Raw genomic sequence first — 72,089 nt, 5'->3', positions numbered from 1 at the left:
GCTAATTTGTAACCATGTTTTTATTTTTATTAACACATTCGTTATACACACTAATGGGGTTTAGTGTGTTATTTTTATACATGTATGTAGATGCCCTGATCAAAGCCAAAAATCCTTTTTACACCCACAACAGGCACCCCCTACTCTGCTAATCCCCCTAGTATCCCTGTTCTACTTTCAAGTCAACATTTTTTAGTTTCCATCTGTGACAGAAAACGTATGATACTTGTCTTTCTGACTGGCCTAGTTTGCTTAATGTGATGTCCTCCAGTTCTTTAAATTTCACTATGAATGACAGAATTACATTCTTTTATGGCTGAATGATGCTCCATTGGTATAATAAGCCACCTTTTCTTTATTCATCCATCTGTTGATGGCTACCTAGACTGATTCTATATTCTGGCTACTTTGAAAAGTGCTCCAATAAACATAGGCATGCATGTACCTCTTCTGTATTCTAATTTTATTTTGTGTGTGTGTGTGTGTGTGTGTGTGTGTTAGCTAGATCGTATGCAGATCCATTTTTAATTTTTTGAGGACCCTCAATACTGTTTTCCAAAGTGGCTCTATTAATTTATGTTTCTACTAAAAATATATATATATATATATAAGAAGCTCCTTTTCTCCACTTCTTTGCCAGCATTTGTTATTTCTTATAACCATTCTAACTGGGGTGTGATGGTATCCTATCAAAGTTTTGATCTGCATTTCCTTGACAGGGAAATGGGATGTTGGACATTTCTTCATTTATTTGTTGGCCAAATTCTATTTATTATTTTGAGAAGCATCTTTTCAGATCATTTGCCTATTTTTAAAATTGTATTATTTATTATTGTTAAGGGCTTTTTATTAGTTCTTTATATATTCTATACATTAACCCCCTGTCAGATGATTAGCAGGCACATGTTTTTTTTTCCCTTTCTATAGGTTTATCTCTTCACATTGTTGGATGCTTTTCCTTTACTGTGCAAGAGACTTTCGATTGGATGTAATCCTATTTGTCAACTTTTACCCTAGTTTCCTGTGCTATTAAAGTTCTATCTGGAACATCATTGCCTGTACCAAAGTCTTGAAGTGGTCCACTGTTTCCTTCTAGCAGTTTCAGTTTCAGGCTAATATGTAAGCATTTTTCATCTTTAGTACACCATTAGGTGGTTGAGACATTGACATAAGCAACTTTGAAAAGAGAAAGGATAAATTTTTGGTACCTATATTAGTCAGCTTTGTGTCACTGACCAAAATATCTGACAAGAACAACTTAGAGGAGGAAAACTTTATCTTGGCTCATGATTTCAGAGGTCTAGTCCATGATCAACCAAGTCCATTGCTCTGGGCCCAAGATGAGGCAGAACATCATGGCAGAAGGGCATGGTGGAGGAGGACTGCGTCATTCATGGCTAGCCAAGAATCACAGGGAAGATAATTCCTTCCAGGGCTTGTCCCCAGTGACAACTTTATCTAGCCACATCTTTGTTAACCTGCCTACAATTACTACCTAGTTAGTCCATTCAAACTAGGCTGGACCACTTAGGTTACAGTTCTCATAATCCAATCATTTCAGCTCCTCATGTTCCTATATTAACACAGAAGCTCTGGGGGATACCTCATAACCAAACCATAACCATACCACTGTCCAATGAGACTGGAGTGAACCACGTGGCTTAAGACATAGGAGTCCCTGTTGCCATCTCAAAGGCACGTTAGAGAATGAGGTCTGGGGTTCCACCTCTGCAGCCTGAACCTTTCACCTCAGATCTGTCTCGTGATGCTCATTACTATTCCTTTTCCCTGGGCCTTTCCCCATAAGGTGCCCTCCCTTTGAAAGGCCCTTCCTCTCCCTCTCTCTGTCCCTTCTGCCAATATCTTTCAATTCATCTGCTTGATTCCTTGTTCTTTAAAACTCAGTAGCCTCAGAACAGCCTTCCACCATCATTTGCAGGCCCTTCCCAGGTACCCCATGATGTGTGCAGCACTAGCTGCTTGGTTGCAGGTACCATTCTGCTTTGTCCATCTCTGAGTCTCTTTACCAGTTGATACTACAACCAACTGGAGAATAGGATCACACCTGGGCTTCCCAGTGTTGTATCTATAGTTCCTGGTGCTATGCTTCATGAAGAGCAGTGTAGAAGTGGGTACTGGGTAATGAATAAGTGAGTGAGTGAGTAAATGAAGTGGGAAGGGTGAGATGCAATCCTTTAGAGGCTTCTAATACTCTGATATAAGAGAAGACATGGCCAGACCCAGCCATACATACAGAAGGGCTCAGGTGACTAAGAGAAATGGGGCTTGAGACGGGGTTCCCAAGGTTGTCACACCAGCCATCTTACACACGGAGAAGCAGCCCATCTATCTGGGCCTGATGATGATGCAGTTTATTTCCCCCCAGAGATCATTGTAAAGTTACATTTCAAAAATCTCTTTTTATATGGAAAAATCCCCAATGCTCAGTCAAATACTAATCACATTAGACTGTTGTTATTTTTTTCCCTTTAGTCAGCACCAGTGGTGAAGCCGTGCCCACCACAACCCCAGCTCCCCATCACACCTGACGATGCTGTGCTGATAAGAAGTGACAGGAGACACAGCTTGTAGATGCGTACCACCCACTCCTGGCTCTGCATGGAATTTAACTAAAATGCATTTGGGGAGTGGGAGGAAATGAATAGCAGTTTCCCAGAATTTGTGCTCAGAATGCAAAGGTTAGGCATGAATTGCTAGGCAGACAGCATCATGAGACAAACAATATCAAGCAATTGTTTTAATCATCTTGTGTTATTGTAATCAAAAGACCTGACAAGAAAAATCAGAAGGGGACAAGTTTATTTGGCTCACAGTTTCAGAAGTCTCAGTTCATAGATGGCCTATTCTATTGCTATGAGCTGGAGTGAGGAAGAACATCATGGTGAAGAGTGTGATGGAGGGAAAGCAGCTCAGGATATGGCAATCATGAAGCAGAGTGCTCCACTCACCAGGGACAAGATATAGCCACATCTACCTGCCTACAGTTAATCCTCATCAGTGGATTAATGCACTGATTAGGTTAAGACTTCCATAACTCAATTATTTCACCTCTATACATTCTTGTATTTTCTTATACAATAGCTTCCACAGGAGACCTCATATCTAAACCACAAAAGCAAAGTAGTATTTTCCTGAAGCTATCAAATTCATTACTCTTTCCTCCTGTTATAGCAACAAACATATTACAAATGTCCAGCTCATATTACAACCTTGTTTTCCAAAGGGCCAGTTGGAATCAATTTAGGAGAGAGGAAACAGAGGCCTGTCTAGTTTATGGCTCCTCAAAAGCTTATCAGTTCAGTGCATTTGCAGTAATGCACACAGCCCTCTGTATCTGCAAATTCTGCATCTGTGGATTCAAACAACTGAAGATTAAAAATATTTGGAAAAAGATTATAGCTGTACTAAACATGTGTAGATTTTTTTGTCATTATTCCACAAAAAATACAGTGTAAAAATTATTGTGTAGTTTCTACACTGCATTAGGTCTTTCTAGTACTCTAAAGATGATTTAAAGCATATAGGGCGATGCACATAAGTTTTATGCAAATACTAAGACATCTTCTATCAGATGCTTGAGTATCTGCAGATTTTGTATTCATGGGGGTCCTAGAACAAATCTCCTGCAAAAACCAAGGGAAAATTGTACTATTCCCCATTATATTAATAAATATTTTCTGGGGACCCATCCTGTGCAAAACACTCTACTTGCATTTGGGGCACTGTGAGGTCAACAGGGAGAACAGAAGACAGGACTAGGAGAGTAAAGTCATACCTAACATTATTTGTTTTTGTGGTGCTAAGGATCAAACTTAGGGCTTCATCCAAGCACTTTGCCACTGAGCCATATTCCCATCCCAATGTCTAAAACTGAAGTGGATGGGACTCTAATAAAATCTTTACTTGAAAACTTTTCATCTGCTAGTACTTCCTTTAACTTTGTGGTTTCAAACTGGTATTGCAACTCCGTGATGGGCCATGCCACGTTCAGTTTCTCTTGCAAGAGGAAGTAGAAGTAGCTTTTGGACACAGCGGAAGACTTAAGATATGGCAAAGATTGAGTTGTTCATTAATGAAAGATGCAACATCTGCAGCAAGCCTGTCCTAGGGCATTCTGCTAAGGAAAGGAGGAAAAATGAAAAGATAATAAACGTCCTTTAGGAGCTTCAAAAAATTCACAATAATAGGAATACAGGAAAGTCAACCAGCCAAATGAATCATTAAAGTATAATGAAATTAATAGCAACATGGCATTTCATCTCAACAGCTGGCACCAGATGTCATCTTAGGGAGATAAATTACATTGTTAGAGAAATCATTTAAAATTACTTGAACAGGTAATGTAAGTTTAAGGATTGGAGCCAGGAGGGCAAAAGAAAGAACAAGATGCATATTTTTATCCCAAGAGAAGGAAAGATACATGAAAAGAAGAGAAAATGAGGAAGGGACTTATAATACTGGAGAGCCATCTGGCAGATGATAAGCTCCAAAGAATTTTAAGAAAGATAAGATCCAAGATGAAAGTCGTTTTGTGTGCAAATGTAGGCAGTAGACATCTTCACCATCCCTCTAAAACTTTCCATTAAGTCTGAAGTTCTCAAAATACTTTAAACCAGAAGAGTTTGCATACAACTCAAGGAGGTTTTAGATCCAATTACACAGAGAAGTACAGACAAATGTGTGTGGGAATAGAATCCCTGGAGACAGCAGGTAAGGGAATATAATCCCTTTGAAGAATTCACTAAAATCTTGAAAACTCCCAAACTATTTAACTGCGGGGGTCCAAGCCACTTTTACCTAGATCTTGAACTGACTTCTTGGTTATTTTCGGCTTTATTTCATGTTCAAATTTTTGCCTTCAGTGGTAAGTAAAAGAAGAATTGAGACTATTTTTCACATCTTTATGGTCGTTGAGATTTGGTACCAGGGGCGCAGATTGTCCTACATATATCTGGAGCATAGCGATCTTGTCAGCGTCTATGTCATCTTGCCCTAAAACGAACAAACTCAACAATGTCATCTTTCTTCTTTACAAAAAAGAAGAAAAAGTTTTGACTCAAAACTCAAAAACATAACATTGCAATTAAAAATACACCTGAATGTTAATCTGTCACACTGGCCAAGTGGGCACTCCATTTTTCCCACTGTAATCTACCACTGTGTTTAAAAATCCTGTGGAGACAAATTATTGTTTTATAAATCTATATAATTTGATTACAATGTTCAAGGGAAACTTAAAATCATCAGTTGACGTAAACCTCAGTTATTTCATCCACAGAATGAAATTAAAAATGGTGAGACTTGGGCTGGGGTTGTGGCTCACATGTGTGAGGCACTGGGTTCAATTCTCAGCACCACATATAAATAAATGAATAAAATAAAGGTCCATCAATAACCAAAAAAATATTTTTAAAAATGGTGAGACTTAAATAAGGTCCATATTGTAGTTAATGGTATTGTACCTATTCATCCTCCTGGTTTTGATAATGGACAACATTACAAAAGATACCATTATAATCTGGGGGAAAAAGGTACATGGGACCTCTTTTTACTATTTTTTCCCTCTGTACTATTGTTGTAACTTCTTGGGAATCTATAAGTATCTCAAAATAAAAAAGCCTAAGAGAAATAATGATGTTAATGGTGTCTTCCCTATATAGTAGTGATGATTAAATGGGATAAAATAAAAAAATATATCATTAAATTGCTAAAAATGTCTGATTGTTACTATTAATGATCAATCCTATTCTCAGGCTCCCCCACTCCACCAAAATCAATATTCTAGAAACTTCTCCCAGGGTAAGGATAGCTAACATATATGTAGCACTTATCTATACCATTAACCATTCTTAGTTCTTTATCATTGCCTCTGAAGATTTTCAACAATTCTGAGAATTTCAACAATTTCAACAATTTCCTTTTTTGCAGGCAAGAAAACAGTCTCAGAGGGATCATGCATTTGATGGAAGTCACATGGCTGGTAACTGGATGGAAATGAGTCACAATCCTGGGTCTAGGGTTCCCATTTACATTGCCTCTCCTCCTACTGTCTCCCCTCCCACACTTGCCAAAAGAGAACAGGTTAAAACATGTATTCCTTTTCTATTGCTGCACCACAAACTCAGTGACTTTAAGATTTTGAATTTTGGGGGGAGGGGGGGTGAATTTGCAGAGGCTTCACTGGTTGAGTATCCCTAATCAGAAATATTCCAAAATCTAAAACGTTTTGAATATAGTGTTAAAAAGACTTAGGAGGGCTGGGATTGTGGCTCAGTGGTAGAATGCTTGCCTAACATGTGTGAGGCACTGGGTTCAATCCTCAGCACTGCATATAAATGAATTAATAAGATAAAGGTCCATCAATAACTAAAAAAATATATTTAAAAAAACATTTTGGAGCATTTGGGGATTAGGGATACTCAACCTATTTAACTGAAGTTATATGTGAACATGTTCTTCTTGAAAAGTATGTTCACAACATGAAGAAGATTCTGAAAAGCTTATTTGATACCACATGTTTGTGGGAAAAAGAGGGCGAGCACTGGATTCTTCTGGAAAAGACAGCAGAGGGTTGTTATTTCTATAGTAAAGGATCCAACAAGTGCATGTAGAAATTGCAGGGCCTGAAGATACAACTCATTTGTTTATATATATACGTGGAACAGAACATAACTAGCAGATATGGCATAAAAATGTATTGAATCTCAGATTACTGTTAAAGCTGGCTTTAGGAGGTATTCTATTATCACTTGATGACAGTCAGTGGCAGATAGCCTCCAAAAGAGCCACCAGTGATCCTTAATTGCTGGTTTTCATATCCTTTTATACTTTCCTGGCGTGCTGAATCAGGGACAACTCATGTGACAAACAGAATATAGTAGAAGTGATAATGAGTGGCTACCAAGGTTAGGTCATAAAAGACACTAAGGCCTGTAGCTTGGACTCTACCTAGGATGGTTCACTCAGGGAAAGCCAGTCACCATGTCAAGAGGGCCCATGAAGAGCCCCAAGAAATGACATACATAGAGAGGAACTGGGGTCTCCCACTAAAGCCAGCACTAACTTCTCAGTCACATAAGCATGTCAAACTGGAAATGGGTCCTCCAGCCCCTAATTTTTTGATAACTGTAATTTTGGTTGACAAATGACTGGAGTCTAACAAGATATCCTGATCTATAACTGCTCGGCCATGTAGCTCAGGAACACCTGACCCACACACATTGTAAGAGATACTAAGTGATTGTGTTTTTTTCTTAAGTGCTAAATTTTGGAGTCATTTTTTTTAATCCAGCATTTAACTACCTAATTCATAGGCTAATGTGCAGAACTGGTGCTAACTTATCAGCTGCTCACACTGATATTCAATTCAATACAAATAAAAAGTCATGTCTAATCCAGGAAAAACAGAAGCGTTTTTGTTACTGCTGGATAATAATAGCACTTCTATTTATAAACACACAATAGCAAGCCTGCTTTTACCCGAGGCTGATAATGATTTTTTATTCTGAGGCAAACAGTAGGCATCCCATAATTGTTGACTGATAAAGAAGCACTGTTCATTTCTAGTTATTGTGGAAAATTGTACTGCTGATATTTTCTCTTCATATATCAATATCACAAAGGAACTATAAATCTTTCATACTTTAAATCAAAACCACAATCCCCCTATAAAAAAAATAAAGAAAGAAAGATCCACCTCCCGTTTCTTGTCATTATAATAACAAAGGGAAAGGTTTATGTTAATCCTCAGCTGGATTTAGAAACAGAAGAAACTGATTATTGGTAATATCTTCAGTGACACAATAATGATAATAATCAAATCTGTATTAATAGTCATGCTGGAATTTGTTTAAGTAATGAATCTGAATGTATTCATGGATCACATTGCATAACTTGATATTCTCAACAATCAAAAATTAATAAGCATGAAGATCTACAATGTATTTATTCCTGAAAGGGATAAATACAATTCATAAGAAGAACTGAATGATCTCAATATTTTCTCCCTCAAATCTGAAACAATTAAAGATGAAGGAATCAAGAATATAAATAATTACAAAATGTAAACCAATGAAGAGAAACTTGCAAACAAAAAAAAAAAAAGGAAGGGGGGTATTGTCTTAACTGGGTCATTAAAGCTTGGCAATTTCCAAGGTCTTGCTGAGCAGACAAAATACAACAGAGGAATTACACTCATTCACTATTGCAAGACTTTGTTAAATGGCATACATGATGTTATTTGGAGTCTTTTTTTTTTAAACCCAGCATTTAACTACTGAATTCATAGGCTAATGTGCAGAACTGGTGCTCAGTTATGAGCCTGGACTCTACCTAGGATGGTTCACTTAGGGAAAGCTAGCCACCATGTCAAGAGGGCCCATGAAGAGCCCCAAGCCTGGGATCACATAAAGAGGAACTGGGTCTCCCACTAAAGCCAGCACTAACTTCTCAGTCACATGAGCATGTCAAATTGGAACTGGGAGCTGGGGATGTGGCTCAAGCGGTAGCGCGCTCGCCTGGCCTACGTGCAGCCCGGGTTCGATCCTCAGCACCACATACCAACAAAGATGTTGTGTCCACCGAGAACTAAAAAATAAATATTAAAAAATTCTCTCTCTTCTCTCTCTCTCTCTCTCTCTCTCTCTCTTTAAAAAAAAAATTGGAACTGGGTCCTCCAGCCCCCAATTTTTTGATGACTGTAATTTTGGTTGACAAATGACTGGAGTCTGACAAGATACCCTGATCTAGAACTGCTCAGCCATATAGTTCAGGAACACCTGACCCACACACATTGTAAGATAATAAGTGATTGTGTTTTTTTCTTAAGTGCTAAATTTTGGAGTCATTTTTTTTAATCCAGCATTTAACTACCTAATTCATAGGCTAATGTGCAGAACTGGTGCTCACTTATAAGCAAAATATGTATTTCTAGTTAGGGGGCAAAGTATGTATTTCTAGAAGCAAAGTGTACCTGGGTTTTCTTTTTTAATACTTATTTTAGTTATAGAAATATCTTTATTTTATTTTTTCTGTGCTGCTAAGGATCGAACGCAGTGCCTCTTGCATGGTAGGCAAGCACTCCACCCCTAAGCCACAACCCCAGCCCTGTACCTGGGTTTTCATAAGTCCCAGAAATAAAACAATGTGATCCCAAACTAATCTTTTTTAAAAGTCTAGGAGCAAAGGTGATAATATGCAAAGGTGGTAACATTTGTAACAAGTGATAGGAAACTAAGCTAGATTAAACAATATTAGTAGCAGTAACATACAATGAGATTTACTGAATGCTTATTAGTGTTGTAGATTCAAAAAGTAGACATAATCATTCACAGTTCTGTCTCTATTCATGTTCTTTGTAAGTTGACTATAGCTCCTCCCACAAAGAGATAGAACCTACCTCCTCACCTCTTAGACCTGGGCTGACCTTAGGACTTCCCATTCCATGAGTGTACGTGGGAAGTCATATGAGAATAAGCCCAGTAGAAGAAAATGTGTTCCAGTTCCAAGCCTGGGCATCAAGAGAGCTTGAATGCTTCTACTCTTCCAAATGGAGCTATGTGTGGTGGCACATGCCTATAATACCAGTGGCTTAGGAGACTGAGGCAGGAGGATTGCAGGTTCAAAACCAGCCTCAACAACTTAGTGAGGCTAGAAGCAACCTAGAAAGACCTTGTCTCAGAATACAAAATAAAAAGGGCTAGGGATGTGGCTAAGTGATTAAGAGTGCTTGGGTTCAATCCCTAGTACCACACACAGACAAAAAGACCAAGTGAAACTCCAACTAGCCACTGTGGGGGGAAAGATGTGGGCAAGCCTCCTGGAGTATGGGTGAGACCACATATAGATGAAATGAGCCATCTCTGAAACAGATGGCAGATGCATTGAGTGAGCAGAGCAAAATAAGAATAACCATCCAGTAGAACCCAGTCTAAATCGCCAACCACAGAACTATGATCTCAATGAATAATTAAGACACTAAATTTGGGGATAGCTTGTTACATAACAACAGTTAACTGGTCTATTCCAGGCACATCCTTAAGTGTTCATATTCTGTATTTACTGTAGTATATACTACAAGCTATAAACTAGGTCATATTACTTATTCTGTTTTTTTAGTGAGACCTTAAGGTACAGAGCAAACAAAGAGAATGTATTGCTCAGTAAAACTGGAAAATCCAAAGGGGATGACATTGTTGGATTCAGGTATGGGCTGGCCTAGAACTAGAGGCAATATCACCAGGGTTCTGCTTTAATTATTCTCCATAGTTAGTTCTCTCTACCACTCTTTGGTTTTATTCTCGAGCAGACGCATGTTGACTTTCTGCAATTCCAAGTTTATTATTTTTTTTGGCCTTGGTGTTCATAATCCACGGAAAAATTGTTCAGATGAGAGGCTGGGGAAGTTCCAATAGGGCACACCTGGTGATATGCCCAACAAGGGATCAGATGGCAGTTCTGATTGACAGTTCTACCAGAATCACCTGGTGGGGATGGGATAGAAGAGGAACAGTTCTCAGATGAAAAAATCAGCATTGAAGAGATAGCAACACTCTGTCTTCCATGTAGCTCTTGGATTCATAAAGTGAATGCTAAGACTCCTTAGTGCTGAAATGACTAGAAACCTTGGAAGAATAACATCCAGTCTGACTAGAAGCTCCATCATGCAGAACTAAGGACACTGGTCCTCAGGAGGCCTTCTCCTCCCACTTCTCTCCATTCCATCTCACCACAACTCCTGTCCTTGAATAATAAGGTCATTGGCAGGCAGATTTCAGTTTTACACATTTATCTGATACTTGAAGAATGGCATTTTCTCCCCAGCTAAACTGGAGAGTGGATTATTTGCTTTACAAAAGGATTCTTGACTTTACAAAGGATTTCAAGAAATGGACTTTAAATAGCAACCTCCCCCGGTGCATGGGAATTATGATTCCATTTGCAAACTACTGATTCTGAAAAGCTCAAGTCCTGTTTCAGCAGTTCTAAGAGCTCTTCCAACTTAAAAGTTACATGAATCTCTGTCCAATAGCACCTAACAGCAGAGGCCAGGACTCCGGAATCGGGAAGCCTGGGTTCCAACCTGGCTCTATCAGGGATGTACTATCTGCTGATGACTTTGGGTAAGTCACTGACATACTCAGAGCCTCCAGTAATTTGTCCTGTGAATTTTCTGGCTACTTTTCAATCCATTTTGTCCCTTGCAGCCAGAGGGATCTGTTCCAAATGGAATTTTGCTCTTGTCAGATTGCTCCACTTAAAATCCCAATGGCTTCCTGCTGCTCTAATAAAACCTCAATTCCTTATAATGTCTTATTAGGGCCTCCTGCCTGGCCTGTTCAATATCCTTACTTGCTATGGTCATTCACCCTCTGTGCCCAAATTTACTACTGCTTTCCCCAATTTAAGCAAAACAAAATTGTCTCTTGCTCTTACCCCCCACCAAACCACATTAGCTTCATTTCTCTGCTCCCCTCATGCCAGCAATAAAACTAAGATTTGCCCATGCTCTCTGCCTTCAATGCCTTTCCTCCCAGCTGCCTATGTGACATGCCTATATAGGTATATCATGGAAAGTTTACTAGAGCATCTCCAGAAATGAACTTCTGATCTGTCTCCTTTCCCCTGCCTGCTCCCACCATATACATTCATCAATTAATGGCAACTCCCACCTTCTGGTTGCTCAGACTAGAAATTTAGGGATATGGCTGACTGTTCTCACCTGTCCCCCAATTCATCAGTCAATTGCCTCACCCTCAAAGGGTGGTAGAAAGATGAACGTCTGGGTTATTCAGCTTTCCATCACTGTGACAAAATAGCTAAGATAATCAAATTTATACAGAGAAAAGGTGTATTTGAGCTCACAGTTTTGGAGGTTCCAGTCCATGAATGGCTGGCCCCATTGCTTTAGGTCTGTGGTAAGCCAGCACGTCATGGTGGGAGCACATGGAAGAACATGGAAGAGAATGTGAACCACAGAGGGGGAAAAAAATAACAGAAAAGGAAGAGGTCAGAGTCTCTTGATCTCCTTTGGGGGCATGCCCCCAATAACAGAAAGCCCTCCCATGAAGCTCCACTTCATAAAGGTTCCAAAACCTCAAGATAATTCCATACTAGGCACCAAGACTTTGACACATGGGCCTTTGGGAGACATTCAAGATCCAAACTACAGCACCATTTCACTGCTTCTACCCTGGAACTAGGCATGACCATCTCTCCTCAAAATGACTGCGGAAACCTCCTGTGGCCTCTGCTTCCATCCCCATCCTATTCACCTCTGTGTTCAGTAAAGCAGTGAGAGACACATTTAAAACAAAGCCAGCTTCTCTCCTGGCTGCTCAAAACCCTCCAGGGGCTGCCAAGGCCCCCTTGAACTAAGCCCCACCCTTGCCTTTCTGGCCCTGCCTCCAGCTGCTCTTCCCACTTCTGCTGCACTCCCAGTCTCTGAGCCTCCCTTCCTTCCTGAACATCCCAGGCACACTGTCTGAATCCTTCTTTTGCTAAGAATCTGTAGAGCTCACCCCTTCTCTCTTCAAGCTGTCACTCAACCTTCACCTCTGTAATGAGGACAGGCTAGGTCATTCTTTAAAATTATAACTCACTCCCATCTCACAAGTGTTTATGATTTTTACTCCTTTCAGCTTCTTCTGTGACTTGTCACCCTCTCAGGGACTATGGAACTTAGTCATTATGTTTATTTTTATTTATTCTCTCTTCCCAAAGATTTGTCTTCATCCTGTCCTGGTCATATGCCCTAATTAACCAGAAAAGTGCCTGTCACATAATAGATGCTTAATAAACAGTTGCTAAGCGTGTGCTACGACCACACTAGTCTTCTTCCATCCTCTTATGACTCCACATTGTAGCTCATCTATCCCCCTTCCTTAGGAAAGCCATGCCTGACCTTCCTAATTAGTTTCCCCAATGGAAGACCTGCTTTCTTTCTTCAAAAGTACCTTTGTGAGGTTCAATTTTATAATTTTTTTTTTTTGTGTGTGTGTGTGTGACTACATGAGCTCTATTAGGACAGGTTGAACTTACTGTTACAGTTTGGATCTTGTGTGTCCCTACAAGATTCACATGTTGAAGGATTGGTCCCCAGCTGGTGGAGCTATTAGGCGGTAGAGGAAATTTTAGAAACTGGGGCTTAGTTGGTAGAAGTAGGTTGCTGGGGTTTGTCCTTGCAGAGTATATGTCCTGTCTCCAGCCAACTCTGTTTCCCATCTGCCATGAGGTGAGCAATGTTTTTTCAAATATTTACTTTTTTAGTTGTAGTTGGACACAATACCTTTATTTTATTCATTTATTTTTATATGGTGCTGGGGATCAAACCCAGGGTCTCTCACATGTAAGGCAAGCGCTCTACTGCTGAGCCACAACCCTAACTGGAGGTGAGCAATTTTGTTTCACCACACACTCCCTACCACGATGTTCTGACTCATCATGAGCCCAGAGTGATGGGATCAAGAAAATATGGGTTATACTGTCTAAGACCAGGAGCCAAAATAAATTTTTCATGACTTAAGATGATTTTCTCAGGTATTTTGTCATAGTAATAGAAAGCTGACTTATACTTAGGAATACCTGGCACATAGTAAGAACTCAATAATCACATGATCAATAAATGAGTATTAAGTGGTAATTACATCATTGAAAGTAGTTAATATTCCTTTGTTAATGATCCCCAAACAGACATACAATTAGCATCATCAAAACCAACCTTATATTTTGCTTCTTGGAAAAACTGCTACTTGTCTCCCATATATCAATGTTATCTGCAGGGCATTTGTATATACTCTGCTTTCTACTCTGTATGGCTAAGGGAGTATACCAAATGAGTTACCTGCTCTTTATTAGAAATTAATATCAGTGTGATTAATTTACATCTGAAGTATGCCATTTCATTTCTAACTGGCAGGTATGCAAATATTTTTTATTTATTTGAGTGACACATCAAAATGTTCAGGTGACACCCCAATCCAAAATCCATTCTCTAAAATGTTTTTGTTCCCAATCTACTTGATGAGAGGATCCATTCAAGATTCACATTGGTATCGTTAAAACAATGAACTCATGGGCCATGAAAAGACAGTTGTATATTTCTGACCATCCAATGTAACTCCCATCCTTCCACATGTATGAAATTGTGACTAACAGAATTAGAAATAATACCATCAATCCTTGTTCAGCTAATTGTAATCAACAATTTTTAACACAAAAATTATTTATTCAATCCCCTGCTTTACCAAATTTAAATAGGGATTTCTTCTTGATATCCAGCAACCATTTTTGGTCTTTGCCTTCAGAAGAGTTCACAGGGAAGAGGCTTGTTGAACTACTTACATATTCCTAGCTTTCTCCTGGGAGCAGTTTCATCGTGTTCCCTGTTGGGATGCTCAAGATCGACTGCTGAGCTCTAAATAGAGTGGGCTCAGCCACAGGAATAGATTAGTACACAGAGGCCTGCAGGAATTTTCTTCTGATGGAGAGTGCCAGCCCTGCTTCCCACCCCTCGTCTGAATAGACACTATAACCTCTGTGTGTGTGTGTGTGTGTGTGTGTGTGTGTGTGTGTGTGTGTGTGTGTGTGTGTTGGATGTGAGAAATAAAGCAGCTGCAAGAGAGCAACAACTAGACATCCAATCTTCGCCAGGAACTCTTGAGAGAAAAAGGAAATGCTCTGACAATTTTATTACTGCACTGTTCAGGCATATTTTTAAAAAGTATATGAAATAATAAAACACACACCCTTGTACCTATTACCTAATAGAATAGCTATTAGCTATGTCAGAAATAAGCACAGCTTTTTTGTTTGTTTGTTTGTTTACTTTGTCAAATCTTAATATCTATTCTTAGTTGTGTCAAATCCTTTGGTAATGAGGAGAAAGGAAAGCTCTGAGGTGTGTGTACAGAGCCCCCTGCCTGCCCCTGCTGTATCACCCACTCACCATCCTCCTCCCCAGGGGCACTGACTCCTACGAGTATGGGGTTTCCTTTAACATAAGTGTTTTTATTCTCCTTAGCCATAAACTGTAATTTTTGTGTGTTTCAAAACTTTGTGTGAATGTTATAAGGATCGACATCCTTCCTGCTGGCTGTGGGCACACAGACCCACACACACATACATTCCCTGGCTCATTGTTCTGATTTTGAAATGTATCTGTATTAAACACAAATAAATAGCTTTCCGTTTCATTCATTTTAGGTGACTGAACAGCATTATGGCATTTAATGATCCACAATTGAAAGCTCATTCTCATGGTGCTGGGCCATTTTATATGGTCTCCTTTTTCCTGATGGCACAGGGCTCATGGAAGCATAAGAGGATCTGCTGCTGTTCCTACCTGGGGATTTAAATCTGCACCCTGAAAGACATCCCACAGGGTGAGAACAAGTCCATGGTAGTCCAGTTTGGCTGGATCACGGTGCCCAGATATGTCATCAAAAGCTCTTCTAGATGTTTCTGTGGAGGTGTATTTTGGATGAAGTTAACATTTTAATAAACGGACTCCGAATCAAGCAGATTACTTTTCATAATGTGGGTGGGCCTCACCCTATCAATTGAAGTAGAGGTTGAACTCCCCTGAGCCAGACAACAATCTGTCAGCAGACTCCCTTTGAACTTGTACTGCAACTCTTCCATAGCTCTACAGGATAGCCTGCAGATTTGGGACTTACTACACTGACACAACTGCTTGAGCCAGTTCCTACATGTGTGTATATTAAACCAACCTGCCTATCCATCTACAATACACACGTGTACATATCCTTGTTTCTCTGAATTTCTGGCTAATACAATGTTCTCAAGGCTGACCTGCATTTGTTTTAAATTTATGGCCTTTTGTTCTTCTGAGGTAAAGAGACTTAGAGAAAAATGCAAGAGTTTCAAATAGTCATCGAACAAAAATGACAGTGATATTTTGGCTTAATGTATTCTCTTATCTTTTACCAAAACTTGGGCTTCCTACCCCAAATCATGACTTCCTTCTCTGACTACTGTGATTGAATGGAGGCATAGAATTAATGTCTCTACCCCCAGTAATTCAAAAACCTTTATTAGTAGGTAGAAAAATGGGTGGTAATTTCAGAGAGCCAAACACAGAAATTATCTAACAAATAAATAAGCTAACAAATCTATCAATAATATACATATGTGTGTGTGTGTGTGTGTGTGTGTGTGTAGGGGGGTTGGCATTGTAGCTCAGTGGTAGAGCACTTGCCTAGCATGCGTAAGGCATTGGGTTTGATCCTCAGCACTACATAAAAATAAATAAATAAAATAAAGGTATTGTGGGGGCTGGGGTTGTGGCTCAGTGGTAGAGTGCTCACCTAGTATGTATGGAGTGCTGGGTTTGATCCTCAGCACCACATAAAAATAAAATAAAGGTATTGTGTCCAACTACAACTAAAACAAAAATAAATAAAGGTATTTTGTCCATCTACAACTAATTTTTTAATTTTAAATACATATTATATATATGTGTACATATGTGTGTGTGTTTGTGTGTGTGTGTGTGTGTGTGTATATATATATATATATATATATATATAGTATGGTTGTGTATTCAGCATGGTGCTGAAAACTATTGGGTAATGGGAGAATTACAGAGTCTGAAAAATAATGTCTATGTGGATATTCAACGTCAAAACAATAAAAAGCAACACAGAAACACTAGGACAGAGGGGGGAGTAGCAAATGATGAAGGAAAATGTTAGAAAACTCATAAGACAGTAATGATAAAAAGTAAATATAACGAGAGTGAATCTGATAACATTATAGAATAAAAGGAATGCCAATTTTGGAATGAAAGGTCCACTTACAGATTTTAACACTGTGCATCTCTTCTATAAAACCCTCAGGTGAGTTAAGTAGCTCTTCTTTTTTGGTTCTTCTAAACAACGGCATGCAACCTTATCTCATGGTGTCCACCCTCTAGATCCCCTCTGTATCATCTGGCAAAGTGGTGAGCTATCCCACTAACACGAGGTACTAACTCACTGATCTTCCTTCTCCTCACTATCCCCTAACCACAAAAGCCAAGCAGCTATGCAAACACAACAGCGTTCAATACTCAAGGGAACATCTTCAAAATAAATCACTGATCTCTGTCAGCACCCAGTGACACAAACAAACATAGGGTGAAGCACCTCATTATCTCTTGCTCAATTTCACTTTCCACGTCCTACTTGGGAAACTTTGAGATCTCATGACATGTTAAGTAATGGGACACGGATCAAGGAAGTGCCTTGAAGGTGCTCACATCAGCACTCCTAGAACCAGAGAGGCAGTCAGATGAAGTTATCACAAGCACAGATGGCATTCGACTGTGTTTATTGCAGGAGAGCATCTCCTTTCGAAGCAAGTATGAGTTGAGTTCTCCTTTACGCTGCCCCCTTTGTGGAAGTGTTTTATGTTTAATCAACCTCAATTTGCCCACATGCCTGAGAAATGCAATTCACTTTTTGTCAGGGAAAATTGGCCCCTGACTGATTTCCATTATATTTATATATTCTCATCCTTGCTAGGGATGCATCCGTGGGGTCTCCTCAATGACAGAAGTGATAGATGGGGCTCTGTGGAGTAGAGAGGAGATGCATCCCCACTGGAGAGAGCTTCGCCTCTCCCTCTCTCTGTTCTGAAGGTACAGCACCTCAACAGTCAGTATCCACAGAAGCACGATGCCAAAATCCTGAGACATAACAAAGAGGAAGATGACTGGGCTGGGGTGGCTGAAAACCCAGTGGAAGAATCCGGAGGATTCCATTGTAGTCCTGGCTCAGCTACTGCGAATGACTGGGATATGTCAACTCATTGGTAAGATGGGATTCCTTCTGCCTTATCTATGTCAGGGCCAATTAAGAGGTGAAAACACATAAATGAATGAAGAGTCAGATTTAATATATATATACACACACATATCCAGATATATGTGAGTGCGCGCGCGCGCGCGCACACACACACACACACACACACACACACACACACACACACACACACACTCTCCCAAATAGGAAAGTCCACATTCAAACTTATTACTGCCCTTCTGTTTCCTCTCCTGTACAACCCTAGGATAAACCCTTAGGTAAGATAATCATCTCTCTTTCTTTGCTTGGTTTAACTGGTATATATGTATAATTTTGTGGGGTATTTTTGGTACCGGGAATTGAACTCAGGAGCACTTAACCACTGAGCCACATTCCCAATTCCCCCCCCACCTTTTTTGTATTTTATTTAGAGACAGGGTCTCCCTGAGTTGCTGAGGCTGGCTTTGAACTTGAGATCCTCCTGCCTCAACCTCCCTCCCATGTTCCTGGGATTACAGATGCCCACCACACTGTGCCTGGCTGCAATTTTGGTTTTATGTATTGGTTTAATAATGAATTCAGTTTATTCAGGTGGAACTGATAGTAGGAATACAGAATGTTTGGAAAAATACTGCCACACATCATCATCTACCAAACATAAAAACTCAAGGTGCATCTGGTGACCCCCTCATTTGGACAGAACAGTAGAGCACTGGGGTTATGTGTAAGGAAAGGTATTATAGGTGACCTGCAGAGTTTATATCCCTCCTCCAATTCTGCTACCTGAGTGACCTCAGGTAAGTTATTACAACTTAGCTCTCCACCTTCTTAGCTCACAGAGTTATTGTTGGGTTAGTTCTCTGGGTGCCAAAATGGAGTGCTGCTAGGTTGGTCTAGTTATGTATGTTCTGAGGGTTTGACTCCCTGCAGGTCCCATTTGATTCGATGTTTTGATGCCAGTCATGGAATGGAAACACTGGACAAATGACAGAAGAGGCCAAGTTTTCTTTGCCTTATATTAGCATTTACCTCCAAACTCTCCTTCCTTCTCTGTGCCTTCCTCTTCTCCTTAGTAAACTCAAATTTTTATGGGATTATAAGGCAACTCTTCCTCCACACTGCCCAAGGTAAGAATGAAACTGAGATAAGACACTTTTCCTGAATGTGCATCTATGGGGCCAAACAAAGGACATGAGAAATATGGAAGAAAATCCTGGAAACGAAGGAGCAACAAGGGAATTGTCTTAGAGTAATATCACCATGTCTATATTAGAAATAACCATGGTTGTGTTTTTCCAGTGTCTATTGTTCAACATACTTTAATGCACATAATATCATTTGGTCCACGTAAAGTTCCCAAAGGATAAATAAAATTGTTCTGATATTTCAGAGAAGGGAAAAGCTCTAACTGAGCATTCTAGGCCAGGTCAGACAGAAGCCAGTTAGCGCAAGGGGAGTCATCTGTGGAGGGCTCTTGCTTTACTCATGTCTTATACCCCGCACTCTTGGATTCTTAGGAGTTCATTTAAATAGTCACACAGAATAACTCATCCTCAAGTGGCTAAGGCTGACTTCTTGTCCCTGCGCTGAGGTTTTACTGCCTCCACTGGCCTGATGAAAGCTTTAGTCCCTGTAATCTCTAGAAAAGGACTAGATTTGAGAAGTCTATGGGCCTCAAGGGAGCAAAAAATAATACATAGAAAAGATCCTAATTACTCATGGAAAAAAACGATGGCAGAAAAGGCCACTAAAAAATGAAAGCCAAGCTGGGCACAGTGGCGCATGCCTATAATCCCAGCTGCTTGGGAGGCTGAGGCAGGAGGATTGCGGGTTCAAAGCCAGCCTCAACAACTAAACAACTCAGTTGGACCCTGCCTCTAAATAAAATACAAAATAGGGCTGGGGATGTGGCTCAGTGGTCGAGTACCCCTGAGTTCAATTCCTAGGACCCCCCCCAAATCAAAATTTTCTGGAAGGGGAGGTAGTTAAGGACTATATCTTAAAATTAAAAAAAAATAAAGTTTATTAAAATAAGTTTGTTATCTAATAAAAACCCAGATGATAGTGCAATCACTTGCCAATCATTAAAATTAGTAAAGAATTAAGTTTTTGATACCAGTTTCCATAAAAAAATTATATGATATCAAGACATGATACCCTTCAATGAACCCCCCATAAAAAGGATTATTTTTGCAAAAGTCCTTGAAATTTCATCAATTTTCCCATAGGCCTCCCTGCACCCTTTGATATTCAAATGATCAAATTATTCTATTTTGAAGTCTACTATGTCAACATCCTTGTGGATTTTTCTCTTCAATTATTCACTGGTCTAATGCTATCAGATCCCCATTTATCAGTTACTTTGCATGAGATGAGAGAAATTCTCTGTCTTCCCTTTCATCTTGGCAAAATCTTTTTCAAGATTTGCCATTTTCTTTGTGCAATCAAATTGCAGTATACTTGAGCTGTGGTGTCAGATGTTTGGCAATAACACTGCAATGATACTGATATTGTGCATACTGAAAAAAACACTAAGAGGGATCTCTGAGTGACAATGAATTTTAAGAGTGGTCTGTTTATAGGTACATTCTGTCATGCACTGATGATTTTTAGCCTGTTCCCCCATATGTCATTGTAACTTTGGAGGTGATGGTAAATAATTGTTTATAAGAGGATTCTTTATAGTAGAAAGCATAATAATTCCTAATCATTCCTAATCCTGGATATTTTCCACAGATAGCAAACTATGCTCACATTTATCTACCATGTAACCCTGTAACCCTGTCTTAGTCAGCTTTCTGTTATTATAACAAATACCTGTGATGATCAACTTAGAAACAAACAAGGTTTATTTTAGCTCATAGTTTTGGAGGTTTCAGTTTATCACTGGCAGGCCCCAATGCAATGGGTCATAGAAGGAGGGTTCAGCAGACCATGTCAAGCTCATTTTATATCCGCTAATTTCACTATAAGCCAGCGAAGGAAACAGAAGGAAGAGGCTAGGGTGCCATGACTCCCGTTCAAGGACATGCCCCTAACAACCTGAAGACCTTCCTCTCAGCCCCACCTCTTAAAGTTTCTGCCACTTTCCAATAGCACCAAAGGCCAGGGGAAAATTCCAGATCCAAACTCTAGCAAATCCTAATAGCACTTCTTAGAGTCAAGTGGAGCAAGTATTTTGGTATGCATTTCACAGATGAGGAAACTGAGCCTCGGGTTGGTAGACACTTCTTAGAATCTCTTCCTAAGCCACTCTCTACCTACTAAGCAGTAACTTTCCTTCACTGCCCTCTTGTTTGGTGTTGAGGATTGTGCTTTACATATATCACCCAATTTATTGATGATGATTATCCTACTTGGCAATATGCACTATTAATTTTATTTTACAAAGCACAAACTGAGGATAACTAAAATTAGGAACTTGCTGTGATGTCAGTTATTGTTATGATTACACTGCATAACAAACGACCTCCAAATATCACATATATCCAACAACCAACAATTATTTGTCAGAGGATCCATTAGAGGGTTAGGTTGATTCTGATTTAGGTCTTTGGTTAGGTTCTGGTCCATTCCACATGTTACTCATTGGGGACCCAGGCTGAAAGTGTAGTACCTCCCTGGGGCAAGACCTTCTCATGCCTAAAGTTAGCTGTACAGGAGGCCAGGCTAACTCCTCAAGCTTATTTAAAGCCTACATTATGTTATATTCACTAAGTTAACATTGCTTAAAATGAGTTGCTAGGCAAATTTGAAAAGTCAATGGGCTAGGCACTGTGGCACATGCCAGTGATCTCAGTGGCTCGAGAGGCTGATATAGGAGAATGATGAATTCAAAGCCAGCCTTAGCAAAAGCGAGGCACTAAGCAATTCAGTGAGACCTTGTCTCTAAATAAAATACAAAAATAGGGTTGGGGATGTGACTCAGTGGCCAAGTGCCCCAGAGTTCAATCCCTAGTACCTATCTCCCCACAAAAAAAAATCAATGGTGGGGGCTGGGGTTGTAGCTCAGTGGTAGAGTGCTTGCCTAGCACATATGAGGCACTGGGTTTGATCCTCAGCACCACATAAAAATAAATAAAATAAAAGTATTGTGTTCTTCAATAACTTAAAAATACACATACACACACACACACACACACACACACACATTATATATATAAAGATGTAGAATCTGTCCCCCTGGGAGGTACTAAAACATGACATAACTATATGTGTGGATAATTTTATTATAGATTTTGGAGTGGTTGGAAGAGATCAAAGTTAAAAATCTGCAATAGAATGTCTATTTGCACCACTAGCCCAAGTTCCCCCAGCAAGTTCTAGCTCCAAATATCAGGCTACTAATCATACACTATGTTCCCCTGGGGACTGCCTTACCCACAAAGGGCAAGTCCCCGGGATCATGTTGATATTATGTCACTACTTCCTCATGGCCAATGTTGTTTGTCACCTCCTGGATAAAATCTCTTAATCATCTTCTATGTGTATGGCCTCTAAATGCTCAGGGACCAACCTCCACCTCCATGTAATGCTTCTGTAATTCAGTCCATCAGCGAAGCAAGAAGGAATGGTTTCCTTCTGACCTTGCTCTGATCTTAAAGGAAATACATTTGCATAGTAATTCTCCATTCCAAAGCATTTTCATATCTTTTATCTCCATGAAACCCTCTCCTCATGGGGTACAAATTATTATAGCCATTAATATATAGATAAGTTGAGACATGGCAATGTGAAATCAATCACTTTCCAAACACCCAGCTCATGCACACCATAGTCCTAAAGTGACCTGCCACATTTTGTGTAATTTACTTTCACTGTTAACTGAGCATCTCCTTTAATCCAGGAAACTCTGACGTCTACAGATGTGACTTTGTTTAATTCTCACAGCATGGCAGTGGTGACTTATCCCTTTGTGTTCAGGAGAAGAGAAAAGGAACTAAGACTATACTGGGAGGTAGCAGAGCCAGCAGCACAACCCATATCAGTCTCATTCCACCACTTGCACCCTGAACCCATGCAATGCTGTTCTGCTCTGCACCGTTGCTGGGCCTCAGTCCTTAATCATCAGGTACCCACAACAGCACAGCCTCTGCCCCGGAACCCCACCATGGAGCCCAACTATTCCTCACATGCAGGTTCCATCCTCAGCTCTACACCTGATGTTCTGATTTTAGTTTGTGTTTTCAGACCCCTGTACTCTAACTGGACTCTGATGCACATCTGGTGACAGTCACATTGTGACCCTCAGGCCCCTTGGCTAGGTTCTGTTGCCTGTTACCTCTCATCCTATTACACAAATATCCCCCCTTGATGGTGCTGGTACTTTTACATAATGTCCTATTTTTCAGGCATTTTTATACGTACAACTCTTATTTCAATTTAGATTGACGTTTCCTCAAACTTCTTAAGATCAATAGTTAGCAACAGTTAGCAATATCCTAACAATAATCAATCTGTTTTGTCCACAATATCCCCTGTATACTTTTTTTCTATTTTTAGTTCACATACAGTGAAACTGACCTATACTTGGGCATACGTTTCTATGAGTTTTAATCCATGTGCAGATTTGTACAAGTATCATTATGATCAATCGCAGAACAGTTCCATCAGCTCCCAAAACATTTCACTATGACCCCTGTAGAGTCATACTTTTCCCAGCTCCTAGCACTGATAACCTCAAATCTATCCCCCATCATAACAGTGTTGGGTTTTATTTATTTATTTTTATTTTGAACCAGAGATTGAACCCAGGGGCACTTAACCACTGAGCCATATCCCTACCCCTTTTTATTTCTTATTTTGAGACAGGATCATGCTAAATTGTTCAAGACCTCACTAAGTTGCTGAGGCTGACATTGGACTTGTGGATCCTCCTTGTCTCAGCCTCACTAGCTTCTGGGATTACAGGCATGGGCCACTGTGCCTGGCTAGTTTGGGGTTTTCAAGAATGTCATTAGAGATGGAATGAGATCCCAAGTAGTCCTTCGAAACTGGCTCTTCTCACTTAGCATAAAGTCTTTGGGGTGTGTCCATATTGCAGTAAGAATTCATTTCTTCTTACTGAGTAGTAGTGCCCTATATGGACATATTACCATTTCTTATTCATTTACCTGTTGAAGAACATTTGGATAGTTTTCTATACATAAACATATTGATTTTTATATAATCAAATGCTTTCATTCTTCTATTTTAGGATCCAGGAATGGTATACTGGGTTTTATAGTGTCTGCTTAACTAACAACATTAAAAAAAGAAAGAAGTACAAACTATTTTCCAGAATCACAGTTTGTCAACTTTCTGTGCCTCATGTCTTCTTTGTCCTTCCAGACTGATCCCTAGACCTTCTCTGTGCCCTGGGGGACTGACATCCAAGGGCCGCATCAACAGTCTCCTTTGTCCTTTGGCTTTGGGTTTGGAAGGAGAGCAGTGCAGTCCAGACAAGGGAGGGTGGGAGGAAAAGGCTGTCTGAGCCCTCATTAGCCAGCTCCCTCCATCCTGAGGCCATGGTGGTTGCAACTCTCTAAGATAGCCACTGCTTGAGGTTTGTCCCCACCTGCTCCCTTCAGGCCTGTGCCTTCTCACCAAAGTTCACTGCCCTACCCCAGATTTAAGACATATTCAGTAAGCTTATTTATTCTTTTCAGAATCACCATGAGGCAGGAGGATACCAGAACAACCTGAAGCACAAGCATACCTCACCCAAGATCACATGGTTATAAGTGGCAAACAAAGCAAGACTAGAATCCATGCCTTTTGACCCTTAAGCCTGTGTTCTTCCTAGTAAGCCCTGAATCCACCCCCCTTGTACTTCTGTTACATATTTTTTCACACAATTCACTGTACATGTTATAAATGTCAAAATAAATGATCAAAGCCTGGAATTTGAGTGTAAGAAGTTTTAAAATGCTGTCTTTTCTCTCTGAAGTTTCAGGAACTTTAGCTTATAAAATAAACTGGCAATAAACAGATTAACAGGGGGAAAAAAGAATACAAAGTTATTAATGTGCAGAAACATGGGAGGCATACATAAATTCTGAGGGCCCAATGGCTGAAGCCTAAATACTATTTTGAGCTGCAGAAATAAATAGGGGCTTGAAGTAGGGGAGGTGGTGGCACAGGTGAAGGAGGCGTGGTGGGAGGAAAATACAGCAAAGATGGTCCTTTCATGTTAATTGTTTCCTAGGTAACAGTTCTCAGAATGCAACTGTGGTCATCTTTCTTTGAGCCAGACAATTTGGCCCCCAGAGTGTCAGTCAGCTTTGCATTGGTGTGACCAAAATACCCAAGATAAACAACTCAGGGGTACAAAAGTTTATTCTATGTCATGGTTTCTGAGGCTTAGCTCATGGTGGGCCAACCCCATGTTTGTGGGCCTAAGGTGAGGCAGAACATCATGGCAGCAGGGTGTGGTAGTGGAGTACAGCTCTTTTCATGGTGGGCAAGAAGCATAAAGAGGGAAGGGGGAGGGGGCCAAAGGGAAGATGAACCCTTCTAGGCCACAGCCCAGTAACCATCTCCACATCCACACCCCACCTGTCTACAGTTATCACCCACTCAGTCCATTCGAAATAGGTTGGACTCATTAAGTTATTGATTAAGTCACAATCCAATCATTTTGATTCTGAACATTCCTACATTTACACTGGAGCTTTGGGAGAAACCTCGTGTCCAAACCATAACACCAGTCTATTCTTCCTATGAAAAGGTTTTTTGTAGGCAGAGGGAGTGGAGAGAAGAAAAACCTCTGCCTGCATCTACTATTCATTTTACTGTCCATACATGTAAATTTCTTTTGCCAGCGGACAGATTCTCAGAGTTATCCTTGTGTTGGCAGATATTTCATGTGGGATATGTTCTTCTCCCACATGGGCAGGTTGTATAGATTAGCAAGATACTCTTCTGGTTATCTGAAAATTTCCCATTAATTTCTAATACTCACAATCACCTTTCATATCAATTCTTAGTTTAATAAAAACAATCTCAGCCAGGTGTGGTGACACATGCCTGTAATCCCAGCAGTTTAGGAGCATGAAGCAGGAAGATTGTGAGTTCAAAGCCAGCCTTAGCAACTTAATGAAGTACTTAGCAACTCAGTGAGAGAGACCCTGTCTCTAAATAAAATATAAGAAAGGGCTGGGGATGTAGCTCAGTGGTTAAGCACCCCTGGGTTCAATCCTTAGTACAAAAAAAAAAAAAAACTCAAAATCCCTGAATAAACAAAACATGGGAAGGCTAAATATTTTTATTCTTCAATGAACATGACATAAAGCTAAGACATTCTACACTCATTATTTGAGTGAATTATTGATTCAGTTTATTAATCATTTATTTTAAACTATAAATATTTAAAAATAAACTCCCACTAACATATAATTACCAACAGGGAAGCTAAAAGTAAAAATTCTGCTTTAAAAAACCACCAGTGCCAACTATTAAGCTGGATTTACCAACCACAGAGAGAAACACAGACCTAGGTGAAATGGCCAATTCTATACACAAGAACATTGTCTGTTCATTCTTTTTTGGTACTGGGGATTGAACTCAGAAACACTGAACCACTGAGCCACATCACCAGCCCTTTTTGTATTTTATTTAGAGACAGGTCTCACTGAGTTACTTGGCACCTGGTTAAACTGATGAGGCTGGCTTTGAACTTGTGATCCTGTCTCAACCTCCCGAGCTGCTGGGATTACAGGTATGCACCACCATGCCTGACTCTCTGTTCATTCTTTTGCAAGTAATATTTAACTTCATTTAAACCCTTTACTGAAGGTCCCACTGCTTCAGTCAACAGAGGAGATAGTTGCTTTTCAGATCAGCAATCTGTTCTGTCAGACACTTCAATGAGTGTGTCTTTAACTGGGACGTGCAGATCACTAGTCATCCACGTGTACACTTCTGAGGGTCTGCAAAGGTGGCCCTAATCTCAGTTTCCCCATGACTGAGATTTCCAGAAATGTAAGGCTTCCCCCAAAAATGTCACCATGGAGGGAGAAGTAAGTGATAGATATGTTAACTAGCCTGATTTAATTTCCCCACCTTATATTCATACATAACAACATGCTTTTGTGTCTTTCAATATAATTATAAATTGTCAATTTAAAATAAAAAAGAGAAGTTCAGAAATATTGGGGGGAGGGAGTCCTGTTAGGAAAATGGCTTGCAGAATTTACTTAAAGGAAAAAAACAAAATCTCTGATATCAGCTATTTTGAATATCTTTTGGTCTCCATATAACTTTCTATACTTAACTATCAAAGACCTCAAAGACCATTTACTTAGAGGGGCATATGTGTCTTTCAATATTTTGGATATTTATTTTTAAATAACAAATCATTACAAGTTAACATATGTAATGTATTCTATGAAAACAAACAACCAAAAAAAAAATCTCTGAAGCTTTGGGAAGCTGCCAAGCTTAGGTTGGCATATAGAAGTTTTCCCAAAATTCTGAAACCATTTGTATGGATGCGTGAAGGCATCGTTGGCAACAAACACTGTCAGTTGTTTCTTCTGAAGTGCAGGCTCACCTCATTCATTTTAAAGAAAATGCCTGCCAAATGCCCACATCTAAACAACCATATAGACAGACAACCTTTGTCTGCCTGCTGTTCTTTTAGCTAAAAACAGGTTTCGGGGGGGGGGGGGAAGGAGTTGATTGTGCTCACAGCTTGAACAAGTGCCCATGTGCTGTCTCAAGACAACCGCCACATTTGGTTGGCAATGGAAATACTTCACGTGTGCTTCTTATTTCTGCACACAGTATAAAATGCAAGAGGGCGTAATGATGCACATCTGTAATCCCAGCAGCTCGAGAGGCTGAGGCAGGAGGATCAAGAGTTCAAAGCCAGCCTCAGCAATTCAGCAAGGCCCTCAGCAACTCAGCAAGACCCTGTCTCTAAATAAAATATAAAAAAAAGTCCTGAGGATGCAGCTTAGTGGTTAAATGCCCCTGGGTTCAGTCCTTAGTAACAACAAAAATATAGATAGACCATCCCTAAGTGAAACTGACATTTTTTTTCTTCTAAGTACTTGATGTGAAAGACACAGTAATTTACTAATATTTTGGTGCCATGACCTTGATCCAATTAAAGTGCCAGAATTTTGGTCCCATTACTTTTGAATCATTAATGCAAATGTTAGTTTAAAAAAAAGCACATTCGCATCTTGTCCAACACTGCCTTTTTGATTTCATCTAAGACACACTTTCAGTTATGTGATCTTACCCCCATCCTCCATTCTTTTTTATGTGGTTCTGAGGATCAAATCCAGTGTCTCACATGTGCTAGGCAAATGCTCTGCCACTGAGCTATAATTTCAGCCCTATCCTCCATTTTTTTTTTTTATTGTACTGAGGATTGAACTCAGGGGTACTCAACCACTGAGCCACATCCTCAGCCCTATTTTGTATCTTATTTAGAGACAACGTCTCACTGAGTTGCTTAGTGCCTTGCATTTTTTGTGAGACTGGCTTTGAACTCACGATCCTCCTGGGTCAGCCTTCTGAGCAGCTGGGATTAAAGGCATGTGCCACCATGCCCAGTTTATCCTCCACTCTTTTTTGAGTAAATGTCCACCCAATCACTGGAACTCAGTCCATTTTCCTTCAGTTCATATTCCTTGGGGCTTCCCTTCCAGTGATAGAAAATAAAACTTCAGTTATGATCAGGTTGAGCCACACACAACTGATGATCTTGAATCATATTTGATCCATCCCAAACAGTAATTTTATATGGCTGGAACCTAATAAGTATGCTCAAAACATGTTGCAAGATTTTTATAAGAAAATGAAGAGGAAAAAGAGAATAGGTTTTTGAATATTAATTAACTAATCAATGATAAATGATTAGAGATTTAGGTAATAGATGAAGCTTAGAGTGGAAAACGAAGAACTGTGGAACCACATCTGAAATCCCCAGGTTTGGTTTTTTGAAGGCTCTATTTGATTAGAAACCTTGGTAGCAACTGACACACTCAACTCAGCCAGCAGGAGGGCCAGGGCAGAAACAAGAATGTATCAGTAGAAAGTTATCAAGGAACTAACTGGGGTCTGTGGTAAGAGAGAGTATGTCACATTTATCCATGGATGTCCATTAGTATCTGGTCTCACGCCTGTCCTTGCTTTATTCACACGTAGGAGTGAGAAAGAAGAGAGAGAAGAAGTGTGTAAGACAGGAGTTACCAAAGGCTGATATTCACATAGAGGTTCCCCTAATGCTTTCAAGGATTCATGAGTTCTTTCTTAATAATACTAAGATGTAAATATGCTTTTTTATACTGCTGTGTTAATGATACTCAAGTACACTGTACAAGAGCAGGGTTCCACGTAGGAGGCAGAGCTGGGTCATGTTGATGCAGCACAGCCCGGATGGGGTGGCAGAGTCTGTAGAACTTGGGGATCCCAAGTAAAGATCCTAAAGGTCACACTGTAGTCTCCACCTTTCTCACTCCTCACTGGCTAGCTGTCCACTTGGCAAAACAAGGATGGTTATCTTTTGATTCTTTAAATAGAAACATACATCTGCTCCTAGAAATCAATGCCCAAGAATTTACAGCAGAGGAGCCTCCAGTATCTCCATGGGGGAGGGGGGAACAACAGCTGTTATGACTGTTCACTTTGGGTTCTTAGGCTGGTGTTGGGGAGACTAAAGAGGAATGTGTGATGGTGATATCTCTGGAAGGGAAAAACTTACTCTAGGGGCTCTATTTCTGCTCTTCCAAGAAGTCTCTGTGGATTCCTTGACTGGGTCTGAGGATGGACTTGCAGACTGAGCAAAGAAGACTAAGGAATAGGAATATTCTAATCCCACTACTAGCTTTTACTGATCAAGCCACCATAGGCAGTATTTAACCTTCCTGTGCCTCAATTTCTTCATCTGTAAAATGAGGAAAAATGTAGTTCTCTCCTCATCTTATGAAGGATGAAATGTTAATACAAGACATCCTTCAAAAAGTGGCACATTCAAGGGGTTTAGTAAATAGCATATCGTCATTATGTATAAATTACTACTATGATTAGCTGATCTTCACTGATTTTAACATACTTGAGTTGCTGTTAAACACATGACACACACCTGAGCAGAGTGATAATGAAGATAAAATTCCTGCTCTTGCAGAGCTTCCATTCTTTGTTGAAAATCTCCACAACAAATTGAAATATATTAAATCAGGGGTATTCTTGGAGAATTCATTTCAGATATAAATAATATGGCATGTATTGGAGGACTTCTGTAAATGCCTAGAAGTAGAAATCTTGGTGTCAAACAAACAATTTAAGGCAATTAAAGACAATATGTTTCTTATCTTTAATAATTTGGTAGGATGTGGAAATGATCATTTATATTTGCAAAGTATTTTAGCTTTCAATTTGCAATCACACTCTTTTAATATTTAAGATAATATGGATGGAGAAAAAAACACAGACTTTTGGGGGGAGGGTGGGGTTTACTGGGAATTGAACCTCCCCCCCGGGATGGCGGGGGGGGGGGGGATGTTTAACCACTGAGCAACAAACCCAGCTCCTTTTTTACTTTATATTTTATTTTATTATTTTGAGTCAGGGTCTCGCTAAGTTTTGTGGAGCCTTGCTATATTGTTGAAGCTGGCCTCAAAATTGCAATCCTCCTGCCTCAGCCTCCTGAGTTGCTAGAATTACAGGCATGTACCACCATACCTGGCAAACACAGTCTTTGAGTGAAAAAAATTGGCTGCAATTTCATCTCTAACCATTAATGTGTGGCTTTGTAACTGCACAGTAGGGACAGTAATAAAAAAAATCAATAATACTGGCCAAGGCTATTTCATAAGATTATTATGATGATTAGACAAGTGACACACCATGAATCAAGGATAGAATGAATTTCTTTGGCACATATTCCATTGAGCATGAGAAACATAGTCCCACAGTACCTCATGACACTCTGACCTCACGCAGGTTATGCTCTATCAATGAGAGTGAGAGTCAATGCTAAAGGAATTACACATACATGAGCTGTATTCAAGTTATAAGTAAGTGTTTTGGGGAGAAAATAAGGATAGTGCTGTGATAGAGATATTTTCCTTTTCACAAGGGTCTAGGATTGACCTCTCTTGACAGGGGAGATACAAGCTGAGAAGGAGCCCTCCAAGAGCAAAGCTGGGGAGGAAGGTTCTGGGTGGAGTAAAGAATGAATGAAAAATATGAAGGCAGAATAGGTTGAGGTGTGCGGCAAAGAGAACAAGGGACTGAGACAATGTAAGAGAGGGCAAGAAGGACCTGAGATAGTGTCCAAGAGATGAGTGGGGCTAAGGGCATACGAGGCTTTGAAGACTGTAGGAAAGAGATCCTATTTCCTATGAAGGGAGAGGGAAAATGGAGAAAGTTTTAAGGGGAAGGACGAATGATCAGATTTCTGCTTTAAAATGTTCATTAAATAATTGTGAAGGCTAGGGAGAACCTGTTTCTGCTGGAGATGCAGACAGGGACAGGTGGCGTGGGAGAAGGTGTCACGCGGGTCCGTTTCCACCTCATTACTTCACGGTCTCCTGTCTGAAGATGAAACAGTGGTTTGCATCCTGCTTCATCTCCATGGGTGGATACTGTTGCTTCTGTGACCTGCTTCACAGTGACTGGCTCTCTGTCCTTGGTACAATTAAGCCTCCCTGGGGCCTGTGATGGTGATGTCAATATTTTCCTCAGCAGGAAAACAAAATTGACCCAGGAGTTTTATTGATGAGTTTCGGCGATCTGCTTCTCAGAGATAAAAAGCCTTCCACACATTACAGGACGAGCAATTTAAATGCTCTTTAATAGTCACGGTAGTCTAGCGACTGTGGATGTCGAATGGGGACATGACACAAATTTTTCTTTGCTTTTTGTCTCAGGACTGCTTTGAAAACAGACTAGATAGAACATTCCAGAAATGGCAAGGGCCTTTCAGACCCCTGCTTCAAGGTTTTTATGGTAATTTCACTTTCTGTTGTTGTTGTTGTTGTTGACTTTAGAATTGCTCTCTTCAAGAGTTCATTTTGGGTAAAGGCCATAACATCTCAAAACAGCCATCTGGATGCACTGGGTGAATCTTGAACATTTGTAGGGTGACAGATATTAGAGGAAGCCCACCTTCCCAGCCAAACTGCAAAGGAAATCTGAATTGGAGTTGAAGCCAATAGTGATCACAAGTTAATAAGAACGGGTTTGACCCGGTCACAAAGTCATGAGGCTGTGGTTATCAAGTATAAGATAAAGAGTGAACATAACCACTATTCATTTTGTTCATTCCCAGAGGGTCCAAGATTTCAGACTGGAGCTCCTGTTGATATCAGTGCACTTTATTTAAAAATAATCATCCCTGCTACTGAACACCAAACAAGTGACATCACACCACCCCCCTTCCTATCTCCTGCATAGTGTGACTTGATATCCTGTACCGCAGCTATGTTCTCCTGGAAAAATGTCTGCTTACAATTTCAACAGTGAAGCTTCAGGCAATGGATAAACCCTAGAGTCTAATTCTTTTGAAGTTAAATATTTGAAATGTTCATTCATTCAACAAACATTAGTTGAATGTTTGTCTTGTGCCAGGCATGATGGTAGGGTCTAGATCAACAGATATGACCAAAACACAGCCCATGTCCTCACAGATACATAGAGACAAAGGCACGAGAAGAATTTACAATTTTTCATTTCTAATTAGGAGCAGTTTGAAAAGCAATTTATTTTGCATCACCATTATGCAGATGCAGAAACTGAACCCAAGGACAGAGTCTCCTAACACTATACAGGGAGTAGAAGGTATTCATTACATGTATGTATAACATATAATCAGTCCATATTGATATGTACTTCTCAGCCCATTTCATTGGCTTTAGTCACTCTAAGGGCCAGAGGATAATAATGAAGATGCTGGGAATTTGGCCAAGATTTTTTTTTTTTGCCAAGATTTTTTGAAACCCATCTCAGAAGTTAAGAGTGGGCACATGTGCCAACAGCCGTCCAAGGAAGATGAAGGAAAAATGACAGATGAATCTTAGGGACAGCCAGTTCTGAAAATGTTATTTTCCATGAGAAAATATGGTCAGGGAGATCACGTTTTCAAGAAGTGCTAAGGCAGAAGCAGTGAAAAGAAGATAATGATGTTGCTGAAAGACAGGGTGGGAGTGGATGTCCACAGCTTTTACCCCATGTCTGCCACTGGCTGGAAGGATGAAGAGGGTTTGTGTTGGTGAGGAATTTTTGTGCTTCCTCAAAAGCCATCACAACAAGTCACTAGATCAAACCAGCTTCCCTTGAAAAATACTTGAACTGTCCCTACTGTCCTGAGTATTCAATTCCCACTGTTCCTTCTTTGATGCAGGTCCACAATCCTTTATGCAAAATTCCAAAATCCAAACCTTCGGAAAACCAATCATTTATAACTCACTCATGGTGAAATTTGCCCCAACATGAATACATTTGACAGTAATATCTGACAGGAGCCGACTATTCATATTTTATAAATGTTCTTACTTGGTATGAGCAGTTACATATTTTATGGCAAAAAAAAAATTAAGACATTTGTGAGGTACTGCCTAGAGACACATGCAGAGACTTTATATAATCAATGGAATATCTATCATTTAACTCTTCAAAAATAAGAAAATTTCTGAATTCTGAAAGGTATGGGGCTGCTGGGCACAGTGGCACAAGCCTGTAATCCTAGCAGTTCGGGATGCTGAGGCAGATGAATCGAGAGTTCAAAACCAGCCACAATGACGAGGCATTAAGCAATTAAATGTCTCTAAATAAAATACAAAATAGGGCTGAGGATGTGGCTCAGTGGTCAAGTGCCCCCAAATTCAATCCCTGGTACAAAAAAAAAGAAAGAAAGAAAGAAATGTATCAGTCCCAAGAGTTTTAATAAGCTTGGATCTGAATCCTACTGGGCTGGTTCATCCTGGCTACCATTTTTGACGGATCTTCCAGTAAAAGTTGGAGGAAGCTCTGCATCCACCTTCCATGGTGCACTTGTAACACACCCAGAGGTTCTTGAGTTCCTAGCAACTGGAGTTCTGAGCCCCCTGTCTCCCACTGAATCATATCTTGAATTGAGCAAAAAGTCCTTTCCCAATGAGTTGACAATCAAGCAGAGGCATTTTAATGTCCCATCTCAACTGATACTTGTGGAAATCACCTTAATCATTTTGTTTTTTTCTCCCTAGACCAATACAATGTATTCTCTTTACACAACACTCAGAAAAATTAAGCATATTCCCAAGTTACTTTCCCAACATGACTTAAAGACCCAAAATTGCCAGTTCCTTGGAACAAGAAACAGAATCCACTATTTTCAACTCAGAACAAACTGCATTATCTGCAGAGCCCTATGGAAAGGGCTCAAGGACTCTTGACCAATATTTAAGAATGTCAAGGTGGTGACAGCAGAGCATGGATCCCTAAGCAGCTGCACCAACTGTATACCCTCAAAAACAGCACAGGATACCCTCAACAACAGCATGGTTGCTCTATTTTCCATTTCACCTCACATAATAGGACCTAACAAAATATTATTTTAATTGATTGCTGTCAACAATTAGCAACAGAAAGTAATATTAAGCAATGTATGAGCCACATAATATTATAAAGATGGCTTCATGCTTCTCCCACCTTCGTGCTATCCATTAGATAGTCCACTGGACTTACAAATGGCTATTTTATGGGTTGAATGTGAGCTTCTATAGCAGGCATATTTCCAAGAGAAGGCAGCAGTAAGAAAAGCCTCTCTCTGCTTATAGCCATTTATTATTCCCAATTGCTTTCCCCCTTTTTCTCTTCCTCCTGGAGGAGTTGCAGCCTCCTCCAGAAAACATTTCCCACCACTGGCTCAAAATGCTTTTCTTCAGATTGGATGGCATGCTCATTTGTCAAGGCAAGTTTATAGACATCCCACTTGTCATCACTGAATTCTCAGCTTATTCAAGTACTGCCAGCCCATGACATGACAAGCAAGAGAACCAGCTGGGAAGGCCAGAGCCGACACATTCATGCCTAATTGGTAGAAAAGGTTGGTCTCATTATAGCTAAGCCAGTTATGTTCAATTATCTGTACAAATGAAAGGAAGCAGAAATATGTAAAGGCTCAAACAATGCATAATTCAAAACCTCTTTTGTAACTGGAGTTGTTTTTTTTCCCTTTCCCATAACATTCTCATCAACGGTGATCTGTGTACAAAGAGCTCTATTTATATAAAATAAAGATATGTGAAGGTAAGCAGAAAAGTCAAGCGTCCTGTCTAGTGTCCCCATTTTGTCACTCCTACAACTCTAAGGACAAAGTGATGCTCAAGCTTTAGGGAAATCTTAAAGATAAACAGTCTCAGCTTCCTCCTGTTGGAAAAGGAAAATAATCTTACTCACGCTGGGAACGGGAGTAAGACTCCTCTCATCTCTCCATTCTCTGCTGAAACTTACAAAGTGGTTGAAGGCTTGCTTTCTACTATGTTGGTCTAGATTCTATATGGGAAACAAGGATGAAATGTTCAAGGAAATTTGTGAAAGCAGATCAAGTGTCAAAGTATTTTGACTCTGGGCTGGGGATGTGGCTCAAGCGGTAGCACGATCGCCTGGCATGCATGGGGCGCTGGGTTCGATCCTCAGCACCACATAAAAATAAAAAATAAAGATGTTGTGTCCACTGAAAACTAAAAAATAAATATTAAAAAATATTCTCTCTCTCTTTAAAAAAAAAGTATTTTGACTCTGGAAGTGTCTGAAAAATAGATTCCCAAAGGTGGTAAAAACATTATTTTAGCAGGATATGGTTGGGCCTGCCTATAATCCTAGCAACCTAGGAGACTGAGGCAGGAAGATCACAAGTTTGAGGTTGGCCTCAGCAACTCAGTAAGACCTTCAGTAATTTAGGTAGACCCTGTCTCAAAAAAAAAAAAAAAATCAAAAGGGCTGAGGAAGTAGCTCAGTGGTGGAGCACCCCTGGGTCCAAGCCTTAGTTGCCCCCCACCCGAAAAAAAAAAAAAAAAAACCTAACAATTTCAAGTTCAAACTATTCATCCAATCAGTAAGTCAAAGTGTTTAACATTGGCTAAATATTCTGCCAGGCACTGAGGGAGTTAACAACATCAACAAAGAATATGTGGATAATACAGACATCTCCATCACAAAAGGAGCAAACAGCCAATTTCAGAGATAAAATTGAGTTCCCACTGGACCCTAAGCTCCTCTGGGGCATGTACTGTCTGTTTGCTTTTTATCTCTGTGTAGCCAGAGTGATCTTTCTGAAATGAAAAATCTTCACTAGCTTCCCTCGCTCTTAGAATAAATGCCAAATCTTTATTGTTACTTATGAAGCATGGCCCAGTATAGACTAGAGATCAGAAAACTTTTGTGTAAAGGGCTAGCTAGTAAATATTTTAAGATTTGCAGGCCAAACAATCTCTGGGGCAACTACTCCATTCTGTCATAGTAGTGCACAAGCAGCCAGAGATGCTTAGGAAAGGAACAGACAGGACAATGACCGTGTACAAGTACAAGATTCAGGAGGATGGGCCAGCAAACAGTTTGCTGAACCTTGATGTAGAGTATGCATCTCAAACTTTGTGCCTGCTATTCACCTGAGGATCTTCTTAAATACAGATTTTAAGAACAATGGGTCAGGAATGGAGCCTCGGGTTCTGCATATTTAGAAGGTTCACAGCGGATGCTGGTGTTGTCTATAGAGAACAGTGTCCCAACCTTTCTGGTCATACATTGTACTTGACTCTCTCTCCTTCACTCTCTGCAATGGTCCACACTGTCTCTTCTCCCTGTCATAGTTCCTACTGTTCCAGGGCCTTTGTAACTTGCCGTTTCTTGAGGCTCAATTTTCCTTCTCCTTTGAGTTAGATACTCTTTACATTTAAATGTCAGATCAGGGTTCACTTCTTAGTAAGTGTGCTCTGGGCTCGATCACACCTACCCTTCATATGCACTATTGTCTCAGATCTCTCTCCTCAAAGTGATTGATTGTATTTGTAATTTTATACTTGTGCCATTCCTCGAAAATATCTTCCACTTCCTTTTGTTACCAATATGTCAGGGTTTTTTTTTTAAACATTTTTAGTTGTAGATGGACACCTTTATGTTGTTTGTTTATTTTCATGTGGTGCTGAGAATCAAACCCAGTGCCTCACATGTACTGGGCAAGCACTCTACCACTGAGTTATAACCCCAGACCAGTATGTTTATCATCTATGAACCTAATGCAGTCCCTGGATTATTTCCTGCCCACCAGATAAAGAATCACAAAGGCAATTAATCAGTATCCTCACTCCTCATTCTCCTTTTCTAGAGCCATGGTAGATTGGCACTTAGGAAAGACTATTAAATAACTTTCAGAAGGTTTGGGGATTTAGATGTTCTGAGCAAGCCTTAGCATTAACATAGACTGGCAAATGACTGTGTCTTTTCACAGATGACAGAAATTTATTGAATAACAATAAATTCACTAGCCATATCACTTTCATCCACTGTAATTCACCAAGTAATCTGGGGGTCACTTGGTAGCCAGGAGCCAGAAAAATCATGTGTTCTTTTTTCCAAATCTTAACTGTTGAAATCTATAAAGCTCAAGTCACACAGCCCATTTTACACAACCACAGACAAAGGCTACAGAGAGCCTAAGAAAGTGTTAAGATGGCCAGACGTTTTCTGGAGAGTGAAGCAAGAGCAAAGACAGAGAGCAGATATGAAAGCAAAAGAGTTGGTGCAGGTGGTCAAGTGAGAATGAGAACCAGCAGAAAGAACTTGTTCATCTCGTAAAGCTTATTTTGGACTGAGTTCTGGGTGGCAGACAGATTTCAAGTGGGGTACAGCAAGCAGGGAGATCAAGGTGAGCTGAAGCCCTGAGGACAGAGCCAGGAGTATTTCACCTGTTAACCTAATGTCGTTATCACCAGATGGTCTGACAAGGGGCTGGTGTATGCCACTGTACTGGTGTCAGACACCTCTTCTTTTTTTGTGTTTCAGGTGAGGGGGTTTTATTTGGTGAGGCTGATAAGCTCATGGGCTTATTTTCTCTGCCATGGTTTTGATACACCTATTCTTCTATGCACCTCTGATTTAATTTGATTAAATTTACAAGTGGTCATTTTTTATTAGTACAATGAATTTATTTATCAGCCTGTGCCTGGTGATTGTACTGTGCAGCTGGGAGTTATTCTTTTTAATAAATTATGTTCATCTAATATCTGGTAATTATCTATTTGCCTGGATAAGTGACCAAGTCATTCTGCCTTAGTACTTGCACTCAAAATGCAGTAGCTCAGGGCAAACTGCCACTTTGTAAAATAGAGTAACTCAGAGGAGGCCACTCTCCACAGAAGATTTCTTAAAATTTAGAAGGCTTTTAAAGACTCTTTTACTTCACCCTTTCCCTTCCTCTTTCTCTCTTTAGTTAATTCTCTCTAAACCAGAAAGGTCTAGTAGAGTTTAAACTATCATTCTGTGATAATGGGAATGTTCTGTGCTAGTCAATATGGTAGTCACATGCGTCTATTAGGCTCACCAAGTATGCTGGAACAACCAGAAAACTGAATTTTTACTTATATTTAAGGCACAATGCATGCAGGTCCAGGTTTCTAAGAATATGTCAGAGTTATAAAAGCTACTTCCCAAGATTTCCCTTTGAAGCTTTTTGGTTAGTCTATTATTGGCCTTGGTTTTTTTCTAATGCCTTGAGTGGTTGCAGTATAAACCAATTCCTTTGACTACTTTTGACAAATTTTCATGGGGAAAGGCTATTGGTGTGAACTCTGAGTTTAGTCCAGAAAGACAATCCTCAGGGGTAGGGTCTTCCAGTGAACCACCAGACAGGTCTAATAACGGTGGTTCTCTGGGATACAAGTTTTGAAAATGTTCCAAACCTGATATGTCTCTTTTAGCAGCTACCAGGACTCAGGTTTTTACTGTGATACTGGGCTATTTCTTTTTAAGGCCACTGTGATGCTCAGGTGATAGAGAATATTGCTGGGAATCCCAAGACCAAGATGCTTGTAGATGTGACATCTGGTGAGGTCTCACTTTCTCATCGATGGTGCCTTCTAGGCTCTGTGTTCATGTGGTGGAAGGGACAGCTCTCTGGGGCCTCTTTTATAATGGCTCCACCCTGTGATCTAATCAACTCCCAAAAGGTCCCACACCTCTGAATACCACCACTTTGGAGTTTAGAATTTCAACATACAAATTTTGAGAAGAGAGAAACATCTATACCATAGCATAGATATTCATTATCCTCTAAACTGGTAGCTCTCTGAGGATGTTTGGGAGGAGCTCCCCTTCCAGGGGATATTTTGCAAAATTTGGAAATATTTTCAATTGTCACAACTTGGGGTGGCACATTAATGGCATCTATCATGTATCATCGAAGGGTACAACTTGCAATGCATAGGACAGCCCCACCACCACCCATAATTATCCAGCCCCAAATGGCAATAGTATCAAGGTTAAGGAATCTTGCACTAAATGACTTCTCAAGAAACTGCTAAAGCAAGTTTTAAATGTGAGACAATCTTTGCTATCTTTTGAAACTAAATATTTACATTCTCTTAAAAATTACAATGCACAAGAAGGTTTACAATCTGCTCAGTTTCAGGCACTAGATAAAACAGAAAATAAAACCCATCTTTCCTCCCTTGTTCCCTTCCTTTCTTCCTTCCCTCTGTCCCTCTCCATTTCTCCTCTTTTCTTTTTCTCAGAACTCTGTAAAGATGTCTGCCAGGTGCAAGCCGAGATTTGCAAGAGGATCGAGACACCTAATTTGCATTTCAAGTTCGCCATGGAAATTTATGTTTCTCCAACAGGGAGGAAGCTCGGGAAGCTGATTTTCTCTGATGACATATGCACCCCATAAGGCAGAAATTGTTGTTGTCAGAATAATTGAACTAAAATATCAGGATATTTGCCTAAACTCAGAGAGCTTGTCGTATAAATTGCCACCCTGAGCAGGGACTACAGATAGGATTAGAGTCTGCCTATTGGGAGGGGCGATTTGTCAGCCCCTTTGGCAAAACCAGCATAGTAAATAACATTAAAGGGAAATGAGCTATGTTCTCAGAAATGCTGTGCTCTGGGTTGCAGTGGGCAGTGAAGAAAATAGAGATGAGTGGTGGATGCCCTCTGGGTTCTCACACTTTCATCCTGCAGCATTTCTAGGTGAGGACCAGGAGTGGCCTGGGACTCTTGAAGACAGACACAGAGGTAAGAGTAACGTAGCAGGAAAGAAGCAAACCACACATGAGTCTTTTAACACCCTCCCTCCCACCACTCACACACGCATACACACACACACATGCACACACCACATATGCTGTGAGGGAATGAAAAAGGAAGGTAAATCCCAACTGGGTGGGATTAGGAAGGACCTTTTTGAGGAGGTACATTTGAGTGTAGCTTTAAAATATTAGCAAGATCTAGCTGGGAACAGTGGCACACACCTGTAATCCCAGCAGCTCAGGAGGCTGAGATAGGAGGATCTTGAGTTCAAAGCCAGCCTCAACAAAAGCAAGACATAAACTCGAAGGCATTAAGCAACTCAGTGAGACACTGTCTCTAAATAACATATAAAACAGGGCTAAGATTGTGGCTTAGTCTTCAAGTGCCCCTGAGTTCAATCCCTGGTACTCCCTCCCTGCAAAAAAAAAAATATATATTAGCAGGATCTCAATAAGGACTTGAAATTTGTGGACTTACAGGTGGAGTCTATGAACTTAGCGAGGAAACAAAACATGTTTATTTTTACTGATTTTATCTGACATTTAACACTACCTTCAGTTACTAACGTAGACTACACGGCGCACACACAGTAGAATTAGCAGAACCTATAATTTTATTGTCAGCGGAAATCAGGTATTCTCTTGTCACATCACTCCTGTGGCAGATAATCAAAATATTGTTTATGTTCATTGCTTCTCTGAAACAACTGTAATTTGTGAGCTTGATTGTTGGAGCTTGTTATTTAATGCATTCATTTTTAAAAGCACATATATTGCCATATCACAAATGAGTTAATTTAATTGTGTTGGGAATTTTCAAAATGTAGCTGGCTTTCTTTGTAAATGTATGAATTTTATGTTATGGATTATTTTGAATCTTATTGTGACAAGAGGTGAAGAGACTTCTCCACATGACAAATGAAGCCATGGTACAAAACAAAAAAATTCCTGATAGACAGGAAAAGGAGACTGGAGGGGATTCCTGGATCACAGAGCACTGTGGACAAAGGGATAGAAGTACGACAGGTCTGAAGATGACAAGAATAAGATTAAATACCTTTACAGTGCTAAATCATGAGTCATACACTGCTCTATATTAGCCAATATAATTCTCCCAACAATTCTATGAGATAACTATGATTATTTCCCCATTTTGCAGATGAGCAATACAAGGCAAAGACAGCTAAAGTAACTTTCAAAGTAACAGGAATGAGTTTATTGAACGGATAGGAAAAGGGACACTCTCAAGGGACAGAGTGGTTCCTCTCAGAGAGGAAAGGGACACCATGCCTCTCCTGCACTCCGTTTTATTGGGGATCAGAGAAGTTTCCAGAGAGTCCCACCTAGGTCCATCTTTTGACTTTTAAAAGCACAGTGACATCAGACTTTCAGGTCCCCACTGTCATGGCAACTTACCTTGAACCATGCTGACGAGTTCTAACTGGATTCTTAAAACATACTTTCTTACAGATTTTATGGTTTGGAGGAATTATCCTTATCTTCCAGAGTTTCAGGATCTGATCACAAAAGTCTTCTAGGTTTTTTCCACTGACATGATTTGAGCCTGCATTTCTTCTGCAGCTAACAGATAGTGTGCTGAGGAATGTGACATAGCCTGGCCACTTAGGCCAGGCAAGGCTGCAGGTAAATTGCTTCTTGGCACAGAAAGCATGTGGGGGTCAGCACAGTGGGCCCACTTCATAGAATTATTCTCTTAACCTCATGTTCCCTCCTTCCTGTCTGTCCCTTAACAAAAGGAGGTGGTATACGGGAGTGGAAATGTCATAGGTGGCCAGAAACAGAGATTAGGCTGAAAATGGAGTCACCACTTGAACCAAGAAACAAAGGAGGACACATATCTTGTAGGGCAAGGAGAGAAGAAAACTAATGAATTCTTTTTTGGACACATTGAGATGAGGTATCCATGCAATACCCTGGGGATCCCATTCAATTGACATAATAAATTTTTCTTTTTCAGTGCTGGGGATAAAACCCAGGGCCTCTTGCATGCTAGGCAAGTGTTCTACCATTGAACCATACCCTTCAACTCCAGTGTATTCACTTGAAGGCTGGAAATCTGGGGATGATACACCATATTGAGATGTAGTTTGGTTTGTGGTGGATGCTCCTATGTCTCAGAACTAACTAAAAACATGGAGTCAATGGAAGAGCTGAGAAATGGACAGAGGAGTACCAGACACAGAACATAGGAGAAGAAATTGCCCTTACTCACTCGTGGAGGGATGTAGTGGAAACAACAGGAAATGAAAGAGTAATAAAGCATTTAAATGGATCCCCAAGAAATATTTTGAATTTCCTTTTCTGAAGGCCCTTTGAAGCAGGTAGAAGTTGGCTTCTTGGATTTATTTAAATCCTGATTTGCATGGGAACAGAAAAATGGAAAAAAAACACAACATTTTGAGGTCCTATGGAGCCCATTCACAAAGTAAAAGTTCTATATAAGTAAGAAGAGAGCCCTCTGAGCCTCCAGGCAGAGGAGTAGAGGAGGATTTTCAAATGCAAAATCAGAATTGTGTGTGTGTGTGTGTGTGTGTGTGTGTGTGTGTGTTTGTGTGTGTGTGTGCTTGCACATGCATGCATGCGTGTTAGGGATGGGAGAAGATTATTAAATGAAAGGTCTAAAAATTAGCCTCAAACTTTCCACAAATTTATCTGCCAATATTACAACATTGTGTGAGCGCTGGAAACCACTAGCAAAGGAATTTAAGCAATAACAATTTAAAAAGAGGAGCCTGAATGTGGATGTGGCAATATCATAAAGAGCTAGGGATCTTTGGGGGGCGGAGGGGAGCATATAGATTGGTAGATAATAAACTAGTCAAACAGGTGAATCATTTTAAATACCTGAGAAATCTCATTATCCCAGGAAGGGAAAGAATCCTGAGGCTAAGAGATTAAAATTTATTACAATAAAGAGGAACATTAAAGAAGATTTATAATACAGCCACAAAAGCGATTATTAAATTTGGCAGAGCACCTTGGATATGGAAAGAAGAAGATAAAGAGACAGTGTGGTAGAAGCTGTTGAAATGAAATTTGCCCTTTCACTTGAGGCTTGAATAAGAATTTAAGAGTGGAAATACACAGGGTGCTGAATCTTAGCAATCTATAACCATATTTACTTTTGCTAAAAAAAAAGTAAGAAAGATAAAATAAACTAGAAAAAATATGTTGAGAGAATGAATAAACCCCCCAAACTGCAATTAAATAATCAGGAGGAGAAAAAGAGATGGAAATCATCCAATTGAGTGGGACCTTGGAGAGCTGATCAAAAAAAAAAAAAAAAAGCCACACCAGATAGAATTCTCCCCATCCAAACATGGGTCCCCATCCTGTGCAGAGTCCACACTAGTCCTTTTAGTGTCTAGAACAATTATAAGTCTTTAATTTGCCAATAACAGAAAACTAAATCTGTCCTGAAAAAATCAGAAATGTCTTGGTCTCTAAACCAGCAATTTCTTGTAGCATATTAAAATGAGCTTAACACTGTGATTCAAGTGATCACCAAAACGTTCTGAAATTTTGTCTCTGAGTGCAGTCTACCTTATTCTTCTTGTGATTTCTTTCTCATACAGGCTCAATCCTCCCAGTCTTGAAGTGGCTGCCATAGCTCCAGACCTTACCTCCTCTGAACCTGCCAAACAGTGAGATGAAGCACTGTTCTCCCCAAGATGTTCAAGTGTAAGTCTTGGGCCTGATGCTCAGTGGCCAGATATGAGCCATCTGCCTACCTCAACCTTTTCATATTCACTATGATCATAGGAATGAAATATGAAGTTGGTTTAAGCCAACATGGGTCCACCCCAGAGCAGAGGGGATTGGTGAACATTAAGTTACATGAGTTAAGAATGGGATGGGGCACTTCTCTAACGAAGCATAGGAAATTATTTTCACACACAAAATAGCAAAGAGGGGCTGGGACTGGGGTTCAGTGGTAGAGCACTTGCTTAGCATGTGTGACGTACTGGGTTTGATCCTCACCACCCCATTAAAATAAACGAATAAAGACATTGTGTCCATGTATTGCTGCAGTCCGGCTGGGCAAAATAACCGGGAGGTGACAAGCAACTTGAAGGTTAAAGCGGGAACTCAAGGTAGCAGGAGCCGCCTTATTCAAAAACAGCAGAGGTATATATACCTAACTGGTTACACACAGCTTGACTCAATTAGCATAATCCAGTTACGGCAATCAGCCAATAAGGAATCTCCATCAACTTAATGGCTCCATGGCGTTGTTTCACAAACCACTCCTCCTGGCAAACTGTCAGGTGCCATCTTGACTTGATTTGCGGTCCCCAACAATGTATAATTAAAAATTATATAAAAAAAGAGGAAAGAGCTACAAAAATAGTATTCATTCAAATTAACAACTTTAGTCCTAAAAGTCCTACCTTTTGTCTCACTGAAGTTTTTCATCCATTTCACTTTGTTTTGATTAATGGAAATATCAAGTACATATTCTTAGACAAAAAAAAAAATCTTATTGTTACAATAGAGAAAAATCTTTTGATTTTTTATCAATGACCTGCCTAACTGGAGTAAACCTATTGCAGATGAAGTGTCTTCATCTTCTTTCAAACAAAGAAGATAAGAACAGAATACATATTTAGGAATATATAATGCTATGTCCACTCAGTCACTGGGCTATAGTGTTGTTTAACATACAAAAAGCTATTGACTGGGGCTGGTGTTGTGTGTGGCCCAGAGGTAGAGCACTCGCCTACCATGTGTGAGACACTGGGTTTGATCCTGAGCACCCACATAAAAAGAAAATAAAGACATTGTGTCCACCTATAATTAAAAAATAAATATTTCAAAACAAACAAACAAAAGCTACGGATTACTTTTTAGTTTCCCTGCTCATCATCCCTTCTGTTCTATTGTGAGGCTCTGGCTCCAGCCTCAGGAAGGAAGCTCTGAACACATTCATCAAACCTCTTAGACTTTGGTGCAATTAATACTGTTGAGAACATCAAATCACCTGGAAAATAACCAAGGAGAATCAGTTCCAACCATTGCAGAGATTCCGTGAAGCACAGAAAAAAAGCATCCTGTAATCACTTGCTCAAGTCAACAGAATGTGAAACTCTGCAGAAGATGTCAAATGGGGCTGGATCCCTGCCTCCTCGGTGGAGGTATCTGAACACATTAACACATTAAATTTTTTTTTAATATAAAAAGAAAAGTTACACTCTCTCCCTACACTGTGTTTTTTCCCAGTGTATAATTACAAATGCCAATCCAAATGCAGCAAAGGCTGACTATATTAAGGTGGAACCACTCATCTCTGCAGGGGTCAGGGAAGAAAGCAAGAGAGGTAGATCACACCAAGCCTTGGAGCAGGCTGGGGCTTTTCTCTGCACAGAGAAGCAGAATAATGAAATATATGCATAGGAAAAGTCCCTAAGCAAGAAGATACGTAACAGGGTGGCATTCTGTTCTCTCTGCTAAGTCCACCCTTTTCCTTTCCACACTCCCTCTTCTCTGCCAAAGAAAAATTCTATACAAAACAGCAAGAGATGAATCATTAGAAAAGCATGCTTCTTTATAAAACTCAAGGTCTGATTTCTTAGAAGCTTATTTAAAACAGAAGAGAATTTTAAAAATAAAAAAAAAAACACTTTCTAGTTGTCTTCACATTTTGTCCTCAGACCTTGAACATACAAAATGAATTGCAAATCTTTTTGTCACAAGAAAAAATCATTCCAGAGAATGAATTTAAGGGACTTGGCAAATCATGTAATATCCAGAGACAAGCAAGATGCTGCCCCAGAAATACCCAAGCTAGTTCTCTATTGGTTTCCATAAGCAAGAGATGTTCATTGTTAGGGTTTGAATCTGGAAAGTTCCCACCACAAAAGCTCATGTGTTGAAATAAATGGTCCCCGATACAGGAAAGTTAAAAGATGGGGTGGTTTTTAGGCAATGACTGGATCGTGAGGGCTGTACTCTCATCAGTGAATTAATATTCATGGGTTACTGGGTGGTAACTGCAGACAGGTGGGGCTTGGCTGGAGGAAGTAAGACATTAGAGGCATGGCCTTGAGAATATATCTGTCCCTGGCCCCTTTCTGATTCTTTGCCTTTGGCCACCATTAGCTGAGCAACTTTCCTCTACCACACTACACTATCCACCATTATGTTCTCCTTTACCCCAGGCCTAAAGCAATGGATTCTGTTGCCCACAGACTGAGACCTCTGAAACCCATGCCAAAATAAACCTTTCCTCCGCTAAGTTGTTCTTGCCAGGTATTTTGGTTGTACCAATGAAAAGCTATTAACACATTCAGGTCACAATCTTCCATAGGTATAGCAGGTAGTCTAAAGCAACTTTATTCATGTGACTGATGCTTTCTGTTTTCCAAATACTGTGCTATTTGCATCCATATATTGTTTCCCTCAATCCTCACTTCATCCTATTTTTAATGGTAGTGAAACTGGGGGCTCACAGAGGTTAAACAACTTGTTAAAGTTCTGAAACACAGACTATACTTCAGTTTTTTCTTGTTGTTGTTTTTTGTTTTTTACTTCTCTTTGCTTGCTCTGTATTCTAAGTAACCTAATATATTTTTTAAAATTATTTTTTAGTTATACACAATAGTACAATGTATTTTGACATACCACACATACATGGGGTATAACTTCCTATTCTTGTGATTGTACATGATATGGAGTTATACCAGTCATGCATTCATATATGAACAGAGGAAAGTTATGTTTGATTCATTCTACTATCCTTCCCATTCCCATCCTCATTCCCTTTCCCCATCCCCTATCTCCAAACCAGTGAACCTCAACTCCTCCCCACCTCCTGCCTATTGTGAGTCAGCATCTATATTCAAAGATAACATTAGGCCTTTGGTTCTTTGGGATTGGCTTATTTCACTCAACATGATAGTCTCCAATTTCAACCATTTCCTGGCAAATGCCATAATTTCTTTCTTTGTTATGGCTGAGTAATATTCCATTGTGTATATGTACCACATTTTTTTTATTCATTCATCTATTGAAGGGCGCCTAGGTTGGTTTCATAGCTTTGCTATTGTGAATTTAGCTTTGAGCTGCTATGATCATTGATGTGGCTCTGTCACTGTAGTATGCTGATTTTAAGTCCTTTGTGTATATGCTGAGGAGCAGGATAACTGGGTCAAAGAGTGGTTCCATTCCTCTGAGGAATCTCCATACTGTCAAGCTGAGTTTTGAGGTAGTGTGTATCTGATTCCAAAGCTCACAGTGTTTCCAGAACACCATACTGCTTTTTATAGGAAGCACATAATAAGCATGACCTTCTCATGTGGTACTTGAAATTCATGGGGCATGATACTACCTAAAACTCAGGGTCCTGGAATGAAGAAGACTAACTGGGACCAAGGGGATGTTCCAGGGCCTCCAGATAACCTGTGCTAGCATTGTATGCATACAAGAACATGTGAAGAGGAGAAAAATCTTCCTCTAGGAAGAAATACCATGGCCCAAAAAAGGGCAGGTCTGAAGGGAACACTGAAGCTTCTCCTGGGCTCACACTCGGGAATGTAAACAGAGGGCTCAAGGTTGATAAGCATTCCACTTAAGAAAATTGTGGACGCACTATAATTGGATATGCAACACGCCCCCAAAGCTCATATGTGAGACAATGCAAGAATTCTCAAATGATTAGATTATGAGAGATGTAACCTGACTGGTGGATTAATCCATTTGAATGGATTAACTGGATGTTAACAGTAGGGTATTACTGGAAGAAGCAGGTCACTGGGGGTGTGCCTTTAGGGTTTATTCTTGTTCCTGGAACCTTGCTCACTCACGTTCATGCACTCACACTCTCTCTGCTTCCAGGCTGCCATGAACTGAGTAGATTTTCATTGCCGTGTCCCTGCTCCAAGAAGTCTTGTCTCACCTCAGGTCCAGAGGATGGAGATTGCTGGCCATGACCGAACCTCTGAAACCTCTGAAAGATGAACCTTTCCTCCTCTAAGTTGTTCTTGTCAGGTCTTTAGGTTCCAGAAATGCAGAGCTGACTAAAACTACCACACAGTTTTTTGTCAATGACTTTGACAGTGCTTGGAGCCTTATGAAACAGACTTTCTTTTTAATCTTATTTATGTTAAATATGTGCTCTTCATCTCACCCCAATAATCAGAAATAAACACTGTAAAGCTACAGGAGGAAGACCCAAGGACATGTTTGTCTCAGCAATAGAGAAGGCAGGGCCATAAAAAGGGTCGTGTCGGGACTTTATGGCTCAGTGGTAGAGCATTTGCCTCGCACAATGGGTCTGATCCTCACAATCACATAAATAAATAAAAAAAGGTATTGTGTCCGCGAAAAAGTAAAATTTTTTTTTAAAAAAAGGTCTTTGCCTCCACACCCCATAGAGAAGCTGGGTGCGGTGGTGCATGCCTGTAATCCCAGTGGTCAGGGAGGCCTAGGCAGGAGGATCATGAGTTCAAAGCCAGCCTCAGCAAAAGCAAAGTGCTAAGCAATTCAGTGAGACCCTGTCTCTAAGTAAAATACAAAATAGGGCTGGGGATGTGGCTCAGTGGTCAAGGGCCTCTGAATTCAATCCCCAGTACAAAAAAAGAATCTTCGTGTGTCACGGAACAAAGGTCTTCTAACACCACCACATTATCAAGAGCTGGGAAGTAGACCCTCCATCCCTGGTCAGCTCTGCTTCTTGACTGCAACTTACCTCATAAGAGACCCTAAGCCAGAACCACTGAGGTATGCCACTTCATATATTCCTGACCTCAGAGATTACATAAGCAGAGGAATACTTGTAGTCTTAATGAGCTGAGTGTGAGGTTACACTGCAATAGATAAATAATAGAGATGCATTAATGCTCAGAGATGAGAAGGGCAGGCCCAAAGGCAAGAGAAACCACCTCATGTTCCGGGTACAGCAGAGCTTGTGAGCGGGGGAATAGTAATGAGTGAGGTTATAGCTCTGTCCTCCCTCAAAAGGAGCTTGAGTTCTTTCATGAGAGCAAGGGAACCTCTTGGGACAAGAGGATGTAAAATAATATTTTACATCAGAGGATGTAAAATAAAGAACATGGACACTAAGAAATCCAAAAAAGGTAAACTTCCCAATGGGTTGTGGTTATCAGAGAAAGAAAGACTGGAGAGGAAAGAAGTTGGACAAAGAAGGGCTAACAGAAAATCAAAAATTAAGGAAAATGGTAAAACAAACCAACAAACACAATGAGGGGAACACATTAACATGTTACAGAAACCGCATGAAGCCTTTGCATATTGAAGTATTTACCGGATGAGAAATAGTAATTAAGACCTTTTCAGTATTCATATACTATTGCTAAAAATGATACTTTGTAACAACTCTCCAGTCCCAGGGGTTTATGACAGCAGGTTCATTTTTTTTTTTTAACTCATGGGTCATGATGTACAGCACTGTTGTTTGCAATACGAGGTCCTTGTAGTACATTTGATGTAAAGACGGAATACTCAAGTTGAACTGTCTCAGACTGCAGTTTGAGCTCAGGTAGGCTGCCAAGACTTTATTCTGCCACCTGGCCTAAAAAAGATAAGAGATGCCTGGGGCGTGCTCTTCTTACAGAAGATCACACAGGGGAAGCCATGCAATTGAACTTCTGTTTGCATCATCCTCACTCATCTTCCCTCAGGCAATGAAAGTCAGATGATCAAGTTCAAAATCAATGGAGTGGTCAAGTATACTCTGCCCAAAAAGAGAGGTACTACAAAATTACCTGGGAAAGGCTGGGATGTATAATCCTATTATGGGAAGTGAAGAATTGCAAACAGTACTCCAATCTATCACAGTCAACCATAGAATTTTAAATGTATGAATACAGACCATGGAACTCCACTGAAATTGATGAGCACCATAGTGACAGGCAATGGAAACAATTTAGGAGGTCAGAGACTGTTTGGGGAAGGATTTAGAAAGCCAGTGCAAGATTTGAGATGCACAATAATAGAAGTTTTAACTAGAACATAAATGCTAACTGAGGAGAGCAAAGAATCAGGAAGATTGCCTGCAGGGTGAACTAAGTTCACTTAGGGTGAACTAAGAGGACATTAATGACTGATTATAAATGAGGTGGCCAGGCAGAAGGATAGGCCCAAGATGATCCTGATATCTCAAATCTGGATGACCTGAAGCTCTGGGAGATATTAATCACTTAAAGGACATAGCTAATTTAGATGATGAGAAGAGAACAGAGTTGTATATAATATGAGGTTTTTGACATACATTTTATATAAAGATGGACTAGCCAAGCAGAAATGTCTGGCAGAGTTTAGACAGTTTGAATAAACACCTGGGGAAAGGACAGAACTGAAGATGTAGAGGCGAGAGTCATCCATAAGGAGAAGCCAAGATTTCCTAAGGAAGTGATCATGGAAAAAAAAAAGACCAAATTTTAGATAAAATGGATAACAGGGGAGGATGCACAAAGCTGATAACCAAGAATAGTGCTACCACCGCATTAAGGGGAAAAACAAAACTCTGCAGACAATGAAACATCAAGAACAATCTTCTAAGAGTGATTATCTTGGATATAGCCTTATCCACATTAAACTGACTTTGGCATCTTAAGAATGGATTGTATTTCTGTTGCTCTGTGGAAGTTATTCTATATAACAAGAACATGCAAAGATATGAATTTAGAGAAGTTAAAAAGCTAGAAGAGAAATGCAGCAGCTGGGATGTTAATGAAAACATAATCCGTTATGTGTGCAAATAAGCAACATATATTTGCCACGATGGGGCCACTCTCTGTTGCAGCACAGTGAAAAATCTGAGCAGAGAAACTTTTCCAGCCAAAAGGGAGAAACGTGATGAATTCTTTTAATTTTCTTTCTGCTCAAATGTTCCCTCGCATATGCTCATGTCACGAGAGGGAAACAAAACTATCTGCAGATTGGCATTGTGTGCTTTTTAAGAAACTAAATGAGGCCAGTTAATATAGTTGGTAAATAATCACTTATGAATGACCAGATGAGATACGATGTCAGGTGTGACATATGTAGAATCTAGACTGAGACAAAGGAATGTGTACTTGTGTGACAGTATGCACCTTTTATATTAGGAATGTACACCATGGTTGCCAAAGGGTCTTTGGGGTTCATGATAGTCTTTGACTCTTACACAATCTTTGTACAAGAGTCTAAAGATGTGTTCTCATCTAATTGACACCTGAGAAAATAACTGTAAGCACATTAAATGACTCTCCAAAAGCTTCCAGCTAGAAGGTCAAAGTGCCTTTTAAACCTGTGTTCAGTGTCTCTTCCATTATATCAAGATAATTAGCTAATTTTAAAAAGTCTTCCACTTCCCCCCCCATCCTAATTTGCTGGGTGTAGTGGCATATACATGTCCAATCCCAATATTCCAGAAGCTTAGGCAGGAGGATGGCAAGTTCAAGGCCAGCCTCTGCAACTTAGGGAGATCTTGTCTTGAAATAAAGCAGAAAGGGCTAGGCATGTGGTTCAGTGACTCAGTGCCCCCTAGATTTAATCTCCAGTACCATGAAACAACCCCCCCCACACACACACACCACCCACAATCTTTTCTTTTTCTTTACCTATCATCGTAATTTCTTGCCTCCTACAGCATTGCAGAAACTCAAGGTCAAAATATCTGAAAATTTCTGCTACCTAAAGACTCATCAGGAGCTGATTTTATCACCAACCCACTCTTCCATTCATGAGCAGATGGAGGAAGAATTCTATTGACAGGAATGGACTGGTCAAGGTTTCTACATTTTTTTTAAGTCTGTATATAATTGATTATATGTCCTCTTATTAAATTGCAGTCATTGTTTTTATCCTGTCTCCTGAGGAACAAGGGTCACCTTGATTATTTTTTTTCAAATTTCTTAGTCATTTTGATACCATCTATTAGCTCACTCCTTCTGATGGATAATTCCACTCACTGTGCCCACTGTGTGTATATTTAACTAATCTGAGTCTAAGAAGCTATCTGCTTCTCATTTTTGGCTTCAGGAATGATTCTGTGGGGCAGTGCCAACTCAACCTAATTATTTGTATGACTGTTCAGATAATTTTATCTGTCTCCCTTTGGTTTACTCATCAGTACAAGAAACTAACTCAATAATCTCTGAGGGTTATTTCCACCCAATCATCCTATGGTTATATGCATCATTTCTCCTTTGCCCTTCTTGGGGAAAAAAATGGAGTGATAAGGAGTGATGAGTCAGGTAAACAGGGAATATTGACCATGTATTATTAAAAGGTGTCAGTTCCACATTTCTACAAAACTCAAGGCAAACGCTGAAGCATCCATAACCAAAATAAACTGAATTCTTTCCACAAATATATAAAATTGTTGTCTCACACAAATTCAATTTAATGCAAGGTGCAATAATACCAAAGCTATATTATTAAGTATGTTCCCTTTAAAGAATGCTGTTAAATCTTTTTATACATTTTAGCATACTTTTAATTTTTGCTCTAGGAGCCATTGTTTCCTTAAGGGAACACATCTCTGAAATTATGTCAATAGGAAAAGAAGGTTCAATTTGCAAAAATTTGATTTACAAACTCAGTGGTGCAGCTACTTGGTAGATGTGCTCTTGGGTGGCCCCTGGTGGCTGACTTGAGTCAAAACAAGAACCTTCCTCACTGAGCTCCTCTGCTCTCTCCTTTGCATAAAGACTGCAGCCTATATTAGGAATTTATTATAGTCACCTTGCATCTGAAAGTAAATCAGATAATATCTGCCTCCACTTACTCATTTTCAACAAAGGGACAAAGATACACAAGATACCAGTGTTTCACCACATGCCATAGAACCAGTCACAAGTAGAGCTGGGACTGAGTTACAAATAGCTTCACAACCAGAGGGCCCACTAATTCCTTATGAGCTCCCAGCTTTCAGTATACCAAGAATCTTATGCCTCCTTGTTTTGTTTTTCTTTGTAAATATATATGCAAAACAGTGAAATTATAATTGCAAGAATTGTATACTCTCATTGAGCTCATTTGACTTAAATGCAGAGTGCTACAATTCTTGTCATTTATTATCCAGAACTAAAACTCCTTCATGTATTTTGAAAGAAGAAAATGAAAGAGCAGAATTGGGATGCAGAAGTCCAGTTAATTACTGTTTACAAATCTCAGTGAAGCAGCATGCCAAGAGTTTCCTTTGCTACCCAAGCTACATTCTAGAGAGAGCCATAGCCTCTTCACTGCCAGAGAGTTTGAATAGTCCTGCCAGGTTTTAAGTACATCAATCCATCAAGTTAGAACTGAGTATGTGGCCAATGCTAAAATTTATACAAATATGCAAGGAAAGTTGATGTTTGCACAATTCTAATGGTCTCAATTCTGGGTAGCTTCACATGAGACATGGCTTAAAGCCCAATTCTGCTTAGGTCTTCATTTGGGATGATATGCTCCCAGACTGATTCCTCTGATCACTAAAATATATGGCCAAGTGATCCCCCTCTGATACATAGAAAAACAAACGTCATGGAATACCACAGTGCTACATAGAAACTGAGGAAAGAAGGTGCTGGCATTTCCATCAAGTCTTAATCTATATTCCTGTTCTGTCCTTTTTACCTATAGGCTCAATGACTAAGTTCAATACCCATTCTTCATCTCAGACCAACAAGTTCTATCCAGGCTCCTTTTTCTCCTTCCAGTTATGAGCATATCCCCCATGAAGGTCTCCAAGAATTTTATGGTTTTTCCAATAACAAAATTAGACAAGGATCACAGTAACAAGAAAGATAAAGTTGAAAATGACAATCATATCAAAAGATCTCAATACACCCTTCCAAAAAAAAGATATATAGATGTCAACCAAGCATGTGAAAATACATTCAATATCATTTGTCATCAGAAAACTATAAATTCAATAATGATGAGATATCATTAAGTACCCACTAGAATAGCTAATTTAAAAGATTCAATACCAATTGCTGATAAGGATGTGGAGAAACAAACTCTTTTTTCACTGCTCATGAGAATATAAAATGGTACAGCCACTTTGGAAGACAGTTTGACAGAAACTATGGAAGCAGCCTAGGTGTTCATCATCAGATACATGGATGAAGAAAATGTGGTTTATATACACAACAGAGTTTTGTTCAGCTATAAAAGGAAATGAAATTATGGCATATGCAGGAAAATGGATGGAGCTAGAGACCGTCATGTTAAGTGAAATAATTCAAACCCAGAAGGTTAAGGGTTATGTGTTTTCTCTCATATGAGGAAGCTAGAGAGAACCAAAGGTAAATGAGTGTACCTTTTTCCCCACATCCTTGCCAACCTTATTGTTGTTTGTATGCATAATAGCTGCCAAAGGTGGCAGTGGATCTTCTAAAAATCAAAGGGAGATCAATAGAGGAAAGGGACCAAGGGGTGTGGCAGGCAGGGAAGGATGAAGGAAACGCTGGGGAGTGATACTGACCAAATTACACTGTTATATTAGGTGCATGTACGAATACATATCAAATTTCATCAATATGTACAACCATAATTCATCAATGAAAAAGTGTGGAAAATATTTTTAAAAAGAAAGTTTGGTGGTTTCTTACAAAAGCTAAATATGGTCTTATCATACAGCATGTTAATCATACACCTAGATATTCACCCAAATGTTCTGCAAACTTCTCTCTACCCAAAAACCTGCTTGTGACTCCTCAGAGCATTCATGTTCATGATCAACAACAAACAAAAGCAACCAAGAGGTTCTTTAGTAAACGTGAAATGGATTAACAAACTGTGGTCTACCCAGATAGCAAAATTATTTTTATTCTGCTATATTGATATATAATATGATATATGTTATTTGTATATAATAGAATACAAATAAATTAGCTATCAAACCATGGGAATTTATAGATGAATCCTTTGTGCATATCACTAAGTGAAAGAAGTCATTTGAAAAAATGCAATACATATATATTGCAAAATGAAATATATATTTTATGTATATGTGTATATATATATTTATATATAAATTTTAATCATATAAGACTCTGGAAAAGCACTGGTAAACAATACTAGGGGACTGGAATGGAAAGAGGACTGGATACATGAAACACAGGATTTTTTACAACAAAACTATTTTGGGTGAAACTATAATGATGGGCACATGATGCTATAAATCTATAGTCAAACACACAGAACTACCAGAACAAAGAGCAAACCTTAGTGTATACACATTTTAAAACACACATTATTGTTCCTATTTGAGATTTATAACACATTATGGGATACATATGGATAGTAAAATGGTTACTCTAGTGAAGCAAATTAACATTTATCATCTCATATACTTAATTTTCTTGACAAAGGCAGCTAAAATCTACTTATTAAAAAAAGCCCTAGCTCAACATGCATTTATTAACTATAGTCCCCAAGTTGTACATTAAAACATATTTAAGAGGTTAGAAAAATTTATTTATAGAGAGTCCAGGAAGAAATACAGATTCTAGGGTAAAATGCAGAATGTGATAATCTATTGTACTAAAACACTTATTCCTAAAAGGGTTAGAGAGAGAGGAGCTGATCTAAGTAACTCTAGAAATGAGTGGGAACCATAATGTTGTAGGGACAGATGAGTCAGGGCACCGAAGATCACAGGAAACAGTTTTATTTGGCTGCAGCCAGGTTTGGAGGGCACAGCTTTTGCTGTAATCAATTAATCCCCTGAACTCCAAGTTCAGGTAGTTTCAGAACTTTATACCCAGTGGGTAAGGGGAGGGGCTTACAAGTTCAGTCTGCAGAAGTTCACATAAAAGCAGCTTTTTCTTTCACTGTTCTGGGCAGGTTAACCCTTCAAGGACAACACCTGAGAAGAGGAGAGCTTCTTCTCCCCTTTCTCTCCTTCCTCTGCTAGCCGTTACCGTTACCATGGAGCCCGACTGGTAATTTCTCTTATGTTAGAAACGTAGACATCTCTGTGAAGCTCCAACTCAAGGCCAGAGGCCTTCTTTACACATTTCTACAAACTACTATATTAGATAAATGTTTGTGAAAAACTAGTAAGGGGGTGTTCAGCACCTGGAATGCTGATTTCTTTCAGGCTAGCAGCCAAGTAAAATATGGCAACATGAAAATAGGAAGTTTAACTACATCGCAATTTTTGGTAGAAACTCTTTTGCTTATAGTCTTAAAATAAATTACGGTGAAGATTTCTGGAGAAGAGTTTTGTTTTGTGGAGGAGGGGTGCCACTACAATAAGACTAAAGGCAAAATCAATTGTCAAAAATCCTTATATTCCAGGTGATCAAGTTTTATTTCCTGCTGAATGTAATTTAACAATTCTGATATTTCTATATGCATACACTGAAACTAAACAAGTAAATGAAAGGCAGCTGATAGAGGTTAGGTTTCTCATTTCTGGAATGGGAGTTTACAAATAAATAAGATATCAGTATGGACTCATATTTAGATTGATATAAATATATAAATATGTACAGGCTCACAGGTTAATGAGCCTGTACATTTCCTTGCATGGCAGCTGAGAGGGGTAGATACAACAAAAGTCAATGTAAGGGGAACACCAAGCACCCAGATCCTGGTTTCCCATGCCAATAAAAGAAAACATGATTTATTGGAGAAAAGGCTAACTCTAGTATAGGGGCAGGAAATACACAAGTTGAACCTGGCGCTAGAGCAACATCTTACAGTGCAGAAGTGAAAATGCTTAAAACACTTGAATTGATGATTGGAACTCAAAGGGATCCAGGACCCCAATGAAAGAGCTATCAATGGAATAAATGGAGTACAAAATCAAGTAATATTGGCTTAGAACCTCAAGTTTAAATAAATACCTATGAGTTTCCATTGATATGAATAAATGGTTGATTATACAAATTAATAGAAAATGGGGGAGGGGCTGGGGTTGTGGCTCAGTGGGAGAGCGCTCACCTAGCACATGCACCCTTCCTTTAGCAAGAGGACACCATCTATGAACAGGAAGTGGGTCCTCACCAGGCACTGAATCTCCTTATGCCTTGATGTTGGATCTCCCAGCTCTTAGAACTGTGAAAAATAAATTTTTGTTTTTTATAAACCACTTAGTTTGTGGTAGTTTGTTATAGTCAATCAAAAAGAACAAGACAATTAGTTGGTATTCCCCCTTCCCTTAAATTACTTGTGTGTTTGTAAAGCCTATTGAGCTCTGGGACCACACCTGAAGACCCATCCCTGAATCTGATTTATCAGGTCTTCCAACACTGCTGTAAAGACTTAATTCCCTGAATTTTGCCAAATCAAGTCAGAATAATCTTTATTTCCCAAAAGTGACTCATGCCTTATGCATTCCTGATTAGAAATTTCTTCAGAACACCAACTGCTCCAATCCAGAAAATAACAAACAGAAACTGTATGTATGGTTGTTAAAGACCCTAAGATAACTAAACTCTAATCAGTGAATGGTAATGGAAAGAGAATTTTAAGGTGTTCCTGGTATTGGCAGGTGTAATTCCATGTTGGTTACCAGGAACTTGTATATTTTAATAGAGTTGCCTGTTGCCATGGACACTGAACAGGACGATGTAGTCTAAACTAACTGAACATTAGATAAGTTTAAATTAAATAAAAATAAGATATATCTGTGTAAAAATGTCTTCCCACCCTTCAACCTTATGCACACACAAAAGGCTTTTAAATTCAAAACACTGAATATCTTAATTCCAATGAAGTTTATATATTCTTTTTAAACCCACCTTGGCCAGGCACAGTGGCGCACACCTGTAATCCCAGTGCTCAGGAAGCTGAGACAAGAGGATCCCCAGGTTCAAAGCCATCCTCAGCAAAAGTGACATGCTAAGCAACTCAATAAGACCTTGTCTCCAAATAAAATACAAAATAGGGCTGATGTGGCTCAGTGGTTGAGTGCCCCTGAGCTTAACACCTGGCACCTCCCCGAAAATAAATAAAACCCAATTTGTATCATCGTCCCAGATGGAAAGCACCTATTAAAACCTTAAATTGAGCAACAAATATACCATTGATGGTAACTTTGAAATAATCATTATGTTCTTAGAGGTCTATTATCTTGAGAAAAGTAATAGGTGAATAATAAGGGCATTTGAGAAATATATGTATTTCCATATATATGTATACACACACACACACACACACACATATAAAATCTCTAGATTATGAGTTTTAACCTCTCTCAACACACCTGTGTTTTGTTTTTTGTTTTTTTAAATATTCATGGAGTTGAAAACTCAGGGCTTAATGGACTAAGGTCTTTTAAAATCTTATTCCACATAGAGTTATGGAACTTATCTGCTATGTTATTTTATGGAATGTCTCTCTCCATTGTTTTCTAATACTGGGCATAGGAGATTGAGAGTTGAATGAATATTTGTGCAACTGAATTATTCTGCACCAAGGAGAACATAGAGACAAGCTTTAGTACACCCAAGTCTAGGGCACCCTAATCCTTGGAACAGGAGCAGGAATTACAGCACAATGGTTGTGTGATTTTGGGGTGACTGTTGCAAGATTACTAAGAGTCAGGACTGCACTCCAAGAATTTCAGTCACCAGGAACAAAGTTATCACATATTCAGTTACCAAAATACAGGTTTGCAATTTTAAACTTTTGGAAGCAAATACACCTAACAAAGGTCCATCAAAGAAATTACACATGAAACTAAACAAACCAAAAAAAAATGGATAAACATTTGCATATAAAATATTAAATGTATTCTTCCCTACAAGTAGGCCGCTCTATTGATTTTCTTAAGTCAAAGCCATCAGGTTAATTAAAAGTTTAATGATGCAATCAAGCTCTCTTTAGATGAACTCTCTTCTTCTTTTGAGCCTTTTGTTTTTTTACATTATAAATGTAAAGTCTGCTTCAGCAAGTCTGGGAACAACTTGGTTATTGATCTTCCAAAACCCATTACTGAGATTTGGCCTTTTCGCTCCTTGGTAGAATAGGTAATGTCTACCTGGGAGTTGCTGAAGGCCCATCCGCCATTTGAAATGAAAACCAAGGCATTCTACACATGTAAAGAAAAAGAAGGTGTTAAAAAGAAATGAGGAAATAATAAATGGCCCTTTGAACTTCTCTCAGCACCCTTCTTACGCAGAGTGTTCATTATTCCTCATCTTGCTCCCATTTAGGACAGGGCTCATTATTTCTCATCTTGATGGGAAAGAGCAATAAGTGGAGAACAGTTGTGTTCACTTTGCTCTTCGTGGCTCTGGCTCCCATTCCCATCAGAGGGCCCTGGTGTGATGGATCACAGCTTCTTATGTATCTAGTAATAAAACCAATTGTTTCAAGCCCTAAAATAGAGGCTAGCCTTCTGGAAGAGGACAGTAAAATACTCTTAAGAATACCACCTGGAGAAGGTAAGGCAAGGAGGCAGAACTGGGCAAAGGGAACGGCTGGGAGTCAGCCCAGCCTCAAGGAAGACCTCAGCCAACACCATGGGGAATGCTGAGCTAGGATGGTGAGGACTTCAGACCCATCATAATATAAGGGCTGCTGTGGGAGAGGGGACGTGACCCATGGGTGAGGCAACTCTGGTTAGATGAATCAATTTGTGACTTAACCAATCACAACAGTGGGTAGTTAGGTCCTTCAGTCTTAAAGGGGTGGGCAGTCACAGAATCTGCTGTTATTTTATGGAATGTCTCTATCCCTTGTTTTCTAATACTGGGCATAGGAGATTGAGAGTTGAATGAATATTTGTTCAACTGCATTATTCTGTACCAAGGAGAATACAGTCAGAGACAAGCTTCAGTACACCCCAGCCTAGGGCACTCTGATGCTTGGAACGGGAACAGGAAATACAGCACAATGGTTGTGAGTGATATGTAGGTAACTGTTTCAAGATTACTGAAAGTTAGGCCAGCACTCCAAGAATTTCAGTCACTAGGAACAAACAACAGATCCTAGGTCGAGGTCACTCTTTAGCAATTAAGCCTTTTAAAGTAGAGTACCTTTGCAAGGGAGGAGACTTAGGATTCTGTAAGAACAATTTCTCCAAGGGCTGAACATGGCCACACAGAATATGGTACTCTCTAGCCTGACATTCTATTTTGAGGGTGGTAAGGGGGGTCTTTATGCAAAGGGCTTGCCTGGTTGTAAGGGCCCCATGCTTACTTCCTATGTGAACCCCAGATAGTGTTCAATTCTGAGCCAGCTACTGGGGAGGCTGTTGAGAGAAACAGGCCATATAATGAATCTTCCTTCAGATAAAAGAGAAGCATGGTGAGAGCTCTTGTGGTTTTTATGAGCAAATTAAAATAAAAAGCCTGAAGCGTCCATATGTAATAAAGCTAGTACTTGTCTACACATGTTCTATGTGTAATATATTCATATTTCCTCTCGCTTTCTTAATGTGATACAGAAAAAAAAACTGCAGCATTGTGGTGCAGTGTTGGGTCATGATGTTCCTTTTGTGACCTGAAATGATCCCAGAGAGTATACAGCAGAGAGCAAGGAGCACAGGGCACCCATTACAGAAGACAGCATTAAAAATGGAGAAATCAAGTTCCTCTGCACTAAGACAATTAAGCCTCCACTAGTGGCTTGTGAAAGAGCAGTTTGGATTTAACAGGTTCATTTTCTAGAGGAGATTTAGGTGCAAAAGTGATCTGGAGGCCCCTATAAAATCTTTAATAAGAAACTAAGGCTTTCACTGGGGAAAGATGGGGTGGTATGGGGAAAGTGGCCTATGTGGCACAAAGCAGAGATGGGACTTGGGGAGACAATACACTGAGTCTTGCTTTGCAGACTTGGGAACCTATGACCTGGCACCTGCCTGCATTTCTGCCTTCCTGGGAAGGAGGTACCCAACCAGGACTCTTAGCATCCTTTGCATCAAGGAAGGATCAAAAGACTGATTTCTGGCCAATGAAATGTGGGTGGAAGTGACCCATGTAGCTGCAAGCCTACCCCATAGAAAGCTCTCTTGTACACAATCTTCCCTATCCTTTTCTCTTTTATTATTACAATGAATAATGTAATAATTTAAGATTTTATTTCTCTGGCATTAATTGATCTTGACTAAAAGATCCTTACCAAGAGAGCAATAATTCAACGAGAAGGGATACCTCATTGTTCAGCGCTTCTGAGGTAAAGGTGAGAACAGCCTACTTACTGGATGTGGCAATATGGAAATTATTGGTTATTTTTCAATGATAGTTTAGAGGGAAGAATGGAGGGAAGAGAAACCAAAATGGAGTGGACAGTGAGAAATATATGAGGTAAGAAAATGAAGACCAGCAGTGATAGATCATTCTTTTAATAAGTTTGGCTGTGAAGGGTGAGCAGAAAACAATATGGTAGAAGCTTGGAAGAGGCATGAGGTTAAAAGTAGATGAAGATAGAGGTAGACACAGATGGAAATGACAGAGATGGATAGAGGTAGAGAAGGAGATAGAAAGATGATAGAGATGGAGACAGAAACAGAGATGATAAAGATGGGGATGACTGAGATGGAGATAGATGGAAAAAGAAATAGAGATGATAGATACAGAGATGATAATATTGATGAAGATGGAGATGATAGAGATATAGACATAAATGGAGATGACAAGCAATAGATAGGATAATATGTGCAGAGATGGAAATAAAGGGAAAGGGGAGACTTTGAACTTGCAGGTATACTGGTAGAAATGAGCTCCCAACTCCATTTCAGCCTAGTTAAGGAGGTAAGATGGTTATCTTCAAGTGGGGAGGGAAAACCAATCCTCTCCAAAAATGGTAATTTTCCAAATCCACATTTCACTCACATAGGCAGTATCACTGGTGCTCACCTCTCTGCTTCCACAAACAAAGAGAAAGAACAAAGCACCCTCTTTTCCACCAAGAGCATCGAGTATATGCTCAACAGTTAAAATGAGAATATTTAGATGTTCAGACATCCATGGGAGAAAACTTGTTCAGAGAGAATGATAATCAGATGAGGAGTCAAAAAAAAGGGGATTCTATCCTGACTATGCTAGTTTGGCACAGGTTATGATCTTGCATGAAACACTCAACTTGTGTTAACTTTGCATGAAGGAAGGAAGGAGGGAGGGAGGGAGGGAGGGAGGGAGGGAGGGAAGAAAGAAAGAAAGAAAGAAAGAGGAAGGGAGGGAAAGAAAGAGCAAGGATGCTAGGATGATGGGGAATCGGAGTAAGCAAGCCCCTGCGGTGGAGAGAGAGAGAAAGAAAGAGGGAGGGTGCGAAAGAAAGAGAGGAAGGAAGGAAGGAAGAAAAGGTAAAATATTATGTACCTTGTTGAACTCTGAATTTGAAAACATTAGAATTCACTAAGGTTTTATTGATCATTATTTCTGGAAATAATCATTAATTTACTGTGTTCCCAGCCATGGGCCAGGAAGGAGAGGTGACTGCTAAGAGAGAAAGAGGCCTCCTGGTGGTTATGGTGTCTACAAGAGATATAAATAATTACAATGCTGAGATAGAGAAGAGGCTGCTGCCTAGATAAGGTGGTTCAGAAGACAAAATACCATTTAAAACTGTGAATAAAAGGTCGAGAAGAAACCATCCATGTGAAGACTGAGGGTGGTGACAGAAACTCCCCTGGGGATCATCAAATATCTGGCCATCTTTCAAATTGCCTTACTTATGTTACCATTTCCTTCTTCACAGGTCATTGGATAGGATCAAGATCCAATGGACCCAATTAATGGGATCATGTGACTTAAGTCTCTTAGAAACCATTCATTTCCCTCCTTCTCCTTTTCTTTCCAATAGTAACTCATTTGTTGGCCTTTAAGAGTTTCCCATAATCTGAATTTGGCTTTGTGTATCCCTGTGGTGAAGTTGTGTGATTCAGGTTTGGCTAGATAGATTAAACATCAATATTTTGACAAGAATTTCCCATTGGATGGGGCTAGGGTTGTGACTTAGTAGCAGAGCATTTGCCTGGCATCTGTGAGGCACTGGGTTCAATTCTCAGCACCACATAAAAATAAATGAATTACATAAAGATACTGTGTTCATCTACAGCTAAAAAAAAATTTTTTTAAAAAAAGAATACCCCATACGTGACTTTGTAATACTCCCATCAGGGGCACCTATTGCTTAGTTACCTCTTTTCTTGTGACACTAATAGTGACCAATAATCTCTGCCACGATCTACTTTATCTGGTTTCTAAAACGATCATGCTATAATCCAGTAACTCTCAAAAGTATGGTGGTCCCCAGACTGGCAATCTTAGGAAAGCCAATTTTCCTGGCCAACTCCAGACCCACTGAACCAGAATCTCCAAGCTGGGGGGCCGTCTGCTGATTTTGATGATGCCATCCTTGAAAACCATTGCCCTAATGTTACCATTACTTTTTCACTCCTTTGCTAGGCTTCTTCCATAAAGAGAAACTTCCATTCACCAGTCCAGTTCTGTAGTTACTTTGGCACAATTCATACAGTAAGAGCCAGTTAAATGCTTGGATTTGTATTTTTTTTTTAAACCACCTTTCAGAATAACAAGTTGGTTCCCAGGCAGGCCATTATTTTGAGGGTACCTGAAGACAGGTTTAAGAGGAGAGACACTCAATGTGCTGTGGGTCTGTGGTGTTCCAATGAGAGCAAGGATGCTAGGATGATGGGAAATCAGAGTAATAAAGCCCCTGCGGTAGAAGCACCTAAGTGTGCTAGCAGCCTGCCTACCCTAGGAAATCAAGCGCTTGCCATTTCTCAGTACTTCTGATCTGTCTTCCCTACAGGCAATGTGGTACACAAAACATGCCAGGCTTTGTTAATCCAATTTCCCTGTCCCTATCCAAAAGAAAGGGAGGCCTTAGTAATAATCAATACTCTTACTCTGATGATAAACAAAGACAGATGAGCCTGTGAGGCCTGGCTGGTATTTGTAATTACTGCCTCTGTAGGCCTTCAATTACAACTAATGAAAGGGTGACAGGGCCCCCCTTGCTGACAGAGGAGCATTTGTGCAGGCTTCCTGGCACGTCACGAAGCGGAGGGCAGGTCCCTCTTTTTTCCTTGCCCTGATTTCAGCTCAACTACCAGCACAGTTTCCTGGCATAGGAAACCTCTAAATGGCATACACCTCCCCTGATGGAATTTTCAAGGAAGAAGTCCATTTTGCTCATCGTAATGCCACCTCATCCAGCTACCAGCAGGCTTGTACATGGAGTGTCAGCATGATTCACTGCTGCACTGTGACTCAGGTGGGTTGTGTGAAAGCAGAGAGGTTAGCTCAGGTGAGTCTGTCGAATCTTTGCTAAAAGCTTTTACTCACAAGGCAGAGGCAAGAAGGCAACACATGCAGCTACTTGTGCTTTTCAATATTTGAGAATTCTAGATCAGGATACATGAACGTGTGCATGTGTGTATGTGTTCATGGGGGGGTAAGAGAGGGAGGGGTATAGGGAGGGATAGAAAGAGATATTTTTTTCCATTAAAATATATTTCAGTAAGGGATAAGCAACTGTTTCCTTTACTAAGGAGGAAGATTGGCAGATAACTACTGGATGCCCGAACAGCATCCATTTCTGGTTATTATTTTATCTTTGGGGACCAACCCTTGTAGGACCCTGGACAAGTCCCTTGCTGGTCTGTATGGCCATCCCTGACTTCTGTATGTGGGGGTTGATGATAATTCACAGATGTCTTATTCTATAAAGACATATCCCCAGTCAAATGGAGCTGACTTCCTCCATCACTGCTGGATCTCAGGGAATGACTGGCCAGCATGGGCACACAAAAGGGGAGACTCCCTGGCCTGCTTTACTGAGATCACATTGCAGCTAATATTCACCTGAAACCACGTTCTTGCCAAGCAATTTTCTCCACCTTCTCACTCCCTGCTGAATGCAACAATACCTCTCCCCAACCCCATTAACCAAATGAGAATTCCCATCTCTGGCTTTGCCACAGGAGGCAGCAATAAGATACCTCTCCAACACTCCTAGAAGATGAGAAGGACTGATCCTGCCCACCTCCACAGCCCAATCAAAACATTGCAGTCTTCTTAAGCATCTGTGATTGGTTCAGAGATGGGCATGGGACCACTGCTGAGACAATCACAGTCCTCTCTGATAGAACTATTGCTAAGGCTCTCTTAGAACTGGTGGAGGTTGTTCTTCACGGGTGGAACTTGGGGGAGGTGGGTGAGACATTTGCTCAGGTGCAAAATATATGGGAGTTACTCTTCAAAATCAGTAATCAAATAAATGATTGTTGAATTCATTTTTAAAACTAAAAAAAATGTCCACAAAAATCTATGATCGACAATACATCAAATGTTTACATAAAGAATTAAATAAAGGTTCAGAAGTATATTGATTTATTTTTGCCTCAGGCTGCAGTGAGCTTAGCATGACACTGCTACCACTCCACAGTATTTGCTCTGAACCCATCCAAGACAGAAGAAGACAGAGGCAAGAGATGTGCAGAGTAAGATTTCTGTTGACACAGAGATCTTCTACATGGGATAGTGGCAAGGATTAAGTAAGTAAATGCATGCAAAGCCCTTAAACACAGCACAGCTCATAGTAGACCCAATATAAATGTTGGTTATGGTTGATACTATTCTCTATTCTACTGGAATCAGTTTCACCTTCTTTGAACAACTGTGGCATTCTCTCTCCACCTCTCGTGTCCTCAAGTTCTACTCAGTAACAAGGGAGTACATGTTGATAGATGGGCAAGCAGGTTGGTTGTTAGGTAGAGAGATAGATTTATAGGTAGATGATACATAACAAAAGATAGGTAGAGACAGATTGATGGCAGACACATGGATAAATAAATCCATACATAAACCTTGATGTTGGATTCTTTTTTATTTTTATTTTTTTAGTCATAGTTGGACACAATACCTTTATTTTACTTATTTATTTTTATGTGGTGCTGAGGATCAAACCCAGTGCCTCGCACGTGCTAGGCAAGTGCTCTACTGCCAAGCCACAACCTCAGCCTGATATTGGATATCCTTGCTTTTATTAGTTTCTTATATCCTTGGTATAAAAGATACTTTTTGGGGTTTTTTTTTCACTCCTTTTCTAAGAATGTAGAACTCAATTCACTGCCTCACACACTAGACACCACTTATGTTCTAAGAAAGGAGGATTAGAGTGAGAAAAGATGCTTAGAAAACATCAGTAAATGACAAGTCCTGCATCTTCTATGGGACCAACCTCATATTGCAGAATTAACTGTTGTGAATTTTTTTCTGTTGGTGCATGTTCTAACCTCTACACTCCAGATCACACAGTTTGGATCACAGTGAATACTGGACATTCACTCCCAGCTGATTCAGACCTTTCTCAAGTTCCACATTTCCCCTGAAGTCATCCCATCCACCAGCAACCTGACCCTCCCTGCCCTCTTCTCCTTCCCTTTCTAATGACATCACTGGACCCACTGAACATTTCTCCACTTCATCAACCTTAACTTGCTGTGTGACCTTATGCAAGACACCTGACCCAACTGATCTTGTAACATTAGGCATGTTTCCTCATGAATGAATGGATGGATGGATGGATGGATGGATGGATGGATGGATAGATAAACAGATAGATAGATGGTTTATCAAGGTCCTTCCTGGCTTTTTCATTCTCTTTGGTTAGTGTATAGCATATCAGTGTCCTGGGGAGACATTTCACCTTCTCTGAACTTCTTGACCCTTGTTGATCTTTATTATAATCTGAGTGTTACTCTCCAATGATGAGTTCTATTTAAAAACTCAATACTAACTTAGGTAAAGGAATAATTCCTTGCACTTAAATCACCTCTCGGCTCCCCAGACAGAACTCAAAGCACTTTGTAGGCAATTGTCTCATTCATCCTTGTGCACTTTTCAGAATAAAAAGAAAGTGTCAAGGATAAAAGCTTTCCTCAAAGATCTTATGCTAGTCGGAATGAACCCAAGAAAATGGGCAAAACCAAAGATTTCCGATGCTGTCTGCCTCACAGATACAAGTTGCTGCCAACCTAGGCAAGTCAGACAGATTGAGCCTTGCCCCCTGATCAATTTGTAGGATACCAGTCTGAGGGCAACACATCAAATCATGCAAAGTATATTTCAATTTTCTTTTAAATGCAATCTGCTAAGATGATATAATGGAATAAAAATTCGATTCTCCAATAAGACTACCTGAGTTCCAAATCCTTAAATTAACTACACACCAGCTGTAGACCTTGGGAGTTACTTTCTCTTCAGTTCAAAAAATAAATAAATAAATAAATGCTGGCTTTACTTCATTCCATTGTGAGATTTAAATGAGAAAGCAGATTAAATGACTTAGCCCATAAATACTAAGTCCATGTATGCTTATTTTATTCTTAATATTATTATTATTATTTTTCCATAGTATTCTTTCCTATCAGTTTTGTAGAGGTTAACTTAAGGTTTTGAAGAATTCAAACCAAAAGATCCTAGAGTGAGGTTGAGAAGAGGTAATTAGGAGTTATAAAGATAATATTTTTTCTTAATATTTATTTTTTATTTGTAATTGGACACAATACCTGTATTTATTTATTTTTATGTGGTGCTGAGGATCTAACCCAGGGCCACGAACTTTTAGGCGAGCACTCCACTGCTGAGCCACAATCCCAGCCCTACAGATACTATTTTAATTGGCTTTTCTGCTGCTGTAACCAAAAGACCTGATGAGAACAACTAGAGGAGAAAAAGTTCATTTGGGTACTCACTGTTGCAGAGGTCTCAGTCCATAGACAACCAGCTACATTCCTCAGAGATCAAGGTAAGTCAGAACATCATGGTAGCAGAGTGTGGCAGAGGGAAGCAGCTCAAGACACAACACCAAGAAGCAAAGAAAGAGATGCCACTTACCAAATACAAAATATATACCCCAAAGGCACATCCCCAATGACAGACATCCTTCAGTCACACCATAGCTGCCTTCAATTACCACTCAGTTGATCCCTATTAGGGGATTAATTCACTGATTGGTTTAAGGCTTTCATAACCCAATCATTTCACCTCTATATCTTTTTGCGTTGTCTCACACATGAGATTTTTGAGAGACACCTCACACCTAAACCATTACAGATACTTTCACAGTGTACAGAGACTGAATTTGCAGCTAAAGATAACTCTTCACTCATCAAATATTTGTTATATACTCTTTGATCAATGTTGGGGATACCGAATTGAAAAGAAAGGTTTCAAGTCCTGCTGTCAAGGAAATCAATTTCATAGATAAATCATTTCCTTATAGCCTGTTTTTGATAAGTAATATGTTTACTAAGGAGAAAATATGATGAGAGAAAGTTTAATTTTGTAGATAACCTTTGGTATTAGTCAGCTTCTGCTGAGGAACAAACATCTCATTACCTCAATGATTTCCAATGGTTAATTTCTTACTCATGTTACACGAGGACTGCAATTGGCTGTAACTCTTTCAGGCTCGGTTCCACATGCCTCCCCATACTAGATCCCAGGCTGAAGGAATGGTCTGGAACATTCTGATCTTTTGATGGACAGCCAAACAAAGAGGAGCAAGGGCAAACTACTTATAAAGTATTGTTTCTATATATTATTCTGGCCAAAGAAAGTCATATAGCAAGCTTAATCCCAATTATGTAGGAGTGTATACTAAGGCTTCAGAGAAGTAAATGAAAAATGGGCAGAGACAAGCAGATATAAATAAAACAACATACCACATCTGCAATGAGAATTTGTAGTAAGCTGGCAATATTAAGGAAGTAGAAGAAAATAAAGGCCTTAGTGGCAGTGTTAAGTTTCTAGAGACTTTTCCTTAGAGAATCTGTAGTGTGTGACATGTAAACTACCAGGAACATAAGTAGCTTCTGGTAAAGAACTTGAGAAACAGGTCAAAAAAACAGGGGTTTTGGAGAACTTTGCTTTTTTACCCATTTCATATTCTGGTTACAAAAGAGATGCCCTTAAAATAAGTTTCTTTGTATTACTTTATATTTTTTTGAAAGAAGAAATCAAATGTTACTATTTGAGTACAAGAATCTTTCCTTAGTGCCTAATTATGAATTAAGGAAGATCACAAATTACAACTAACCATCCAAGAAACATATCTAAGCAATAACTACTTAAGTCTGGTACTCAGTTGTCAACTAGCAAGATCCTTAAACAGGTTTAGATGTTTAATTTTTAACATTGGGCATTATTAGGTGAACAATAATGATAACTTAAAGGTTATATTTTTAATTGAGATCTCTTTCAGCTTTTTGAACAAAAGAAATCAATTGATCATATTATGGGTTTGTGGAGGACAACACTTGTGTCATATTTTCCTGTTTCTTTGTACTGAAGAGAAAGTCGACAGCTCTTTGCTCATTTAGAGATTTCATGCCTGAGACAACTAATTTCTCCATAATTACATGTTCTTAAAATACTATTTTTTCTTTTATACTTGAAGCTTTTCGTTATATCATTCAATATTTTCTGTAACTGGCCAGGATATAACTTATATGGTTTTTTGTCAGAAAATAAAAGAACAAAATTAGCATTTCTGAACCTACTGAGGGAAGCATTGCAAATTAAATGTTCAGCTTCAACATAAGAAATACAGATTGAACCACTTACAAATTTTTTAACCAGAAACCTGGTAGAAATTTGTTAGTAGTTGCCTGAGCAACAAAGCACTTGGGCATGCTTAGGGAGTCTTCAGACTCAGGCTCCCTCTGTTTTTGTTTTAAAGCCATACTGTCATTCCTGGGATCCTTCTTTGGGAACCCAAGGCAAGATCCATTACAGAGGAGGTAACCAAAGAAGGGAACACTAGTTTTTGGAAATACAACCCTGAAAATATTAAAGTCCAGATGGAAACATTAAAGAGCCCCTATGACATGATTTCAGCCTAATCTTTAATTCTACGCAGCCTGAAGCAAAAGATACTAACACATCAAATTAACTAGAACAAAAGAGATTCATCTCAAGATCACATGTAAAGCCTATCGTTGATCTCATCAGAGCATAGAAGCATCATCTCTGCTGTTCCCACTAGAGTTCTGCCACATCCCGGATGACATCCCAGAATCATACTGAAACATTTAATTTCTTATTACCTTAGCTGTCTTGATATACGAAGGATATACATACACACAGTCTTAAGGGAGACGTGTATGTGTGTGTGTGTGTGTGTGTGTGTGTGTGTGTGTACACACATGTATGTGTGTGTGTGTGTGTGTGTGTGTGTGTATATATATATCATCTATAAATAGCTATTTATGTAGACACCATCTATATGTAGATAGCTAGCTACAGTTTTTATTTATGTATTTCTTTCTTTATTTACTTATATACTTTCTGATGCTGGGGATTAAACACAGGGCCTCCCTACCCACAGTAAACATGTGCTCTGCCACTGAGCCACACACACTTCCTGCCCTATATAAATAGTCTTGAGATCTAATTTGCCAACAAACTTCTGGCTCTAGCACTACCTTTTTCATTTGTTGCTAGCATTCATTTGATTAAATGATTGGGAATATTTATAAAAGTTAATTTAAAATCCTATCCTGTTATATCCAACTTTCAGTTATCTCGGAGTCAGTTTCCATTGATGGTATGTCCTTTTTGTTTTCTTATTCTTCTTTTTTTTTATGGTGGTACAATCCACATCATAAAACATTTACCATTCTAGCTACTTCAGAATGTAACATTCAGCCAGGGACAGTGGTGCACAGCTGTCACCCCAGCAGGTTGGGAGGCTGAGGTGGAGATCACAAGTTCAAAGCCAGCCTCAACAAAAGCAAAGTGCTAAGCAAATCAGTGCGACCCTGTCTCTAAATAAAATACAAAATAAGGCTGGGGATGTGGCTTAGTGATTAAGTGCCCCTGAATTCAATCCCCCCCAAAATGTAACATTAAGTGGCATTAAGAACCTTCATGATATGGTTCATTCCATCACTGCAATTTAATTCTGGAATTTTATCACCCTAAACAGAAATTCTGTACCCATTTGGCAATCACTCCCCACAACTCCCCACCCCACAGTTTCTGGTAACCACTCTTCTGCTTTCTGTGACTGTGGAAATGGCCATTCTGGATATCTCACATAAATAGCATCCTACAATACGTGGCCTTTCGTGTCTGGCTTCTTTCACTTAGCAGAATGTGTTTAAGATTTAACCACATGTCAGTACTTTTTATTCCCTCTTACGAATAATGTTCCATTGTAAGGGCTATTTACACAGAATATATTTACACGGAATATATTATAGAATATATTTGTCCAAACCATTAAACTTTTTTTCCTACTTTGTCCTGGATCTAAAGTGATTCTCTTTTAGACAGTGGAGATGAAACATTGTTTTAAATCTACTTTCTCAATCCTTGCTTTTTAACTTAGAGAAGTTAATTAATGTACATTCAAAACAACTGCTGATTAGGAAGGTCTTCTGTCATTTTGCTGCTTGTTTTTTGTGTGCCATGTATTTTTTTACCCCTCAATTACTCCATTATTGTCTTTATTCTATTTGATTTTCATTGAGTACCACTTTGATTCCCTCCTCATTGCCTTTTCTGTATTTTTAAAGTTATTTTCTTTGAGGTTACTTTCAAGGCTGTAATTAACACCTTAAAATTAAACAACTATTTTTGAATTAATGCTAATTTATTCAATAGCATATGAAAATTCTACTCCTATACATCTCTGTCCCTTTTCCTTAATACCATTATCATCACAGATTAAATATTTACATATTATGAACACATTAACATAGATTTATAATTACTATTTTATGCATTCTTTTTAAAATAACATAGAGGGGAAAAGAGGTCTTGCAAACCAAAAAGAAATGATTACTGGATTTTATATTTAGCTATGCGACTCAAACTGTCTATCTGCTAAAGTGCTGTCTTGCCTCCAGGGGAAGAGGTATTCAGGAAAGAAACTCTCAGTCAGCAAAGACATGAACTTGACCTAAGAGATCTTAGGTCACAAAGGCCACACAAAGACACTTATGTGTGAATCTATGCTTTGCATACAAACTCATGCTAAACTTCTGAGGCCACTGAAATATAAAAATTTGCCAAGAGCAGACAGAGAGTCAGCCCACAAAGCAGACCACTTTGACCTATATGGGCATCCTTGTTATAAGTATCCTTTTTTTTTTCCC

This window comes from Ictidomys tridecemlineatus, chromosome 16 (assembly GCF_052094955.1).
Source record: "Ictidomys tridecemlineatus isolate mIctTri1 chromosome 16, mIctTri1.hap1, whole genome shotgun sequence".
NCBI lineage: Eukaryota > Metazoa > Chordata > Mammalia > Rodentia > Sciuridae > Ictidomys > Ictidomys tridecemlineatus.
This window is presented reverse-complemented; position numbering follows the sequence as displayed.